Source organism: Arachis ipaensis, chromosome B3 (assembly GCF_059453495.1).
Source record: "Arachis ipaensis isolate K30076 ecotype BB chromosome B3, ASM5945349v1, whole genome shotgun sequence".
NCBI classification, from domain to species: Eukaryota; Viridiplantae; Streptophyta; class Magnoliopsida; order Fabales; family Fabaceae; genus Arachis; species Arachis ipaensis.
The window spans coordinates 105,474,033-105,535,937 of NC_142438.1; the positions used below are offsets into that span (position 1 = coordinate 105,474,033).

The following is a 61,905-nucleotide window of genomic DNA, read 5'->3' on the forward strand; positions in this document are numbered from 1 at the left end:
AGAGAGATCGGGCAGAGAGAGAGAGAGAGAGAGAGAGAGAGCTCGCCAAGGAGCTATCCGACAGAGGAGACGTGAAGAGGGAGAAGGGTTTGCGTCGCTACCCGTGCCGTCACCACTGCAGGAGGAATTGCTGCTATTCGTGCCTCCCGTCACCGTCAGCTTTGCACCAAGCTTCTGTCATCAGGTTTGCCATCTGGTCACCGAGTATTGCGCGAGTGTAGCCGTAATCACTGTCGGAGCTGCCGCCGCTTCGTTCTTAGTTCCTTTCTTTCTGCGGTGAGTTATTTTGCTCCGAAAGCTCTTTGTTGCTATTTTGATATATGTCGCTGAGGTTTTGTGGTGTTAATTGCTATAAGATTGAGTTTTGGTTATTATATGTTGCGATTAGAGTTGCTATGGTTGCTGTGAAAGTTGTTTGAAGCTGTGGTTGCGGCTGTCATAGTTGCGAGCCAAGAGAAAATGAGTTTGTGACTCGTTTTAGAGTTTTCGAGCTTTGACTATCGAGGTATATTTTGCCCCTACAAAAATATATTTATAGTGATTATGTGAGTCTTATGGATTGAATTGAGTTGCTCTGGATAATTGTGAATATTTGTCTGGTGAAATTGTTGACTGTTTAATTAAGTTGAATAGTTTGAGTGATTGACTTTATTAAAGTGGCAGTTGCCGGATTGATCTTCTTGAGGTTTTGGAAACGTTTCATTATTGAAAATGATTTAATTTTAGAAAGTATTTAATATTGAAATTTGGTTTAAAACAAACTTGAAAAGGATTTGATATTTGAAAATAATTTAGTTTTGAATAAGTTTCTATGAGATATGAAAGTGAAATGAATTTGTGGAATCAGCTTGATTTTGAACTGATTTGGTTTTAAACCCATTGGAAAGAGTTGTGAATGGTTTTGGTTGGGACCCGAAAAGAGTGGCAAAGTCCAAGTTTTAGGGAAGGTGCTGCCAAAAGTTCTATAAAATTTAAGTGTTTGTTTGAAATATTATTTAGAATTATGTTATTTTACTTGAATTATTTAAGGAGGTTGGAATGAGAAATGAGTATATTGAGTTGTGATTTTGCTTCTGATATTGAATATGCTTGATCTTGAGTATGTTAAAGATGAGTGATGTGAGGATTTATACCGGTTCGGAATTTAACAAAATAATTTCTTTGTGAGCATAGCCCAAACCGACAATCGATCCTCAAATTAAAGTTTAATTTTTAGTTGTCACAAGTCCAACCCAATAAAAATATCCGAGAGTATTAGTCCCGGGTCGTTCTGCCTAGGAATTACAATCGAGTGCCCAATTATTGGTTATGAGGTTCAAGGGGGTTGGGTTGATAAAAGGGAAAGAAAGTAAAAGGGCAACAAAAGTAAATCAAGCAACTAAATATAACAACTAATAAAGAGAGGAATTCATGGCAAGGATTGAGAATATAGGCTTTCTATCCTAAGCATTAATTATCATACAATTATTAACAAGAGTTAATCATATTTCGTCATCTCTAACATCGAAAGAAGGTACAATGCTATCTTCAATATAGGGAAAAAGTCAAATAAGACTAGTTAATCTCAATCCAAAAGTCCTAATTAACTTACCAATTGAATTAGCAAGAGATTAGAGTCAATGGAAAAAATATTAACAAACAACCCTAGATTACCAACATGAGTTGGGTATTAATGACTCAAGATTGCCAAATTTATCCTTCCAAGCCTAGAATGCTCAAAAGCTACCATAACATCCAACCAAGCATTTTGTCAAACACTTCGAAGGCATAAAATAAAAGCATGGTAAAATTTCAAGAATAATAAATCTACAACTAGCAATTGCAAGGAAACAATAATAACAACTCAATTAAACAATAAAGGAACATAAAACATAAATTGCATTAAATGAAAATCAAAGTGACAAGAGTTCATCAACATAAAAAGAGGCATAAAAAAAGGAAATTAACAAGAGAGCTGAGAAGAACAAAGATGTAGGAACAAGAAATTGCAAAGAAAACTAGATGAAAATAAGAATTAAAGACTAAACCTAGAAGAGATCTACCCTAAATCTACCCTAATTCTAGAGAGAAGAGAGAGCTTCTCTCTCTAGAAACTACCTAAAGCATGATCCTAAGCTAATCAAATTGCTCCCCCTTTGTCCAATCTTGAATTCTGCATCAAAGAGCCTCAGAAATGAGTTGGATTTGGGCATGAAAAGCTCAGAAATCACCCCCAGTGTCTTCACTTTAATGAGGTCACATGACAAGCGTCACGCGTGCGCGTCGCTAGCAAATTTCCCCATCACGCGTATGCGTGGGTGACGTGTGCGCGTGGTGTAACACCCTAACTTTTAGCTCGTTATGATCGTACCCAAAGTAAAGTGTTACGAACCTGATTTCCTTTATTATAAATTTACTATTGAGCCTTTACGTCGATATCACGTTTCAGTTTTTGAGAAAATTCCAGAAAATTGTTTATAGTATTTAAAATCACATATCAAAGATATTCAAATAATAATAATCACATAGTTATTAATAATAATAAATGCTATACAAATAAATTCATTATGAAACTCGAATACAATTCTTATTCCTCTGTATAAAATAAAATCTAAAATACCAAAGGCGAGGAAATTCTATGAAAGCAACTCAACTCATAACTTATCTCAAATAAAACTAATAACTGTCCGCAGCTTCAAGCTTAGTCTTCGAACCTGTGTCATTGAAAGGGTGGAAGATTTTGGGGTGAGAACAAACCGCACGTTCTCAGTAGGGAATGGGAATGCCGTAAAAGTAATGAAATAAAGTGCAAATAATTAACTTTACTCAATAAAACTATATTTTTATCAAATCCTTTGAAAATACTCTTGGTTCTAATTTAGCTAACTAATTACCTCTTTTTAAAATCTCTGAACTCAAAACAAATTTTAAATATAAAACTAGTCACATTACCTGTCTTTCAGCTACATAGTTAATCCTCAGTCAAATGTCAATTCGTAATCACTTTAATACATTCACAAACAAAATGTACAAGCAAGAGATTCAATTTAATGTACAAGCAAGTCACAACAAGACAAACAACACAATCATAAAGAAATAAGACAAGCAAGCACAATCAAATGCAAATGTGCAAACAACATGATGCATGTCTATCCCTAACGCAGGCCATGAGCTCATGTGTCAGTTGCCTACCCGCTCCCGACATTGCCCAGGCACAAGCCCTAGATATGGCTTTCCAGATGCATACAGTGTGCTTATAAGTTGTATGGCTAGGCCGCATACAGTGTGACTTTAAGTCGTACGGCTAGGCCGCATACAGTGTGACTTCCCAAATCAATAAGCGTACATCTGGAAAACACTTCTCAGTATGTAGGCGTCTGATAAACCACTATTTTATGGTTTATCTTGTGCTCAATTGAGTGATTTTTATCAACTCCTTACCCACTTATTCATACTATTTGCATGGTTTTACGTTTTCCTTCCTAATTTTGTGCTATGATTGAAAACATGTTTCCTGGGCCTTTAAATTGCTAATATTAATCCTCTCTTATTACCATTAGATGCCTTGATATGTGTGTTAAGTGATTTCAGAGTTTATAGGGCAGGAATAGCTTAGAGGATGGAAAGGAAGCATGCAAAAATGGAAGGAATACAAGAAGTTGAAGAAATTGCTAAGTTGTCCAACCTGACCTCTTCGCACTCAAACGGTCATAACTTGAGCTACAGAGATTCAAATGAGATGGTTTCAATTGCGTTGGAAAGCTAACATCTGGGGCTTCACAACGATATATAATTTGCCAAAGCTGCCCCAAAGCCAGGCAACGCGAACGCGTGGATTACGCGGATGCGTGACCTGGTAGAAACACAATCCACGCAAACGCGTGGACGACGCCTCCGAGTCACTTTGCCGCGACCTGAACGTAACAGAAATCGCTGGGAGTGATTTCTGGGCCATTTTTGACCCAGTTTTTAGCCCAGAAAACACAGATTAGAGGCTAAAAAGTGGGGGAATGCATCCATTCATTAAAATGTTTTTCCATTATTCACTTTTCATAGTTTAGATGTAGTTTTTAGAGAGAGAGGTTCTCTCATCTCTCTTAGGATTTAGTTTTAGGATTTAGGATTATTCCTTCTTCATCACAGGTTCAATGTTCTTTTAATTTAGTTTCTCTTCTACTTTTATTTATTCTACTACTTTGGTTTCCTTATTTTTCTTATTGATTCTCTTCTTTTCCAATTTGGCTTATGAACCCTTCATGTTAGGATTTTCTTAATTAATAATTTGAGGTATTTCAGATTTATGATTCTTATTTAGCTTTTTTATATTCTTGGCTTTAATTGATTAACTGGAAGCTCTTGAGTTATCAAATATCCGTGATTGGTTGTTATGTCGGCTAAATTGACTGGTATTCCACTAACTCTAGTCTTTCCTTAGGAGTTGGCTAGGACTTGGGAATCTAACTAATTAGTTCACTTGACTTTCCCTTGCTTTCATGAGGGTTAACTAAGTGGGATTAACTTCCATTCTCATAGGAGTAACTAGTGTAAGACCCAAAACTTTTGAAAAAGGGCTATCATTAGCTAATTTCGAATTCAGTATTTCTGTAGCTTTAATTTCAAAAATTATCTTATTAAGATAATTAGAGCAAGTTTTGATTTATTGAATTTGAGGCAAGTTATGATTATTATCCAATTATATAATTATTGGATTATTTTCTGTATTTAAATTATAAATTTAGCAGTTGTGAAATAATAAGGATTTTATATGATTTAGACTAAATAATTAATATTTTAAAATAGTAATACTGCTGTTTTGGGAAAATAATAGATTTAATTATATTATTTCCAATTATTGGATTTGAATATTTTATTGAAAATAATTTGTGAAGTTGATGAACAAATAGTATTTTATACATTATTATTGTTGGATTAGAATTTATTTCTAATTACTATATTATCCCTACTTTTAAGTGAAATTACTAAAGTGTCCCTAACCCTAAGTTTCAAAAATAAAACCCTAATCCTAGTGACCCAGCAGCCGCACCCTATCCCTCCTCCTTACTCTCAACAGCAGCGCACAAACCACCCATAAGCAGCAGCAACACTGCAATGAAGAAGGAAAAGCAAAGCAGAATGGGATTAGGGGAAGGAGGCCGCGTTGCTGCTTCTATCCAATCCGTGCTGCCATGGCCGTCCCATCCACGGCGCCATGAGCCGCGCCTTGCCGTCGGACTGCCTTGGATCTGCCACACGCGTTATCACCATAGAGAGAGGGAGCAACGCGATTGAAGAGAGAATGAAGGAGATTCGTGCGCCGTCGGAGCCGCTTCGTCACCGCCGTGAGTCGTGACCAAAGGGGAGCAAGAGACCAGGAAGAGGGGTTGAGTCCCGTGCGACTGCTGTTCGAAGGGCTGAGCTTGGTCGCCGTTGGGGGAGCCACTGCCGCCGAATCCTAATCGTCCCTGCTGTCAGAAGGACGAGGCCATTCTCGCACCGTCCTGCTCCGCCGCCGCTGCTGTCTGAGCAACCATCATCCCCTCTGTTCTACTGTTTTGGTCCGTCGCTGCCACTGCTGGGGATCAGCCCGATCTGGTCTGAAGGGAAAGGAAGAGGTTCTGGCCGCCGGGAGTGGTTTTGTGACTTCCGGGACCACTGCCGAAGCTCCGGGATGAGCCTCTGCTGCCAGAAATGCCTCGGCTGCCACCGAGTTCCGCCACCGGTAAGAGTTTAAGTTTGGTTTCAGTTCTTTTGGAATTTCGAGAAGGTTTAATGCTGCGCGGTTTTTATAGTTGATCAACCGGAGCTTCTGGCCGCCGCCGGAGCTGTTGCCGGGGCCGGTTCAAAATCGCAGCTACTTTGTGTTGTTATTCCGGTAAGAAAGTATGTTTCAAAAGCCCTACGTTAGTGTCCCGTACGTGTATTAAAGCCTTTTCGGTATAAACGTTCCTAGAGTTTAGTAATTGAGGTTGCTTGTTGTAATCTAGAGCTGTCTATGCTGCTGCGAAAATGTGTGGGGTTGTGCATTGAAGCTGCTTTTGATTTCGAGTAGAGGCGGAAAGGACGCTGTGAGGCGTTGGGCTGTGGTTCTGCGTTTTGAGGTAGGGGCGCTTTCCAAAAACTATGTTTTATGTATTGGAATTATTACATATGGATACTGATGTGAGATATTGTGTATTTGGTGATTGTAATTGCCTTATGTATTATTTGATTGGCTCGAATGATTATGGATGTTGGTTTGGCTGAATTGTTGTGCGGCTTTATGAAATGTAATGTTTTAAAGTTGATTCTTTAAAGATTTGAAATATGAGTATAAACCGTTGAGGATTGGTTTGAATTGAGTCAATTATTTCAATGATGTGAAAAGTCGAATGCACTTTTGAATTCAGCCTGGTTTACTTTAATTAACTTGGTTAAGGACAAATGATTTATTGCCGAACTGATTCTTTAAAGCTTTGGAAATGAGTTAAATCGATTGATATTGAGTTGATTTTGAAATGGTATCCTTGAGGTACGCCACTGAGGCGATTGTTGGATTTAGCCTGCTTTGAATTGATTTCTGGTTTTGTGTTGTTTTAAAGGAAAGAGGAACGGTTTAGTTGGGACCCGAACCGGGTGGTAAAAGTTCAAGTTTTAGGGGAGGTGCTGCCGAAATTTCTATAAACTCTTAGTCTTGTTTGAAAGGTTATTTAAAAAGGGTTGGATTTGAGAGATTGTATTATTTGATTTATTAAGAGGATATTTATGTTTTCAAGCTTAATTTATTTGATGAACCTTATACGTTGAGTTCGGCTTATTTAGAACTGAACTATTTTTACCGTTTGAATCACTGAAGGAAAGAATGATGCTCTAATATTGATTTCAATATAAAAAGGAGTTTTTAGTGATTTTTAAAGGAACCTAGATTTTTGATTGAGTAATCAAGTATGAGGCATTTTAGAAGAGTTGGAAAAATGGGTTCCAAAAAGAAATCTGAAAACGGTTTGATTCAAATGAACTGGTTCCATTTCAAATGAGTTGATTTTTGGACCGGGTTGGAACTGGTGATTTTGTATGGTTCAGTTTCATAATAAATTCAGTTTTATTTACTTGAACCGAGAATCTATGATTTTAAGAGTTTCAATGAATTTTAAAGAATTGATGTAAGATGACCTTCCCTAAAGACTTGGGACTCTGCCGAGAAGCTTTTGTTATAAAATCCCATTGTTGGATGAGTGATTTTGAATACTTTGAAATAAATCCTTAACTTGCCATGGTTTTGGAAGTTTTGGAAAGAGAATGCCGAGAGTGGCTTTGTTTTCAAAAGGAGACTCACTTTGAGTAAATTTGGCTTATGAGCCTGAGATGATTTGAGAAAATGAGATCTTTAAAGCCAAGACTGAAAAGAGTTGAAATTTGATTTCAGAGTGAAATGGCTTGAGAAAAGTAATTTATGGCTTAAATTCCGGTTTTATGAATTTAATGATGTTGAACGGTGGAAGTGCTGTTTTGTTATGGGCCGGAATGGCTGTGTATGATTATGAATATTGGCTAGTTTTGGATTGAACCGTGAGCCGGAAAGGCTGTGTATGATATTGATTTATGGCTGATTGCCGAATGAGTTATGGGCTGTATGGCTGGCTATGAATTTTGAATTTAAGCCGGATGGCTGAAATGGATGTTGATCCATGGCTGGAACTGAATGAATATATATTTTAGATACCTGGGTAGTAGCAAGGGTTGTGGTTCGTCCCACTTGCTCCAGGTCAGAGACTGTGACGCCTGGGTAGTAGCGGTAGTAGTGGTGATTCCACTCGCTCCAGGTTGAGCTTTTAAACACCTGCCTGGGTAGTTGCCGCAGTAGTGGTTATTCCACTGGCTCTGGGTTGAGCGGGTAGTAGCAATGGGGTTGTAGCTCAAACCTACTTGCTCCGCGATGGGTGTTTCTGTCCATGGTTAGCTACCAGGACGTGTCGGGTTGGCTATATAACCGACAGATGATATCATCAGCCACTAGGGACAGGCATGCATCATATGCATCTATGTGACATTGTTTGGGTGTGCATATTGTACTTGGTTTGCCTTTGTGATTAACTGCTAATTGTTTTACTTGCTATAACTGTTTGTTTGTGCTTGAACTTCCTATCTGTGTTTGCAATTGGGACTCTGTTGGATTGTGGTGATTTGGTTGATGGTTGGATTGTTTGGGCCTAGGGCCGCGGTTGGATTGTTTGGGCCTAGGGCCGTGGTTGGATTGAGATGGACTGATGGTTGGTTTCGGTTTTGTGTTTCTGATTTGGAAAAATATGAAAGGCTATTTTGGTTCAGCATAGATAAACCTTTTTGAAAGGCTTTTGATGTTTTTGAGAATTGAACGGTTCCTCTTTCAGAAAAGATTTCCGACTTTACCTTATTGAAAACTGTTGTTGTTGAAAAGAGGCATAAGACAGTTATTAATCACTGGTGCGGTTATCTTCATGTATCCTATTACAGTAATTCCCAAAAACCCTCTACTGAGAACCCTTTTGAGGATGATGTTCTCACCCCCCTACATTTTTTCCCCTTTCAGGATATGGGCGCAGAAGTTACGAAGAGTTTATTTAATTGTTGTTGTGATGCTCTGTATTGTTTTAGTTATGGTTTATTGTACCCTCGCCTTTATCTTGATATATTCTGTAAGAGGGATAGGAATTGTATTTGGTTAATGCTTGTAATATTATATATATATATATATATATATATATATATATATATATATATATATATATATATATATATATATATATATATATATATATATATATACATGGATGTACTCTTTATGAGTTTCTGTAAGTTGTATGGTATGTACGGATGTATGTCATATAATGGAAGTATTTTTGGGAGCGGTTTTGCGGTTTAAAGTTTCAAACAGGCTCATATTTTAGTATTAAATAGTATAAAAGTCGTCGTAATGTCCGAGCTATCAGAGTCGCGCAGCCGGAAGTGTGAGCTTTGGTAGTTAGGGTGTTACATTATGGTATCAGAGCAATTTTTCCTGTAGAGCCTGAGGAATGGACTGACTATGCTTCAATTGCATACTCTGAGTGTTTGTCATGTATTAGGTCTTGTCGAATGACGAGAATTAGAGCTTTATGCACATGACGATCTATTGATTTAACGCTGTTAGTCTTGCAATGCATAATTCCTGATATTAAGTTTGGCCGGCTTAATACTATTGAATTATGTATATGAAAGCACTGATGGGTTATCATAGATGATATACGAGTTTTGAGTAAAGCAAATCGCGGGTTTTGGGAACGTTGGAAACTATTTCTCGAGGCTATTCAGTTGTGTCTTGATTTCTGTTCGAGTTGACCTGTTCTTTTGTATCCTAACTTGAGGTTCTTGTTTGCTAGTCCTTTTGAAAAGTAGTTTGATTTTTCAACTCTATTCCTCTATCCATATGCATTCTTGTTTGATCTCAATTGCATATGCTTGTTTGGGATCCTTGTTGCATCTGTCTTTCTCTGTTTGAGTTCTTGCTGATTCCCATATTCCTTGATATAGCTTTGAACCTGTCTTAATGTGCTGTGACTTTTAACTCCGGGTTCTGAGTCCATTCTTTGAGAAATTGTTGATTCAGTTTTTCTCTTACTTGACAGTGATCACATCCAATTTTGAGGTTTTATAAAAAAATTGCTGTTGATTAGATATATACTTATCTATATATGAAACTTTGAGATTTCTTATGCAGTTTAACAACTATTTATCTCTAATACCTCGCCTGTACTTTTACTGGTTTACGGAATTGCGCTTACTTTAAAAGTAAATTGGCATTCTAGTAATTTTACTATAGTTCCAATGCACATCTTCATTTGATTATGTATTTGGATATTTTTCAAAATTTTGAAAAGAAAGGATTTACCACTTTGGTCTCGGTTGAGTTTCGTTTGATAAGCTTTACTTAATTATTTTGAATTGAGTTTGATTTAGCATGCTATATGATTCACGCCATTGTTGTTCTTTTGAAAATGTTGGACTCATAGCTTTCTTCTTATGAACGGACTCGTTCCTTCTTAAGCTTTTCACCTCTATGAATGTCATACGTGATTCTATTTTTAACTAATATTTTACATCTTGTGAACACTACCATTTATCTTGGTTTGTCCTCTCTTGTGAATCTCATCCTTATGAGGGTCAGTTTAATTCGTTTCAAGTTAGTGCATTGTTTATTTTCCCATTATCTCTACAAGAGTTTTTAGTCAAAGATTTATCATTGAGAAATTACAAATGATCGAGTTGTCTTTTTCTATGACTTTTGTATTCTTTTGGATCAATTTAAATCTTGTTTGATGTTTCATGTCCAGTGGATCTTGTTTGAACTACTTTAATTTAAGATCCTTTCTTGCAAGGCTGAATTCCTTTTTAGTGCATCCTAAACTTCTTGAATGTTCTTCTAAGATGGTGATTTCAATAACACTTTTGGAGTCTTGTTTTGAACTTTAAAAGAAGTTTTGAATTCCCTTTGGAAGAATACTAAACGGAATTTATTTTTGTTGTTTGATTTAGATTGAAACCATTGTTCAATTTTGACGAAGTTAATTTAAATTTGGCATATGCTGCTTTAAATGAAGTTTTGAAAAGCTTCCTTGTTTAGTGGAAACCGGTTTGTTTGTGACGTACCACTTATTTCCTTTACCAAATTGCAAGCAAGTTTTTACCTTGGAATTTCTTTTCTAAAAAGAGTTTAACTTCCTCTTTCACCCTTGCTATGAATGTTATACACGCTTGTTTGAATATGAATTTTGGGAATTTTTGAACAAGCATTTGATTTCTCTTCCGAGTTTTATGATTGCTTTTGGTTGAGTTGTGCACCTAATTATCTTTCTAAAATATTTGAGGAAATATTTTAGCTCCTAGCCAAACTCGTGTGCATTTTGTTTTTTTAAAACTCTACATGGTTTACTTCGACATGAAATTGTATTGGAGTAAAGCCACATTTATGCTTTTGGCTACTCTCTTGAAGAATGGTTGTTGCTTAACTTTTCTTTTAAATTGCAAAGTGATTTTTCCGCAAGTTTTCGATTCTTTTGTGAACAATGCATTCGAAAGTATTTTTAACTATGCTCTTGAGTTCATGAGCTTTGTCTTGGGTCTGAGATATCCTTTTCTGTAAACCTCATACTTCCTCAACTCAGCTCGAGTTTGTTTCAAACTGATGCGCTGGTTTTCTTCCTATTGATCTTGTTGAACTTCTTTGATCCAAGGGTTATCTTTGAGGTGGTCAATTGATTTATTTCTAGCAAACTTCATTGCTTGCGTGTCTTTGTTTGTCTGGAAATTGGATACATTCCCCTAAATCTATGAGTATTACCCTTGACAATTGTCTTTCCGTTCTAAATCCAGTATCCTTCTGAGTAGACTCGAGAATTATTTTGATATCACGTGCGACTTGTAGACGTAGTAACGCGATACGTTAGTTCTTTAAGACGTGATGTGTATACGGAAGTTGAAGCGGTAGGTGTGCAACGTATGAGTTGTGGGCGTTTTGTTCCTTGCGAACGAGTTTGTGGTTGTCAGGCTTGTGATCAAATTTGGGGTTTGTAAAGTGCTTGATGGAGTTAGAAAGTTGAAACTTTGAGGTTGATATGAGATTAGTGTGCGGAGGTCGAGCACGTCGTTTTAACTCCATCCTGTTCGATAGCCTTTGATGCCTTGCCCTTCTACCACATGATTGACCCATGTTATCTTTTGCATTGAGCCTACCTTGTAACGTTTGCTTTGCAATCACACTCCTACCTTTACGTCCTTATGCTTATGACAATCAAAGTATTTGAAAATCGTATATATGAGTATATTTTGAGATATTTTTGCTTCTTCCTTTAATGTGTTCAAAGGTGAACTGTTATGGAATTTCTTTCATTTTGTATCAATTTTCGAGGGCGAAAATTTTTATAAGGTGGGTAGAATGTAAGACCCAAAACCTTTGAAAAAGGGCTATCATTAGCTAATTTCGAATTCAGTATTTCTGTAGCTTTAATTTCAAAAATTATCTTATTAAGATAATTAGAGCAAGTTTTGATTTATTGAATTTGAGGCAAGTTATGATTATTATCCAATTATATAATTATTGGATTATTTTCTGTATTTAAATTATAAATTTAGCAGTTGTGAAATAATAAGGATTTTATAAGATTTAGACTAAATAATTAATATTTTAAAATAGTAATACTGCTGTTTTGGGAAAATAATAGATTTAATTATATTATTTCCAATTATTGGATTTGAATATTTTATTGAAAATAATTTGTGAAGTTGATGAACAAATAGTATTTTATACATTATTATTGTTGGATTAGAATTTATTTCTAATTACTATATTATCCCTACTTTTAAGTGAAATTACTAAAGTGTCCCTAACCCTAAGTTTCAAAAATAAAACCCTAATCCTAGTGACCCAGCAGCCGCACCCTATCCCTCCTCCTTACTCTCAACAACAGCGCACAAACCACCCATAAGCAGCAGCAACACTGCAATGAAGAAGGAAAAGCGAAGCAGAATGGGATTAGGGGAAGGAGGCCGCGTTGCTGCTTCTATCCAATCCGTGCTGCCATGGCCATCCCATCCACGGCGCCATGAGCCGCGCCTTGCCGTCGGACTGCCTTGGATCTGCCACACGCGTTATCACCATAGAGAGAGGGAGCAACGCGATTGAAGAGAGAATGAAGGAGATTCGTGCGCCGTCGGAGCCGCTTCGTCACCGCCATGAGTCGTGACCAGAGGGGAGCAAGAGACCAGGAAGAGGGGTTGAGTCCCGCGCGACTGCTGTTCGAAGGGCTGAGCTTGGTCGCCGTTGGGGGAGCCACTGCCGCCGAATCCTAATCGTCCCTGCTGTCAGAAGGACGAGGCCATTCTCGCACCGTCCTGCTCCGCCGCCGCTGCTGTCTGAGCAACCATCATCCCCTCTGTTCTACTGTTTTGGTCCGTCGCGGCCACTGCTGGGGATCAGCCCGATCTGGTCTGAAGGGAAAGGAAGAGGTTCTGGCCGCCGGGAGTGGTTTTGTGACTTTCGGGACCACTGCCGAAGCTCCGGGATGAGCCTCTGCTGCCAGAAATGCCTCGGCTGCCACCGAGTTCCGCCACCGGTAAGAGTTTAAGTTTGGTTTCAGTTCTTTTGGAATTTCGAGAAGGTTTAATGCTGCGCGGTTTTTATAGTTGATCCACCGGAGCTTCTGGCTGCCGCCGGAGCTGTTGCCGGGGCCGGTTCAAAATCGCAGCTGCTTTGTGTTGTTATTCCGGTAAGAAAGTATGTTTCAAAAGCCATACGTTAGTGTCCCGTACGTGTATTAAAGCCTTTTCGGTATAAACGTTCCTAGAGTTTAGTAATTGAGGTTGCTTGTTGTAATCTAGAGCTGTCTATGCTGCTGCGAAAATGTGTGGGGTTGTGCGTTGAAGGTGCTTTTGATTTCGAGTAGAGGCGGAAAGGACGCTGTGAGGCGTTGGGCTGTGGTTCTGCGTTTTGAGGTAGGGGCGCTTTCCAAAAACTATGTTTTATGTATTGGAATTATTACATATGGATACTGATGTGAGATATTGTGTATTTGGTGATTGTAATTGCCTTATGTATTATTTGATTGGCTCGAATGATTATGGATGCTGGTTTGGCTGAATTGTTGTGCGGCTTTATGAAATGTAATGTTTTAAAGTTGATTCTTTAAAGATTTGAAATATGAGTATAAACCGTTGAGGATTGGTTTGAATTGAGTCAATTATTTCAATGATGTGAAAAGTCGAATGCACTTTTGAATTCAGCTTGGTTTACTTTAATTAACTTGGTTAAGGACAAATGATTTATTGCCGAACTGATTCTTTAAAGCTTTGGAAATGAGTTAAATCGATTGATATTGAGTTGATTTTGAAATGGTATCCTTGAGGTACGCCACTGAGGCGATTGTTGGATTTAGCCTGCTTTGAATTGATTTCTGGTTTTGTGTTGTTTTAAAGGAAAGAGGAACGGTTTAGTTGGGACCCGAACCGGGTGGCAAAAGTTCAAGTTTTAGGGGAGGTGCTGCCGAAATTTCTATAAACTCTTAGTCTTGTTTGAAAGGTTATTTAAAAAGGGTTGGATTTGAGAGATTGTATTATTTGATTTATTAAGAGGATATTTATGTTTTCAAGCTTAATTTATTTGATGAACCTTATACGTTGAGTTCGGCTTATTTAGAACTGAACTATTTTTACCGTTTGAATCACTGAAGGAAAGAATGATGCTCTAATATTGATTTCAATATAAAAAGGAGTTTTTAGTGATTTTTAAAGGAACCTAGATTTTTGATTGAGTAATCAAGTATGAGGCATTTTAGAAGAGTTGGAAAAATGGGTTCCAAAAAGAAATCTGAAAACGGTTTGATTCAAATGAACTGGTTCCGTTTCAAATGAGTTGATTTTTGGACCGGGTTGGAACTGGTGATTTTGTATGGTTCAGTTTCATAATAAATTCAGTTTTATTTACTTGAACCGAGAATCTATGATTTTAAGAGTTTCAATGAATTTTAAAGAATTGATGTAAGATGACCTTCCCTAAAGACTTGGGACTCTGCCGAGAAGCTTTTGTTATAAAATCCCATTGTTGGATGAGTGATTTTGAATACTTTGAAATAAATCCTTAACTTGCCATGGTTTTGGAAGTTTTGGAAAGAGAATGCCGAGAGTGGCTTTGTTTTCAAAAGGAGACTCACTTTGAGTAAATTTGGCTTATGAGCCTGAGATGATTTGAGAAAATGAGATCTTTAAAGCCAAGACTGAAAAGAGTTGAAATTTGATTTCAGAGTGAAATGGCTTGAGAAAAGTAATTTATGGCTTAAATTCCGGTTTTATGAATTTAATGATGTTGAACGGTGGAAGTGCTGTTTTGTTATGGGCCGGAATGGCTGTGTATGATTATGAATATTGGCTAGTTTTGGATTGAACTGTGAGCCGGAAAGGCTGTGTATGATATTGATTTATGGCTGATTGCCGAATGAGTTATGGGCCGTATGGCTGGCTATGAATTTTGAATTTAAGCCGGATGGCTGAGATGGATGTTGATCCATGGCTGGAACTGAATGAATATATGTTTCAGATACCTGGGTAGTAGCAAGGGTTGTGGTTCGTCCCACTTGCTCCAGGTTAGAGACTGTGACGCCTGGGTAGTAGCGGTAGTAGTGGTGATTCCACTCGCTCCAGGTTGAGCTTTTAAACACCCGCCTGGGTAGTAGCCGCAGTAGTGGTTATTCCACTGGCTCTGGGTTGAGTGGGTAGTAGCAATGGGGTTGTAGCTCAAACCTACTTGCTCCGCGATGGGTGTTTCTGTCCATGGTTAGCTACCAGGACGTGTCGGGTTGGCTATATAACCGACAGATGATATCATCAACCACTAGGGACAGGCATGCATCATATGCATCTATGTGACATTGTTTGGGTGTGCATATTGTACTTGGTTTGCCTTTGTGATTAACTGCTAATTGTTCTACTTGCTGTAACTGTTTGTTTGTGCTTGAACTTCCTATCTGTGTTTGCAATTGGGACTCTGTTGGATTGTGGTGATTTGGTTGATGGTTGGATTGTTTGGTCCTAGGGACGCGGTTGGATTGTTTGGGCCTAGGGCCGTGGTTGGATTGAGATGGACTGATGGTTGGTTTCGGTTTTGTGTTTCTGATTTGGAAAAATATGAAAGGCTATTTTGGTTCAGCATAGATAAACCTTTTTGAAAGGCTTTTGATGTTTTTGAGAATTGAACGGTTCCTCTTTCAGAAAAGATTTCCGACTTTACCTTATTGAAAATTGTTGTTGTTGAAAAGAGGCATAAGACAGTTATTAATCACTGGTGCGGTTATCTTCATGTATCCTATTACAGTAATTCCCAAAAACCCTCTACTGAGAACCCTTTCGAGGATGATGTTCTCACCCCCTACATTTTTCCCCTTTCAGGATATGGGCGCAGAAGTTACGAAGAGTTTATTTAATTGTTGTTGTGATGCTCTGTATTGTTTTAGTTATGGTATATTGTACCCTCGCCTTTATCTTGATATATTCTGTAAGAGGGATAGGAATTGTATTTGGTTAATGCTTGTAATATTATATATATATATATACATGGATGTACTCTTTATGAGTTTCTGTAAGTTGTATGGTATGTACGGATGTATGTCGTATAATGGAAGTATTTTTGGGAGCGGTTTTGCGGTTTAAAGTTTCAAACAGGCTCATATTTTAGTATTAAATAGTATAAAAGTCGTCGTAATGTCCGAGCTATCAGAGTCGCGCAGCCGGAAGTGTGAGCTTTGGTAGTTAGGGTGTTACAACTAGGATAGGACTTCCGAATTTTCATACCTTGCCAAGAGCTTATTTTACAGTTATTTATTTATTTTATTTGTCTTTTAAATTACTTGTTCCTTACTTTCAAAACCCCCAATTTACAAAACTCATAACCAATAATAAGAACACCTCCCTGCAGTTCTTTGAGAAGACGACCCGAGGTTTAAATACTTTGGTTATCAATTTTAAAGGGGTTTGTTACTTGTGACAACCAAAACTTTTGTAAGAAAGGAATTCTTGTCGGTCTAGAAGCTATACTTACAACGGGAATTTATTTGCGAAAATTCTAGATCGTGCGAGAGTTTCGTTCTTCAGCTTCCCTACTTTACATTTGGCACTAAGGCCCAAACAATGTCACATCTGCTCTCCTGTGGCAGACAATCTCTTTAAGTTAAAATATTCTTTAAATCCTTGTTCTCTACTCTCCTGTGGCAGACAATCTCTTTAAGTCAAAATATTCTTTAAATCCTTGTTCTCTGCTCTCCTGTGAAAGAGATTCCTTTTCTTAAAAAAAAACGAACTCAAAACAACACTTAAAAACAAAATCTCTCCTTACAAAATTGGATTTAAAAACATTATACTTTTCTTAATAAATCGAATTCAAAATAGAATAAATCTTTTCTTAACTAAATAAATCTCAAATAATTTAATTTTCCAAAACCAAATCTTTTTAAAATAGAATTTCAAACAAAATCCCAATTAATTTAATAAAAATTTCGGTAGCATTTCCTCTAAAATTCAGACTATGCCACCCTTCCAGGGTCCCAACCAAATTATTTTCGATTTTCAAAGATCATCCTTGATAAATCAAACATTCCAATTCCAATGCCAAATCATTTTATAAGTCTAAAAGCTAACCAGGTTCAATTTCAAAATCATTTCTCAAATAAGCCTGTAAATCAGATTTTTAATACAAAGTTTGCTTCTTAATGTAAATACATATTTAAATCAGGTTTCAAAACAAAATCACTTTTTCATATACTTTTACAAAAACTCAGATAAAATATTCTCTTAAAAAAATCAGACTTCAACACCCCCTGGGCTCCCTTATTTTTTCAATAATTAACCTACTTTATTTCAGTTTAGTAACCAACGGTTCACTTTAAAAATTCAATACAACAATATCCAATCAAGCTAGTATACTTAATTACCAATAATTCCCAAACTAGCTTGCAACAGAGCCCACTATCATCAAATAAATCTCAGATAAAGAACCAAACCAAGAAATTAACATAACTAAAAATTTCAGCAACAAACACAATCTCAATCCAAACTCAATTCATGTTTCAGTTTGACAAACAACACCAATTAAACACCATTCACAACCATAAATCAACCAATCCTCATCAATTAGTAATACAACACACTTGTGATTATTTGCAATTATTTAATAAGCTTTCTAGGCATTCTTAAATTAAAGTATTTAATTTTAAAAACAAACCTCTACCTTTGTATGAAATCAAAATCAACGAAAGGTCCGAAAAAACTTTTTGACTGAGCTGCTGAAGAGGAAAGCGTCAGAAATCGTCTGTGCCTTCTAGAACTCCAATTAGCTGAACTCAAGGAGAAGAGAAGCTATATCACCGTTAGTTTCTATCGAACAAAAATAATGCTAACGTGTAAAGGAGGAGGATACGAACACTTTTATCGGATTAAATTTTTTTATTGGAATTACGAATCGCAAGAAATTGTGAAAGAAAGCTTCACGGTTCCATGGCCTTACGTTTCAGTCTCTCTTGACTTCTCTTTCTATTATTCTTTCGGTGATGCATGAAGTAAAATGAAAATATCAAGGCTAGTGGTGATTTGTGATGCTAAGCATTTATTAGGTGTCATACTTAAGGTAATCCACGGTTTCTTTCTTTCCTTGTGGCATTCGGTTCTTTCTTCTTTTTTTTTTCAATGCCTTCCGTGAATGAAATGAATAGATAAGTAAATGAAGTGAATATAGTGATAATTATCATTAATAAATATGGCGAGGTGTCAAGTTTTGGTGTAATTGAATCGGCGGTTCAAGTTATAAATATCTTAAACAGATAATTATGAAAATTGGATATATTAAAACACAAGTAATAATATATATGAGTTACTAATATAAATGACATTAGCAACATAACAATAAAAGATATACGGTAAAGCATTAGCAAAGCTACGTTCACCGAGAAGTACCGATATTTACTCATATCGACAAATATCGAACTCGATAAAAATATTATTAACTAAATTTTGTTTTTAAATTAAAAATACCAATTTCTTAAATTAAAATATATATATATATATATAATTTTCATTATTTAAAAATTAATAAAATTATAATTTTAATTATGTAAAATATTTCATCATAACAAGAATATATATAAGAATATGAATTTCATTGAATTCAAATAGTTATAAAATTAATTTAATTGCTTATAATAAAATAATTTCTAAAAAATCAGGAACTCCAATTTATAAAATAAATTATAACTTGTTTATATTTATATTTCAAAAAAAATCTGAGTCTTTACACGTGGCTATTAATGTCCTCCTCACGCGTACACGTGAATGACGCGTGCGCGTGGCCTTGAGTCCTCCAAATGCTCATTTCTTCATGAATTCTCCATTTTGCATGCTTTTGTCTTCACTTCTCCCATCCAATACTTGCCTTATGAATCTGAAATCACTCAACAAACATATCAAGGCATCAAATGGGATTAAAGTGAATTAAAATTAGTAATGTAAAGGCGCAAAAAGCATGTTTTCACTCTTAAGCACAAATTTAGGGAGAATTACAAAAGTATGCTATCTCATTGAATAAATGTGAGATAAGTTGATAAAACCCACCAAATTCAACACAAGATAAACCACAAAATTGGGGTTTATTAAACCTCCCCACACTTAAACTAAGCATGTCCTCATGCTAAACTCAAGAAAGAGACAAAGGGTATTAACATTTATTCAATGCAAGTAAACTATCTATATGCAATCTATCTACATGCAATCCATCTAAATGCATGCACTACTTGGTCAAAATAAATCAATTCCCAAGAATACATATATAAACATAAGGGCTAAGGTATTAACAACCAGATTAAATCCACAATTGAATTGAGTTATTGAAAAGAATTTACAAACTTGCAAGAAAGGAGATGATCATAGGTGAAAACATGTAATTGAGCAATCGAACCCTTATCGGATGTGTATCCGCTCTAGTCGCTCAAGTGTATAGGGTTGATTCACTAAATTCTCCCCTAATCATGCTTTCTAAGATTTTTTTTTCATCTAACAATCAACAATTATTCAATGCATGCATACAAATATCATGAGGACTTATCCAAATGTTGTAATGGGGCTAGGGTCAAGGTAAGATTGCATTTGGTCAAGTGAGCTTGAAATTTGAATCTTTGATTAACCTAAGCTTTCCACCTAACCTATGACAACCTATACAATTCTAATACAAACCTAACTACCCATTCTTCACTTTTTTCCACACACTCATGCATTCTCTTTAATTCACATTCCATATGCATTGGTATTATTACTTTACTTTGGGGCATTTTGTCCCCTTTTATTTTTTGCTTTTCTTTTTCTTTCTTTTTCTTTTTCTATTTTCTACATTTTTTCTTTTATTTTTCTTTTTCTTTTCTCTTCTTCTTTTTGATGAATTATATACAAAGGTATCAATGCATATGGTTTAAACATTTAATGCATGAGTATGTACCGAATTCTAAAGATTTTTAATAAAAATACAAAAACATACTTTTATCCCAACCAATGTTCCCAAGTTACCCTTATTAATGATACAAACTCTCACTAGCCTAAGCTAATCAAAGATCCAAACAAGGGATATTTATTGTTTTTCACTTAGGGGTAGTGATGTGCTAAAATTAAGAACAAAAGGGTATTAACATAGGCTCAAAATTGGCTAACAATGGAAGATAAAAGGTAGGCTATTTGGATAAGTGAGCTTTTTGAAATGAAGGCCTCAATCATATAAATGCATTCATACACAAAATAATGGACATAAAGAATCAAACAAATCAAAGATTACAATCATAGAAAGTGAATAAAATACACACAAGAATGGAAAATAGTGGTTATATGATATAACCACACAATTAGGCTCAAAACTCACATGCTTATGTATTCTTAGCTCAAAAACATGTTCCACAATATATAATTCGAGCAAGTTTCAAGAAAAAAAAATTTTCTCAATCAATTGGAGTGCCCTATAGATAAATTTCTTGAAAAATTTTATTATTTTGACTAAGCTTATATATATATATATATATATATATATATATATATATATATATATATATATATATATATGCAAACTTAAGGAAATGCAACTAAAAATACTAAAAGACCTAAAAATTGAAATGCGAAAGTGTTGGGATTAGAAATTGTCACCCAAAAATGCCGATTGGTCAGACGACCTCCGCACACTTAAAAGTTTGCACCGTCCTCGGTGCATTCAAAGATGAGCAAGGGGGTACGGCGACTTTTCGGGTTGCCACCTTCAGCTGGTGGATCAACCGATTGCTGCATGTTCTTTCTTCTGCTTCCGTTTTTGCTTATGATTACTCATCCATGAAAAATAGAAAATAGCACCGTAAGATGAGAAAATGCAAAAGCAAGGAAGCATAAATTATTGGGATGAGGTGAATCACTAGAATGAAGTGAGTGAATTAGTGTGACATTAAGGAGAATAATGTGTGAGTTCTAAGTTTGCGCGCGATTTAGAACACACACACTAATATAGAAGCTATGTCACGATTACACAAAGAAAGTATGCACCTCACTCATTTTAGTGTGCTTGAAATACTTCAAAGAAACTTGTAGGTTAAGACAACCAAACAAGCAATAAAGAAGCATAAAAGCATTCAAGCAAATAATCAAGCAATTGTGAATTGGATAATGAATAGACATTGATTGATATGCAAGGAATTTTAATGAACCAAATGGAATATAAAACTTACACATCAATCAATGACACACTTTGAATTTTATTTGCAATACCTAATTGACATAGAAGTGGAAGACATGGGTGCTTATGGAACTTAGGAAAAAGAAGATAGAAATTAAAATCAATCACATAGCAAGCATGGTCCACAAAGCTTTAAAAAGCTCAAAAATATGTCACTAGGTAAGCTTTCGATCCAATTTCACAATTCCAAAATCTCAATGCATGAAATAGGTAATGTGAAGAAGGGTCAATCATAAACAAGCATCACCTAACAAAAAATGTATTGATAATATACAATTGCCTTATCATAGAGAATGAAATCAAATCACATGCAGGCTAGCTGCAACATGCAATTCAAAGGATGTAGATTGCTTTGAAGGCAATGACATACACTTGGTATCCAAAAACATTAAGCATTAAGAACTCAAAATCAAGTAACAAATTGTAACCTCAACAAAGAGTCAAACAATGAATAATTTCAGCATCAAGAAATAGCAAATCAAATCAATAATCCAACACTTACTACAACAAATAAGGATTTTCACAATGGTCAAAAACCGTTGTCGTAGATTGAAAAACCGTTCCCAAAACTTTAGGCAATGCTTTGGCAACGGTTTTTGACCTGTGGTATATGCGGCCGTTACCATTGCTCAAAGGTAATGGTTTTTACCTAAGACAACGGTAACAGAAAATTGTTGCCACAGTTAGTGGCATAGACAACGGTTTTGACGGAAAATTTTAAGCAACGGTTTTGATCCGTTACCCGATAAGCAACGGTTTAGAGCCGTTCCTATTAATATGACAACGGTTTAATACCGTAACAGGATAGGCAACGATTTTAAACTGTTGTGGTTTTATTATTCATATAGCCAACGGTTTTAAACTGTTACCGTTGGTGCCAGGTTTCGGCAATGGTTTTAAAACCAATGCCAGTTTATAGCCATCTAGGACAACGGTTTTAAAGCGTTACCGTTGATGTCATTTTTCGACAACGGTTTTAATACCATTGCCATTTTATAGTCATCTAAGAAAACCGTTTTAAAGCGTTACCGTTGAAGTCGTATTTTGGCAACGATTTTATTATGTAGTCATCTTTGACAACGGTTTTAACACCATTGTCTTTTGTAACTATTGACAACGATTTTTTTGTAATATATAATTTTTTATTTACAATAGTTTTCTCGTGAATGAAATTAATTTCAGTTTTTTTAATTATTTAGTGTCAATAAATAATCTAAACTATTTGAATCAAGTCACTAAAGAAAAATAATTGAACATTTCCCATCAAATTTAACTTATAAAAATTGTTGTAAGATCCACAATATCATCTAAGTTTGCCAAAAATATAATAACAAAAGAGAGTTGAAATAGCTAAGTAGCAAATAGTCATCATGTCCACAAGTTCATGACTTGTACTCTATAACATTTGCTTTTAAAAATTTGACCTTAATCAAGTTCGATTTCCCCTTCAACATAGTTTTCCTGTAAACAAAAAAAAATCAAATATAAAACTACACATCTTTAATACTAATAATGTTAAATAAAAATGTTTGAGAGAGAGAGAGGACAAACATATATATCATAACATTCTTCTATTTAGATACACAAAACAATTGAATCAACATCATCATAGTCAACCATTATTTAAGATATGATAACATATAGAAACTTTAATAACAAATAATACCGCTTCATGCGCATCATTGTTCGGATTGCCTAAAGTGCTTCCTAATTGAGCAGCTAACATGTCAAGGTCCACTCCTGAGCTTTTTTGTTGCAACATCATCTTAACAAGCGATTTTAGTTCATCTACTTCTTTTTGCATCACATCAACCTTATTCTCTAATGTTGCTTTCTCAGTTGCATGTTGCTGCTTAAGGGTGGCAATGTCTTCATTTTTCTTCAACAAAGTTGGTGTGGTAACTCTTCCGTAACATCGCACTCTCTCTGCCTTCTCTTTCCCAAATATGGATTGGAAAGCTCTAATTGCTGATTCTTTAGACTTTTCATTCTCAGCTTGCAAGTGTGCCTGTAACAACCCTAATTTTTGAAAATCAAATAATTAGTTATTTGTGATTTATTTTAAGAAAATTATTTTACTAAAGGTAATTAAATAGAATTTCATAATAATTGGAGTTTAAATTAATTAGAATTTTTGTATAATCTTTATTAGATATTTGGTATGATTGAAATTATAATTTTGATAATTGAAAAATAAGAAGAATTGTATAATTTAATTTAAATAAATTTTATTTTGAATGAATTATGTTATTAATTTGAAATCCTAAAAATTATTTTATTAGAAATGATTAGATTAATATTTATAAATACTTTAAGTTTAAGTCAATTAATATTTATGTACCATTTTTATTATAATTAATTATTTTATAAATTGAAATTAAAGTTTCAGAGATAGAAAAATAATAGAGATTTGTATGATTTAATCTAGAAAATTGATATTTGAATTTAAATTGTACTTTACAGAATATAATTAATTTGTTCATTTTATAATGTAAATTAGAAATAATTGATTGAACTTAGCAATAGGATGATAAATAATGTTCCTAAATATTTTTAATAGAGTACACTTGATTTTAAAATTGTTCTACTCTCCAATTTTATCAAAATATCTATTCATATCTATCCATATTTCTTTATAAAATCCTAATTTCTAACCCTAATTCCCAAATCAAACCCAAAAACCATAATTTCCTACAACAGCCACCACCCTCCAAACCCTAGCATACCACCCACTACCGTTACCCTCACCACATGACACATGCACAGACTCACCTCTCTCACTCTCAGCCTCACCAACGCACTCACACTCATTTACTCACTATACACACGCACGCACACATATGGAGAAGACAGGAAGAGAGAGCGCCAGCGAAGAAGGGGGAGGAGCAACACTGCCACCGCACTCCGTCACACCCAGCCGCGTCTTGCTCGCCGTCCTGCTATCCACCCACGCCGAGAAGGAAGAGAGAAACAGAGGAGAGTGGCATCGCGTCTGCTGCGAGCTCGCCGCCGAGGAAAGCCACCGTGTCGTCGCCATCGTCGTCCTCATCATGACCTGTCACCGTCGCTGGAGCCAGCCGCTTTCGTCGCCGTTCATCCTGGTCGTCACCATCGCCGCTGGTCTGCCTTCGAGCTGCCGTTGAGGAAGGGAGCTCGAACGTCGTCGCTGGGAAGGAGGCTTGGCCGTCGTCGAACAGAACGCAATGGTACTGAGAGGCATCACCGTTGATGACGCCAAAGCTCGACAAGGGCTGTAGCGCCGTCACCGAACCACCGCGTCGCCGTAGCTGTCGCCGGGAAGGTTGTTGGAGCTTACCGAGGATATGGTTCTGATTCTAAAGCTATTTATCCATGTCACTACTCATCTTTATCCCCTGTTCTGCCTCTGCCTCTGAATTCTACAAGTTGCCGGAACCCTCTGTCACCGGGAAACCAACATTCAAGCTGCCCAGGAAACCACCCTTAGAACCACTACTGTTTTGGTGAGCTCTATCCCCTGTTTTTGCTTCCTTGTCCTACCAATTTGTTTCTACTTTGAAGCTTGTCCCTGAACTGTTTGTATTGTATAAAGAGATTATTGTAAATTACCTTGCCGCCGCCATTACTGGAGGTAGCTGCCGGCTCTATTTGGAAACTGCTGCTAAGTCACCACCGAAGCTAAGAATAGGTGCTGGGATTTGATGGAGCACCGCTGCTGCTGTGGATTCGTAATATTGGGTTTACCGCGTTTAAATTCTTCAATTACGGCTAATTGAGGTAGGGGATTTTTTTCAAAATTAACAGTTTTAACTATGAATGCCAATGAGGTTTAGTAAGTAATTCCAAATAATTCACAAATATGATTAATTGATAGGAATAAGCTTGGTTTGAGGTTGTGGAATTTGGATTAAGTTTGATATTGAGATGATATTCTGGTGTTTCAATTAGTTTATTGAGTTTAGGTTATGTCGGAGAATGTCACTGGGTTTTGTTATCGTGAGTAATTAACTTGACAAGATTAATTTTGGTTAATGCTGTGACTGATATTGGTTTTCTAATTTTGATGGATTTGTTGGAAATTCTGATCTTATGTGATATTGCTGAATTGGTTGAAATCTGGTTGTGAATTTTATTTTGAATTATTTGATATTAGATTGGAATTTTAATATATTAGAATGACTGTGAAATGAACTTATGATGGGTTGGAATTGGTTGAAATGTGGCTGTAAGTGATGATTCATTTAATATTACTTATTAAATTGAAATATGCTGAGCTAATTATTGAAAAGCTGTCGAATGGATAATTGATGAATTGAGTTTGGATTGTTGCTGTGAATGTATGGTTTCGTTATGAGAGATTGGTTGGTGGAATTAAGTTTGGAATGAGGTTGTGGGAGTAAGATTGGTGTGGTATTAAAACTAATTTTGATTTGAGGCTGTGAATTGTAATTTGTGAGCCATTATTGAATTGTTTGAAAGTGACTAATTATTCGAATTCCTGGTTATGCTGATTTCTTGATTTAGTTGTGAAATTAAAATGTAATTGATGATGGTGGATATTGTTGCAAGCTTGTTTGAGAAATTATTGGTTACTGGATATGTTAATTTGACTGGATAATATTGTACTGAGTATTGAACTGATTCAAGCTTGTGCTTGGTTTGGAATTGTTGTGATAATGGTTTAATTGTGACTGCCTTTTGATTATTTCAGAGTTATTGGAAATTTAGATTTTAGTTGATTATGTTGAGTTGGTTGTTATTGTTGATTTAAGGTTAACTAGAGTTGATTTTGAGAATGGTTAAAGGATTGAAGGTTGATTACTAAAGTATTTTCTTAAAGTATGATCTTTAGAATAAATTGGTAACTTTGCTAATAACTATATAACTTTTAAAATAACTAGAAATATGAAAGGATGGTGTTTGGAATATTAGTTATGAATTCTGGAGGCTGGACTGATCTACCTTTAAAGGACGATTTATGGAAACTCTGATTTTAATTATTGTTAGGATGTCGATTGTTAAACTGATTTATGATGAAATGATTACTGAGATTCCGTTGTTGTGAAAACTACTGATAAAAGGGCTGGTGATTTGTTGAGAAAGAGGGAACCCGTAAGGGTGGCTAAGTCCGAGTTTTAGGGGAGGTGCTGCCGAAATTTTATAAAATCTGAGATTGTATTTGAGAAGTTATTTTAGAAGATTTGAACTTCGATAATCATATTATTTGAGTTTTATTTAGTTAAGAAAAGAATTATAATATTTTGAATTTGAATTACCAAGGAAGGGTTTATGTTTTGAACTTGAATTATTTAAGAAAGAAATTATGTTTTGAATTTGATTCAATATAGAAAGAGTTATGTTTTGGGCTTAAAATAAAGGACTACCTTTTTAAAAATTTGGTGAAATAATAATATTTGAATTTGAATAGAAAGAGAGATGATTTTTGAATCCTTGTGAAGTTGGTAAACTTGAGAAAGAGTTTTATTTGATTACTTCTAATGAAAGGTTATGTTTTGAAAAGTGTTTAATGAATTTAAAAAATAAATGATTTTCTTGAGTCTTTGATAGAGAACTAAAATGAAAGATAGTTTTAAAGTTGGCTTGACTCAAGATTGCCATAGCAGAGATTATGAACTGAATTGATGATTGAGATTTTTATGAACGAATGGTAAAGAGAAATGGCTTGAGCCAAGATATTGCAAAAGTGAAAGATGTAAAGTTTATACAGTATGATTGAATAGAGAAAGAAAAAGGTACTGCATAAGAATGTGAAAGTAATGATGAATAATGAGAACGATAATGAATGATGAGAAAAAGAATGATTATGTAATGATCTGCTGCGTGAAGGCAGCCAGATAGATGGTGGTACGACCACTAAGAGCGCTTCCCTGGGATACTTAGCTATAATGCTATTCTGTAAGTCAGAGGACTCTTACAGAGGTATCGAGAAAATACATAACTGGCGTATGCTCCTGTAAGTCAAAGGACTCTTACAGTAAGTGTATGTGAGTGTGCTCCTGTAAGTCAAAGGACTCTTACAGTGAGTGTGTTGGGCAGACTAGCTCTGCCCTGTAAGTCAAAGGACTCTTGCAGTGGGTTGTTAGTGCCGCCATGCAATTCAAAGGACTCTTGCGATGGGTGTTGCCAACAGGGAAGCCTTACCTGATCAAAGGACTTCGGGTAACGTCGGGAGCGGGTATGTAACCGACAAATGAGCTCATTACCTGCACTAGGGCTAGACATGCATCATCCTTGTTTGCACATTTGCATTTGATTGGGTTTGCTCATTGTACTTCCCTGTGATTGTGCTGTTTGTCTTCCTGTGACTTGTTTGTATGTTGAACTGAATCTCTGGCTTGTACTATTAGTTTCTTGAATGTATTAAATTGGTTAAGAATTGATGTTTTAATTGAGAATTAATTATGTGACTGATAGATGGATAATGTGACTAGTTTCATAATTAGAATTTGTTTGAGTTTAGAGATTTTGAAGAGGTAATTAATTAGCTAAAGTAAAACCAAAAGTATTTTCAAAAAGGTTTGATAAAAATATAGTTTCCTTGAGCATGTTAATTATTTGCATGTTAATCATTACTTTTACGGCATTCTCATTCCCTACTGAGAACGTGTGGTTTGTTCTCACCCCAAAATCTTCCACCCTTTCAGTGACACAGGTTCGAAGACTCCGTTTAAAGCTGCGAGCGATTATGGAACTTATTTATGAGTTAATTTTATGACTTGAGTTTCTTTCATAGAATTCCCTCGCCTTTGTAGCTTTAGTTTTTATTTTATGCAGAGGGATAGGAGTTGTACCTGAATTTTATTTGTACAATATTTATTATTAATAATAATTATGTGATTATTATTGCTTGTTGATTCTTCGACATGATTTTAATGAATAAAAACAAAATTTTTCTGGAATTTTCCATAAAACTTAATCGCGATATCGAACTAAAGGCTCAATAGTAAATAGTTAATAAAGGAAAGCAGGTTGGTAACGCCTTACTTTCGGTATGATCATGACGTTCTGGAAGTTGCGTCGTTACAGGGGCTATATTAATGTGAAGAAAAATAATAGTAATAAAATAAGAGTAAATACACAATTGGACTAAAAGCATATATCATTTGACAACATCGAAACAAATAATAGAGATTAAGAATAATGTCAAGATTCTTTAACTCAACGCAAGCATAAAAGTAACCACAAGTGATGGACAAATTGCCAAGACACAAGAAATCCATAACCTATTTTAACCAAATTAACTCCTAATACTTACAATAACATCCAGAGTGTTTTCATCCAATGATTTTCCCTTTGTGCTTTGGCGAGTCTCAACAAATATTTCTGCTTGAGTAGGTAGTTCATTATTTTCCTTAGAAGCAGCCTATAAGTCCAATTCAAATAGCATTTATATAGAGTTAAAAGGCACACCACACATACACATACAAATTCACAAAGAATTAAAAATTGTACCAATCTTGCACGTATTCTTGCAAAATTTATTGGTCTCTTTCGATGCCTAAATTTCTGTTGTGCCCTATTTTTCTTATTCTGCGCAAACATTTTCTACATAACAAGAGACAAGTATTATCGAAAAATCATCCTACTTCACTCATATGTGTATATAATATAATTGCATAAACAATTACACTAAGTATCACATGTCTTACCTTAACTTTCTCAGTTCTCCAATAAGCAATTAACTTGCGAAAATGACTCTCAAGTATGCTCTTATGACGATTTTTCAGCATCTTATTAACACATTTGTATGGCAGAAAATGAGTTTGCTTTATTGTGGTCTTATACCTTCTCCAGTTGTCATTGATACGAGCAAGGACCATTCTCTTTCCTTCAATTGGAATAATGAATTTAGCCTATAAAACACAAATATTATTTGCTAGTAAGAATAAAATACATGTGTACATTTCCAGATACTTTCTAAAAGAAACAAGATTAAAGTTCTCACTTGAACATATTTCCAAATGGCTTTTTTATCTTTAATCCACTTTCAATTTGTGTAAATTAATGGACAAAAATCTGAATTCCTTGCCACTGTGCCCAAAAATTTGCTCAAGTTGTTTACAGCTTCATCAGTAGGACCGATTGCCTCTCCTTCAATATCTAGAGTAATTTCTTCTCTATCTTCCTTGCATGAATCTTCAAGCATTGTGTAGGTCCTCGTGTTTTCTTCACTGTTGTCTCTATACAAAGATACTAATTATATACCATCCCTCTTATTGATTTATAAGATATTTAATTGAAAAAAAAAGAACAAATTAAGTAACCTATTGAGTTAAATTTGGTCACGAAACAAAACTAAAGTAACAAATTACCAAATTCAATTCACAAATTGGAATTCAATTAACACAAATTTTTATAAATTTTGGCAGCATTCTGATAGTAAATAGGACATTTTTTAATTTAAACAAACAGCAAACTCAACCCATATGAACTCACTAAAATCAAATCAGCACTAATCAGCACTAAAATCAAACGGCAGCAAGCGAAAATGGCAATCAGCAGCAATATAAAAATTAGCATAATAAGGCCATCATCATCATCGCTCAATCAAAACAAGGCATGAAATCAGCCATTAACAAGGATAAAACAGCACTATACAATTTGAAACTGTTCATTCCAGGCATCAGCAGCAACCAAAAAGTTCAACCTAAATCCACTACAAATCAGATATAACTTCCTAACCACCTATAATCCACTAAGCATGCATAACTAAACTGACTAATTTAACAAAAACTGAACAAACTAATTAAACTAAGAAAATGTAAACAGGGAAAAAAATTGAGAACCTGCAGAAGAAGCAGAAACAGAAAATGGCAAGGGGAGGGAGAATAGAGGCAGAGCAGTGTCAACCCAGATGCGGCTACGGGTGGCGCACGGTGGAGGATGAGCGCAGAAACAGGGGAACAGTGGCGTTTTTGTTCTGGTTGCAAAGACAGGGGAGAGCAAAAATGGAAGAAGAAGAAAAGAGGAGAAAGGGAAAGAAGGAGGTATTTTCTTCACTGTTGTCTCTATATAAAGATACTAATTATATACCATCCCTCTTATTGATTTAATTTATAAGATATTTAATTGAAAAAAAAGAACAAATTAAAGTAACCTTTTGAGTTGAATTTGGTCACGAAACAAAACTAAAGTAACAAATTACCAAATTCAATTCACAAATTGGAATTCAATTAACACACAAATTTTTAGAAATTTTGACAGTACTCTGGCAGTAAATAGGACGTTTCTGAATTTAAACAAACAGCAAAATCAATCCATATGAACTCACTAAAATCAAATTAACACTAATCAGGATCAATTTATATGAATTAAACGGCAGTAAGCGAAAATGGCAATCAGCAGCAATATAAAAATTAGCATAATAAGGCCATCATCATCATTGCTCAATCAAAACAAGGCATGAAATCAGCCATTAACAAGGATAAAACAGCACTATACAATTTGAAACCGTTCATTTCAAGGATCAGCAGCAACCAAAAAGTTCAACCTAAATCCACTACAAATCAGATATAACTTCCTAACCACCTATAATTGACGATTGGGACTTCTGCCAGTAAAGAAATTTATGAAATTAATTGCGTTGTAAGTATAGTTTCTAAACCAACAAAGAATCCTTTCGTACAAAAACTTTGGTTGTCACAAGTAACAAACCCAATAAAATTTATAACCGAAGTATTTAAACCTCGGGTCGTCTTCTCAAGGAATTGCAGGGAAGTATGATGTATTATTGGTTATGGAAAATGTAGAATTTTGGGTTTTTGAAATATGAAACAAGGAGAATAAATTAGCAATGAAGTAAATTAATTACTAGAAAAATTCTTGGCAAAGTATGAGAACTGAAAATCCCATCCTAGTTATCCTTATCAGGTGTGATGAGAATTGGATTTTGCTCCCACTTAGTTAACCCTTACTAAATAAAGGAAAGTCAAGTAGACTAATCAATTTGATTCTTCATGTCCTAGTCAACTCCTAAGGAAAGACTAGCTTTAGAGGGATCCAAACCAATCAGCAAATTCCAATTATCAATCACAAAGGAGTTTGATAACTCAAGTGTCACCAATTACTCAACCAAAGCCAAAAGGGGAAAAATCTAAATTATTTATATCATAAACAGAAGGAAACAATCATAAATCTGAAATACCTCAATTTATATTAAATAGAAAATCAAATTAAACATAGGAATCTATAGACCAAATTGGCAACATCAAGTAATCAACTAAAGTAATAGAATGAATAAAGTAGAAGAGAATATAAAGTATAGGAACATTGAACCTGGAATGAAGAAATAACCATAAACAAAGAGGAATCCTAATTCTAAAATCTAAGAGAGATGAGAGAGCCTCTCTCTCTAGAGAACTACATCTAAAACCTAAAATTGTGAATTATGAATGTTGTTTCTATGTTGTTGTGTCAATGGATGCATTCTCCCACTTTATAGCCTCTAATTTGTGTTATCTGGGCCAAAAACTGGGTAAAAAATAGCCCAGAAATCGCCCCCAGCGATTTCTGGTACGTACAGGTCGCTGCAAAGTCATGCGTCCACGTGATCCACGCGTTCGCGTCGCCTGGCTTCGGGGAAGCTATGGCAAATTATATATCGTTGCGAAGCCCCAGACGTTAGCTTTCCAAAGCAACTGGAACCACGTCATTTGGACTCTGTAGCTCAAGTTATGCTGGATTTAGTACCAGGAGGTCAGGCTAGACAGCATTAGCAATTCCTTCAGTTTCTTGTATTCCTTCCACTTTTGCATGCTTCTTTTCTATCCTCTAAGCCATTCCTGCCCTGTAATCTCTGAAAATACTTAACACACATATCACGGCATCGAATGGTATAAAGGGGAATTAATTTTTGGTAATTTAAAGGCTTGGGAAGCAAGTTTCCAATTATAGAACAAAATTAGGAAGGAAAATGTAAAACCATGCAATTAGTATGAATAAGTGTGCAAAGACTTGATAAAAACCACTCAAATGAGCACAAGATAAACCATAAAATAGTGGTTTATCAATCTCCCCACACTTAAACATTAGCATGTCCTCATGCTAAGCTCAAGAGAAGCTATAAAAGAGTGAAGAGGAATGGTAAAATGTATGAAATGCAACCTATCTATATGAATGCAACTACATACAAAATATTTCTACCTACTTGGTTAAAAATAAACAAATCTTTTAAGAACAAATATGAACTGGATTTCACTAATTCAAATCACAAAATAAAGTACAAGTGAACTTGCAAAAGAAAATAGCTCATGAAAGCCGGGAACAAGGAATCGAGCATCGAACCCTCAGTAGAAGTGTATGCACTCTAATCGGTCAGGTGTTTAAGGTTCAATTCTCTCAATTCTCTACTAATCTTGCTTTCTAAGGCTTGCTTTTCTTCTACCAATCAACAAAAATTTAATGCATAAATACACATATCAAGAGGTCTTTTAAGGGTTGTAATGGGGTTAAGGTCAAGGTAGGACTGTATTTGGCCAAATGGACTAAAATCTGAATCCTTAATTAACTTAAACTTTCCACCTAACTTTAGACAATCCATGTACAACATCTAGCTATCCATTAGCCATGTTTTTCACATATTCATGCTTCCTGATTTGAGTACAGTACATATGCATTGCTATCACCATTTACTTTGGGGCATTTTGTCCCCATTTATTATTTGCTCTTTTTCTTTTCTTTTTTTCTCTTTTTTTTATTTTTTTATTTTTTTTATTTCTCTTTTCTTAATAAATTTTTTTTCTTTTGTTTTGTTTTTTTTTTTCAATGCATATGATTAAATTATTGAATGCATGAACATGTCTTAAACATTTCTTTCACATTTTAGATATATAACACCCAATTCTTAAACCAAACGTTTCCAAACCCACTTTCTCCACACTTAATTCATGAGCACTCTCACTAGTCTAAGCTAACCAAGGATTCAAATTAAGGACATTATTGTTTTCCGCTTAGAGTTAGTGATGAGCTAAAGTAAAGAATAAAGGGGTAAAATAGGCTCAAAATTGGTTTGCAAGGGATAATGAAAGGTAAGGCCATATGGGTATGTAAGCTTAGTGAAACAAAGGCCTCAATCATATAAGCGCATGCATACATCAAACCATGGAAATATAGAATTAGACAAGACAAATATCACAATTTTAGAGAGAAAAACACACACCAAAAAAATAAAATATTGGTTGATAAGATGCAACCAATCAATTAGGCTCAAAATCTCACTGGTTTTGTGTGTTCGATCTCTAAACCATGTTCCAATATAATATTTCTTCAAACAAGTTCAATAAAAATTTTGATTCAAATTAGTGAAATGCTATAAAAAGTTTCTTGAAAAGAAATATCACTTTAACCAAGTGGTGGTAAAATATGCACAAAATCAAGCAAATATGCAATCAAACATGCAAATGCAACAATGAACTAGCAAAGAAAATAAAACATTCAAAACCTTGGTATTGAGAAGAAAATAACTAACCCACAGAAGTCGGTATTGATCTCCCCACACTTAAAAATTACACCGTCCTCGGTGCATGCTAAGATGTACAAGTGGACAGGTAGCTCCGCAGCTAGTGCTCTTTTTGTTCCTTTCCTTGCCAGTGGTTTGGGAGTAGCTTTCTCTTTACCCTTCTTGGTGGCCATCCTGAAAAAGGAAAAAGAAAGTAACATGTAAAGCTAAGAGTTTGAGCAAGGAAGAGGGTGGTATAGGTGATAATCAATGCACGGTAAAGAAGGATGTCGTTAACACATGGTCATGACTACATGTGAAAAGTTCATCAATGGAAATATAGCAAGTGCATATGATGGCAAGTAGATGCAAGATGTTTATTGGCATGCCGGCAAAGCATGAGTAGCATAGATCAAGCATTAAATGCCCAATTTGATTATCAACTTTTTTAAACTAACAATCTGTTTGTATTGACAATTATATTTAATCAATAAAATGTGAAAAGGGGTTTTGTGAAAAACAGGCATTAGAGTAGTAGAATAGAGTAATATAAAGATAATGCACAATGCCATACGGGCTTTTTCACAAACACATAGCATCCATGGTGAATATGTTATTGAAAGTATTAAATTGAACATGCAAGCAACCCTTCAAGAAGTAATATTAATTGTCAAATAATTCCACAATAATTCACAAGAAAAATATAGAAGAAAATAATTACCTAATTAAGTTTCTAACACCAATTAAAATAAAGTAAAAAGAAAAAGACAGAAAAGGAAACATAGATAATGAAAGTAAAAAGAAAAAAAGAAAATATAAATAAAAATAATAAAGGAAAAGTAAAAAGTAAATAAAGAAAGAAAAGAACCTTGATAATGGTTGTGAAAAATAAGGAAGGGGAAAGTAAAAAGTGAGAAAGAATAAAGAGGGAAGAAGAGGGAAGAAAGAAATAAGAAGGAAAAGAAGAGATTTATATTTGGGAGGAAAATATAAGATATCTTGGCTGATCTGGATAAGCTGTGCGTCGCTTGTGATGTGGATGCATGGGTCACGCGGTCGCGTGGTGTGTGATAATTTCAGGTGACGCGGACGCGTGGGTCACGCGATCGCGTGGCCTGATTTGTGCTATTGGCGCGAGTGCAACCGTGCATTCGTGCAACTCTCTGTTTTAAATGCATTGTGCCAAAACTCTGGGTGACGCGTGCGCGTGGGTGACGCGATCGCGTGAATGGCCATCTTTTGAAAATGACGCGGACACGTGGGGCACGCGGTCGCGTGGTAGGGCTTGTGTTTCCAGCATCATTCCAGCCCTACTCCACCATAACTTGCTGCCATACACCCCTTTTACGTCGATTTTTAGGGGCACGCAGTCCCATGGTTGACGCGGACGCGTGGGAGGATATTCTTCAAAACGACACGGACGCGTGAGTGACACGGTCGCATGGGCATGTTTGTGCCTAAGGCACGCCTCCAGCCACGCTTTCGCATAACTTTCTGTTCAATTCTCTTTTCTTCCTAACGCAACTATGACGCGGACGTGTCAGCGACTGATAAACCCATATTTTATGATATATTTTGTGCCTAATTTAAGTGATTTATTCAGTCCTTCACTCACTTATTCATGTTAATTGCATGGTTTTACTTTCCCTTCCTTATTATGTGATGTATGTAAAAAAAAAAACATGTTTCCTATGCTTTAAAAGTAATTATTTTAATTACCCTTTATTTCCATTCGATGCCGTGATTCATGTGTTGAGTAGTTTTAGATCCTCTAAGGCAGGAATGACTTAAAGGATGGAAAGGAAATATACAAAAATGGAAGGAAAGCACAAAATGGAGTTTTTGAAGAAACTGGAAGCGACGCGATCGCATGGACAACGCGGCCGCATGCCAGCGCGAAATGGCAGTGACACGACCACGCGCCTTAAGCGAAACGCATATGACGCGGACGCATGACTGAAGCGACCGCGTGATAAGGAAAACTCCAGATGACGCGACCACGTGACCCACGCGGACACGTGACAGAGGCCACGCACCAGAAATTATAGAAAACGCTCCTAGCGATTTCTGAAGCCCTTTTTGGCCCAAATCCAAGTCCAGAAGGCACAGATCAGAGGTTATGAGGTGGGGGAATGCATCCATTCAGAGAGAGTCTCCAATTAGTTACTTTTCATGATTTAGATGTATTTTTTAGGGAGAGGTTCTCTCCTCTCTCTTTTAGGATTTAGAATTAGGATTTCTTTTGCTTTCAGGATTATCTCTTTTTATCAGGTTCAATATTCCTTTTTAATTACTTATTTTCTCAATTTAATTTATGAATTCTTCTATGTTACAGATTATTCTTTGAATTAATATTATTTGAGGTATTTCAGTTTATGATTGCTTTCTTTTATTTATATTACTGTTGCTTCCAATCTGAAGACATTTTTATTCAAGTAGATTTACTTTTTCCCTTTTAGTCTTGGTTAAGAAATCAGTAACTCAGGAGTTATCAAACTCAACATGATTGATGATTGTTATCTTTGCTAATTGAATTGAACTTCAATAATCCCAATCTTTCCTTAGGGATTAACTAGGATTTGAAGATCAAATTAATTAGTCATTTGACCTTTCTTTGCTTTAAGTAAAGGCTAATTAAGTGGAATTAAGATTCAATCTTCATCATCATTGATAAGGATAACTAGGATAGGACTTCCGATTTCTCATACCTTGCCAAAAGTTTATTTTACAGTTATTTATTTATTTTACCTGCCATTTAAATTATTTGTTCCCCATCTTCAAAACCCCAATTTACAATCTTCATAACCAATAATAAGAACATACTTCCCTGCAGTTTCTTGAGAAAACGACCCGAGGTTTAAATACTCGGTTATCAATTTTAAAGGGGTTTGTTACTTGTGACAACCAACACGTTTGTAAGAAAGGTTGATTGCTTGGTTTAGTAACTATACTTGCAACGAGAGTTTACTATAACTTCTAAACCATCAATCTTCAGTCTCTTCAAAATGGCGTCGTTGCCGGGGAGTTGCAAACGTGTGCCTTATTATTGGTTATTGTAAATATTTCTCTTTTACTTGTTTATTTGTTCTTATTTTCTTCTTTTAATTTTTATTAGCTACTATGAATTCTCACCCCCCTCGCTTTGAGTTTGGTTTTAATATTGTTGAAAGGAGTAAAAGTTATAACAGGAACATGCATCAAGGTCAGAGCAATCAAAGATGGATGGAGCCAAGAGGATCTGATCAACCCTTTAGGCAACAACACCCTCCAAGATATCATGGACAAAGACCATTCTACAATGCATACCAAGCCAATAGACATGGTGGACAACCTTGTAGTTACCAACAAGCCCCACCCTGTGCTTATAGGCCATCCTTTCAACATAACTTCGAACCACCACACTCACAAGCTCCTTTTCACCATTCACCACCATATGATCCTCATTTACCCCAATTCCAATCCAATTACACCCAAATACCACCACTTCCCCATGTACCACGTCCAAATCCATCACCCCGAGAATCAGAGGTTCGCCTCAAGGAAACAGTAGATCAACTTCAAACAACTCTTCATCAACTGGAGCAAGCAGTAAGTCAATTATCTTCTAGACGTTCGAACGTTCAAGGATCTCCCACAGCCCCATGTGGACAATCTAATGAAGAACGTAGTATGAAGGAGATACTAGAAACTCCAGTGGACAGAACAGGGCATGACTTCGTACTGGAACAAGTAGAGGAAGCTGTCATTGTAAAAGAAGAAGAGTTGGTTGAAGACTTAGGAGAAGCTGAACTTCCATGGGAATCCAGAATTGTGGAAAATTCTGTCAAGGATGTTACAATTGATGCTAAAGAGGATAGTGCACAACTCCCAAAGCAAGTCTTTTATGAAGAACTAGACGGAATAATCCAAGAAGCAAGTTTCCTTGATAATGATAATCTCAAGTCAAGTTCTCCTAGTAATGAACTTACATCCGCAAGTGAATTCTCTGAGATCGAAGAATCTTCCCCAAGTGAATACGAAGATGATGTGGAGGTGGATTTCTCTCAACCTCCCGTTTATGACTTAAGTAACGAGGAAGACATAGAAGGCTTTGATCAGGACATGGATGCATTTGAAGAAGTCTACAAGGAAGTGAAGAAATTCACTGAAGAGCACAAGGGAGTAAAACTTACAGAACCACTGGAAACACCTATCCCAAGGCCATTACCACCCAATACAAGCTTCAAGTGGGTACAATCCTTAACCTTTAGCTTTATTTTTCCACTTGAATATGGGTTGCTTGAAACATATGGCCAGCTTAGAGCTCTCTGTGGCTTTAAGAGTAAGAGGGAAATGGCTCATACTCAGAGCTGGTGCATGATGAGCGGATAATTTATACGCTTTTTGGCATTGTTTTTAGTATGTTTTTAGTAGGATCTAGTTACTTTTAGTGATATTTTTATTAGTTTTTATGTTAAATTCACATTTCAGGAATTTACTATGAGTTTGTGTGTTTTTCTATGATTTCAGGTATTTTCTGGCTGAAATTGAGGGACTTGAGCAAAAATCAGATTCAGAGGTTGAAGAAGGACTGCTTATGCTGTTAGATTCTGACCTCCCATCACTCAAAGTGGATTTTCTGGAGCTACAGAACTCCAAATGGCGCGCTCTCAACGGCGTTAGAAAGTAGACATCCAGGGCTTTCTAGCAATATGTAATAGTCCATACTTTGTCCAAGTTTAGACGACGTAAAAGGGCGTTGAACGCCAGTTTTACGCTGCAGTCTGGAGTTAAACGCCAGAATCACGTCACAAACCAGAGTTGAACGCCAAAAACACGTTACAACTTGGCGTTCAACTCCAAAAGAAGCCTCTGCATGTGTAAACTTCAAGCTCAGCCCAAGCACACACCAAGTGGGGAAGAGTTTCTGCACTCCATAGATTAAGGTGTGGAGCTCTGCTGTTCCTCATGATTTAATGCAAAGTATTACTGTTTTATATTCAATTCAGCTTATTCCGCTTCTAAGATATCCATTCGCACCCAAGAACATGATGAATGTGATGATTATGTGATGCTCATCATCATTCTCACTTATGAACGCGTGCCTGACAAATACTTCCGTTCTACATGCAAACAAGCTAGAATGAGTATCTCTTAGATATCTAATACAGAGGACCAAGTCCGAGATATTAGAATCTTCGTGGTATAAGTTAGAACCCATGGATGGCCATTCCTGAGATCCGGAAAGTCTAAACCTTGTCTGTGGTATTCCGAGTAGGATTTGGGAAGGGATGGTTGTGACGAACTTCAAACTCGCGAGTGCTGGGCGTAGTGACAGACGCAAAAGGAGGGTGAATCCTATTCCAGTATGATCGAGAACCTCCAGATGATTAGCCGTGCCGTAACAGAGCATTTGGACCTTTTTCACAGAGAGGATGGGATGTAGCCATTGACAACGGTGATGCCTTACAGAAAGCTTGCCATGGAAAGGAGTAGGACTGGTTGGATGAAGACAGCAGGAAAGCAGAGGTTCAGAGGAACGAAAGCATCTCTATACGCTTATCTGAAATTCTCACCAATGAATTACATAAGTATTTCTATCTTTATTTTCTGTTTATTTATTATTATTATTTGAAAACTCCATAACCATTTGATATCCGCCTGATTGAGATTTACAAGATGACCATAGCTTGCTTCATACCAACAATCTCCGTGGGATCGACCCTTACTCACATAAGGTTTTATTACTTGGACGACCCAGTACACTTGCTGGTTAGTTGTATCGAAGTTGTGACAAATTATGAATTAAGATTAGAGCACCAAATTTTTGGAGCCATTACCAGGGATCACAATTTCGTGCACCAAGTTTTTGGCGCTGTTGCCGGGGATTGTTCGAGTTTGGACAACTGACGGTTCATCTTGTTGCTCAGATTAGGTAATTTTCTTTTTGTTTTATTTTCAAAAAAAAATATTTTTTTCTTCAAAAATCTTTCAAAAAAAAAATTTTTCCAAAAATCTTTCAAAAAAAAAATTTTTCCTTTTTGTTTTCGAAAATTATTTTAAAATTTTTAAGAATGAATTCTAAAGTTTCAAAATGGTATGCTGAAGTTTGGCTGGCCATCAAGCTTTAGACTAACTTGGTATGATTCCTGGAATCTTGATTGAGGACTGTGAATTCATTGCTTCCTTTTTCCTATATGTTTTCAAAAAATAAAAATATACAAAAATACCAAAAAAAAAATTCATAAAATCAAAAATATTATTGTGTTTCTTGTTTGAGTCTTGAGTCAATTTTAAGTTTAGTGTCAATTGCATGTTTTTATTTTATTTTATTTTTTTTTTCTAAAAAAAATTTTTCGAAAATTCGTGCATTCATAGTGTTCTTCATGATCTTCAAGTTGTTCTTGGTAAGTCTTCTTGTTTGATCTTCATATCTTCTTGTTTTGTGTCTTTTCTTGTTTTTCATATGCATTTTTAACTTGTTAGTGTCTAATTATTGAAAATCTCTAAGTTTGGTGTCTTGCATGTTTAACTTGTTCTTGGAAAGTCTTATTGATGTTCATCTTGATCTTCAAAGTGTTCTTGGTGTTCATCTTGATATTCATAGTGTTCTTGCATGCATTCATTGTTTTGATCTAAAAATTCTCATGCATTGAGTCTTTTTCATGTTTTTCTCTTTCTTCATTAAAAATTCAAAAATCAAAAAATAATATTTCCCTTTTTCACTCATAAATTTTTGAAAATTTGAGTTGACTTTTTCAAAACTTTTTAAAATTTAGTTGTTTCTTATGAGTCAAATCAAATTTTCAATTTAAAAATCATATCTTTTTCAAAATCTTTTTCAAAAATCATATCTTTTTCATTTTTCTTATTTATTTTCGAAAATTTTAAAAATATTTTTCAAAAATATTTTTCTTAATTTTATATCATATTTTCGAAAATATCATCAACAATTAATGTTTTGGTTCAAAAATTTCAAGTTTGTTACTTACTTGTTAAGAAAGATTCAAACTTTAAGTTCTAGAATCATATCTTGTGATTTCTTGTGAATCAAGTCATTAATTGTGATTTTAAAAATCAAAACTTTTTCAAAACTAATTTCAATCATATCTTTTCAAAAAATATCTTTTTATCTTATCTTTTTCAAAATCATATCTTTTTAATCATACCTTTTCATATCATGTCTTTTTCAAATATCTTTTCTAACTTCTTATCTTCTTATCTTTTAAAAATTAATTTTCAAAATTTGTTTCAACTAACTAATTAACTTTTTGTTTGTTTCTTATTTCTTTCAAAACTACCTAACTAAATATCCCTATCTAATTTTCGAAAATATCTCCCTCTTTTTTCAAAAAACTTCTTTTTAGTTAATTAATTGTTTAAATTTTAATTTTAATTTTAATTCTCCTTTAATTTTCAAAAATCATCAACTTCTTTTCAAAAATTAATTTTCGAAATTTCCTCTCCCTCATCTCCTTCTATTTATTTATTCATCTACTAACACTTCTCCTCACCTCATATCTCTGCTCCTATCCTCACCCTTGTGTTTGGATTATTCATTCTTCTTCACTCTTATTCCCTTTCTTCTTCTACTCATACAAAGGAACCTCTCTCTACTAAGGCAAAGAGGATCCCTATTATTATTTTCTGTTCCCTTCTTTTTCATATGAGCAGGAGCAAGGACAAGAACATTCTTGTTGAAGCAGACCCTGAACCTGAAAGGACTCTGAAGAGGAAACTAAGAGAAGCTAAATTACAACAATCCAGAGATAACCTTACAGAAATTTTCAAAAAGGAAGAGGAGATGGCAACCGAAAATAATAATAATGCAAGGAAGATGCTTGGTGACTTTACTGTACCAAATTCCAATTCACATGGAAGAAGCATCTCCATTTCTACCATTGGAGCAAACAATTTTGAGCTTAAACCTCAATTAGTTTCTCTGATGCAACAAAACTGCAAGTTTCATGGACTTCCATCTGAAGATTTCTTTCAGTTCTTAGCTGAATTCTTGTAGATCTGTGATACTGTTAAGACTAATGGAGTAGATCCTGAAGTCTACAGGCTCACGCTTTTCCCTTTTGCTGTGAGAGACAGAGCTAGAATATGGTTGGATTCTCAACCTAAAGATAGCCTGAACTCTTGGGATAAGCTGGTCACGACTTTCTTAGCCAAGTTCTTTCCTCCTCAAAAGCTGAGTAAGCTTAGAGTGGATGTTCAAACCTTCAGACAGAAAGAAGGTGAATCCCTCTATGAAGCTTGGGAGAGATACAAGCAACTGACCAAAAAGTGTCCTTCTGACATGTTTTCAGAATGGACCATCCTGGATATATTCTATGATGGTCTGTCTGAATTAGCTAAGATGTCATTGGATACTTCTGCAGGTGGATCCATTCACCTAAAGAAAATGCCTGGAGAAGCTCAAGAACTTATTGACATGGTTGCTAACAACCAGTTTATGTACACTTCTGAGAGGAATCCTGTGAGTAATGGGACGTCTCAGAAGAAGGGAGTTCTTGAAATTGATACTCTGAATGCCATATTGGCTCAGAATAAAATATTGACTCAGCAAGTCAATATGATTTCTCAGAGTTTGAATGGAATGCAAGCTGCATCCAACAGTACTCAAGAGGCATCTTCTGAGGAAGAAGCTTATGATCCTAAGAACCCTGCAATAGTAGAGGTGAATTACATGGGTGAACCCTATGGAAACACCTATAATCCCTCATGGAAAAATCACCCAAATCTCTCATGGAAGGATCAACAAAAGCCTCAACAAGGCTTTAATAATGGTGGAAGAAACAGGTTTAACAATAGTAAACTTTTTCCATCATCCACTCAGCAACAGACAGAGAATTCTGAGCAGAATCAGTCTAGCTTAGCAAATTCAGTCTCTGATCTATCTAAGGCCACTCTAAGTTTCTTGAATGAAACAAGGTCCTCCATTAGAAATTTGGAGGCACAAGTGGGCCAGCTGAGTAAGAAGATCACTGAAACCCCTCCTAGTACTCTCTCAAGCAATACAGAAGAGAATCCAAAGAGAGATTGCAAGGCCATTGATATAACCATCATGGCCGAATCCAAGAAGGAAGGGGAGGACGTGAATCCCAAGGAGGAAGACCACCTGGGACGTCCAGTGATCAACAAGGAGTTTTTCTTTGAGGAACCAAAGGAATCTGAGGCTCATCTAGAGACCATAGAGATTCCATTGAACCTCCTTATGCCCTTCATGAGCTCTGATGAGTATTCTTCTTCTGAAGAGAATGAGGATGTTACTGAAGAGCAAGTTGCCAAGTATCTTGGTGTAATCATGAAGCTGAATGCCAAACTATTTGGTAATGAGAATAGGGAAGAAGAACCTCCTTTGCTCACCAATGAACTAAGTGATCTGGATCAACTGACATTGCCTCAGAAGAAACAGGATCCTGGAAAGTTCCTAATACCTTGTACCATAGGCACCATGACCTTTGAGAAGGCTCTATGTGACCTGGGGTCTGGGATAAACCTCATGTCACTCTCTGTAATGGAGAAATTGGGAATCTTTGAGGTGCAAGCTGCCAGAATATCATTAGAGATGGCAGACAACTCAAGAAAATAGGCTTATGGACTAGTAGAGAACATGTTAGTAAAGGTTGAAGGCCTTTACATCCCTGCTGATTTCATAATCCTAGACACTGGGAAGGAAGAGGATGAATCCATCATCCTTGGAAGACCCTTCCTAGCCACAGCATGATTGATGTGGACAGAGGAGAGTTGGTCTTTTAACTGAATGAAGACTACCTTGTGTTTAAAACTCAAGGTCCTCCTTCTGTAACCATGGAGAGGAAGCATGAAAAGCTTCTCTCAGTACAGAGTCAACTAAAGCCCCCACAGTCAAACTCTAAGTTTGGTGTTGGGACGCCTCAGCCAAACTCTAAGTTTGGTGTTGAACTCCCATATCCAAACTCTAAGTTTGGTGTTGAGAGTCTATAAAATTGACCTGATCACCCGTGTGGCTCCATGAGAGCCCATTGTCAAGCTATTGACATTAAAGAAGTGCTTGTTAGGAGGCAACCCAATTTTTATTTATCTAATTTTATTTTTATTTTCATTGTTCTTTCATGTTTTATTAGGTTCATGATCATGTGGAGTCACAAAATAAATAGAAAAATCAAAAACAAAATCAAAAAGAGCAGAAGAAAAATCACACCCTGGAGGAAGGACTTACTGGCGTTTAAACGCTAGTAAGGAGCATCTGGCTGGCGCTCAACGCCAGAACAGAGCATGGATCTGGCGTTGAACGCCCAGAACAAGCAACATCCTGGCGTTCAAATGCCAGGAATGCACCCTGAGAAGAGCTGGCGCTGAACGCCAGAAACAAGCATAGAAATGACGTTCAATGCCAGAAACATGCTGCATCTAGGCGTTGAACGCCCAGAACAAGCATCAATTCAGCATTTAAACGCCAGAATTACATGCAAAGGTGTTTTACATGCCTAATTGGTGCAGGGATGTAAATCCTTGACACCTCAGGATCTGTGGACCCCACAGGATCATCTCAGCATCTGTGGACCCCACAGGATCCCTACCTACCTCTACTCATACTCTCCCCTCTTCTCATTCATCCTCTCTTCCCAATAAACACCTTTTCCCAAAACCCTTCACCAATCACCTCAATCTCTCTCTTCCCTGTTACCCATTCACCACTCACATCCATCCACTCTTCCCCATAAACTACCTCATAAACCCCACCTACCTTCAAAATTCAAAATCACTTTCCCACCCAAACCCACCCCATATGGCCGAACCCTAACCCCTCTCCCTCCACTATATAAACTCCTCCATTCTTCTTCATTTTCACACAACACAACCCTCTCTTCTCCTTCTTGGCCGAAACACAACTCTCTCTCCCTCTCCTCTATTTCTTCTTCTTCTTCATCTCTTCTTTCTTCTGTTGCTCGAGGGCGAGCAATATTCTAAGTTTGGTGTGGTAAAAGTATAAGCTTTTTGTTTTTTCCATTACCATTGATGGCACCTAAGACCGGAAAAACCTCTAGAAAAGGGAAAGGGAAGACAAAAGCTTCCACCTCCGAGTCATGGGAGATGGAAAGATTCATCTCCAAAGCCCATCAAGACCACTTTTATGATGTTGTGGCCAAGAAGAAGGTGATCCCCGAGGTCCCTTTCAAACTCAAGAAAAATGAGTATCCGGAGATCCGACTTGAGATCCAAAGAAGAGGTTGGGAAGTTCTAACAAACCCCATCCAATAAGACGGAATTCTAATGGTTCAAGAGTTCTATGCTAATGCATGGATCACTAGGAACCATGATCGAAGTAAGAACCCGAATCCAAAGAATTATCTCACCATGGTTTGGGGGAAATACTTAGATTTCAGTCCGGAAAATGTGAGGTTAGCGTTCAACTTGCCAATGATGGAAGAGAACGCACACCCCTACACAAGAAGAGTCAACTTTGATCAAAGGTTGGACCAAGTCCTCATGGACATATGTGTAGAAGGAGCTCAATGGAAGATTGACTCAAAAGGCAAACCGGTTCAACTGAGAAGATTGGACCTTAAGCCTATAGCTAGAGGATGGTTGGAGTTCATTCAACGCTCAATCATTCCCACTAACAACTGGTCTGAAGTCACAATAGACCGGGCCATCATGATCCATAGCATCATAATTGGGGAGGAAGTGGAGGTTCATGAGATTATACCTCAAGAACTCTACAAGGTGGCTGACAAGTCCTCCACTATGGCAAGGTTAGCCTTTCCTCACCTCATTTGCCATCTATGCAATTCGGCTGGGATTGACATAGAGGGAGATATCCTCATTGATAAGGACAAGCCCATCACTAAGAAAAGGATGGAGCAAACAAGAGAGCCTATTCATGGATCTCAAGAGACGCATGAAGAAGCTCATCACCAAGAAATCCCTGAGATGCCTCAAGGGATGCACTTTCCTCCACAGAAATTTTGGGAGCAAATCAATACCTCCCTAGGAGAATTAAGTTCCAACATGGGACAATTAAGGGTGGAACATCAAGATCACTCCATCATCCTCCATGAAATTAGAGAAGATTAAAGAGCAATGAGGGAGGAGCAATAAAGACAAGGAAGAGACATAGAAGAGCTCAAGGACATCATTGGTTCCTCAAGAAGGAAACGCCACCATCACTAAGGTGGACTCATTCCTTGTTCTCAAATTTTCTGTTTTTCGTTTTCTTTATGTTAAGTGCTTATCTATGTTAGTGTCTTATTACATGATCATTAGTATTTAGTAACTTTGTCTTAAAGTTATGAATGTCCTATGAATCCATCACCTCTCTTAAATGAAAAATGTTTTTTAATTCAAAAGAACAAGAAGTACATGAGTTTCGAAATTATCCTTGAACTTAGTTTAATTATATTGATATGGTGACAATACTTTTTGTTTTCTGAATGAATGCTTGAACAGTGCATATGTCTTTTGAAGTTGTTGTTTATGAATGTCAAATATGTTGGCTATTGAAAGAATGATGATAAGGAGAAATGTTATTTGATAATCTAAAAAATCATAAAATTGATTCTTGAAGCAAGAAAAAGCAGTGAATACAAAGCTTGCAGAAAAAAATAGCGAAAAAAAAAAGAGAAAAAGAACAAGCAAGCAGAAAAAGCCAAAAGCTCTTAAAACCAAAAGGCAAGAGCAAAAAGCCAGTAGCCCTTAAAACCAAAAGGCAAGGGTAAATAAAAAGGATCCAAGGCTTTGAGCATCAGTGGATAGGAGGGCCTAAAGGAATAAAATCCTGGCCTAAGCGGCTAAACCAAGCTGTCCCTAACCATGTGCTTGTGGCGTGAAGGTGTCAAGTGAAAACTTGAGACTGAGCGGTTAAAGTCAAGGTCCAACGCAAAAACATAGTATGCTTAAGAACCCTGGACACCTCTAATTAGGGACTTTAGCAAAGCTGAGTCACAATCTGAAAAGGTTCACCCAGTTATGTGTCTGTGGCATTTATATATCCGGTGGTAATACTGGAAAACAAAGTGCTTAGGGCCACGACCAAGACTCATAAAGTAGCTGTGTTCAAGAATCAACATACTGAACTTGGAGAATCAATAACACTATCTGAACTCTGAGTTCCTATAGATGCCAATCATTCTGAACCTCAATGGATAAAGTGAGATACCAAAACTATTCAAGAGGCAAAAAGCTACAAGTCCCGCTCATCTGATTGGGGCTATATTTCATTGATATTTTGGAATTTATAGTATATTCTCTTCTTTTTATCCTATTTGAATTTTAGTTGTTTGGGGACAAGCAACAATTTAAGTTTGGTGTTGTGATGAGCGGATAATTTATACGCTTTTTGGCATTGTTTTTAGTATGTTTTTAGTAGGATCTAGTTACTTTCAGGGATGTTTTTATTAGTTTTTATGTTAAATTCACATTTCTGGACTTTACTATGAGTTTGTGTATTTTTCTGTGATTTCAGGTATTTTCTGGTTGAAATTGAGGGACTTGAGCAAAAATCAGATTCAGAGGTTGAAGAAGGACTGCTGATGTTGTTGGATTCTGACCTCCCTGCAGTCAAAGTGGATTTTCTAGAGCTACAAAACTCCAAATGGCGCGATATCAACGGCGTTGGAAAGTAGACATCCAGGGCTTTCCAGCAATATATAATAGTCCATAGTTTGTCCAAGTTTAGACGATGAAAAAGGGCGTTGAATGCCAGTTCTATGCTGCAGTCTGGAGTTAAAGGCCAGAAACACGTCACAAACCAGAGTTGAATGCCAAAAACACATTACAACTTGGCGTTCAACTCCAAAAGAAGCCTCTGCACGTGTAAAATTCAAGCTCAGCCCAAGCACACACCAAGTGGGCCCCGGAAGTGGATTTATGCATCAATTACTTACTTCTGTAAACCCTAGTAGCTAGTCTAGTATATATAGAACTTTTTATCATTGTATTCACAATCTTGGTTACTCCGGTTCCCCTGGGGCCGAGACCAATGAACTATATTATCACTTATGTATTTTCAATGGTAGAGTTTCTGTACTCCATAGATTAAGGTGTGGAGCTCTGCTGTTCCTCATGATTTAATGCAAAGTACTACTGTTTTATATTCAATTCAGCTTATTCCGCTTCTAAGATATCCATTCGCACCCAAGAACATGATGAATGTGATGATTATGTGACGCTCATCATCATTCTCACTTATGAACGCGTGCCTGACAAACACTTCCGTTCTACATGCAAACAAGCTAGAATGAGTATCTCTTAGATATCTAATACAGAGGACCGAGTCCGAGATATTAGAATCTTCGTGGTATAAGTTAGAACCCATCGATGGCCATTCTTGAGATCTGAAAAGTCTAAAACTTGTCTGTGGTATTCCGAGTAGGATCTGGGAAGGGATGGTTGTGACGAACATCAAACTGGTGAGTGCTGGGCGTAGTGACAGACACAAAAGGAGGGTGAATCCTATTCCAGTATGATCGAGAACCTCCAGATGATTAGTCGTGCCGTGACAGAGCATTTGGACTTTTTTCACAGAGAGGTAGGATGTAGCCATTGACAATGGTGATGCCTTACAGAAAGCTTTCCATGGAAAGGAGTAGGACTGGTTGGATGAAGACAGTAGGAAAGCAGAAGTTCAGAGGAACGAAAGCATCTCTATACGCTTATCTGAAATTTCCACCAATGAATTACATAAGTATTTCTATGCTTATTTTCTGTTTATTTATTATTATTATTCAAAGACTCCATAACCATTTGATATCCGCCTGACTAAGATTTACAAGATAACCATAGCTTGCTTCATACCAACAATCTCCGTGGGATCGACCCTTACTCACGTAAGGTTTTATTACTTGGACGACCCAGTGCACTTGCTGGTTAGTTGTATCGAAGTTGTGACAAATTATGAATTAAGATTAGAGCACCAAGTTTTTGGAGCCATTACCAGGGATCACAATTTCGTGCACCAGTGCACAAGGTTCAATAAGGTTCCACGCTTCAACTCGAAGTGCATGGATTGGCATCATGATCAATCGAATGGATCTCGGAAAATGTTTGGTCACCATGGTGAGAATCTACTTTCTAAACTGCACGGATGGAAAATATAGATCAAGACGGAGGCGGATTTAAAAGCAAAGTTTGGGATCCTGGAGTCTGTTCTGACATTTAGCACACTGGAAGCCTGAGAACCTGTTTGAAGCTGCTCAGAAGCTTTACGTGCCTTGTTTGGGATCCCGGAGGCCACTGGAATTACAAACATTGGTGGCGATTCCTGGATGAGTTAAAGCATAAGCCACCATAATAAAGGACTCCCCAATTGTCCAACTTAAGGACTTTAACTAAAAATGCTAGGTGGGAGACAACCCACCATGGTATGGTCGTTCCTTTTTCAGTTTTATTTCGTGTTATTTATTTCTATTTCCTTTTCAACTGAACCTGAATATTATTCACTCACACTGCATACTGCATAACTGCATACCTGCATAAAAAAAAGAAAGAAAGGGCGCGCGACGCGACCGCATCACTCATGCGATCGTGTCAGTTGCAAAAAAACACTTCCCACACGTCCGCGTCATTCACGCGGCCGCGTGACCTAGAAATCGGTGTAAGGATCCAACGCCCAGAAAGTTGGGCTGGAATCGTGTGGCTGTTGCGCGTTTCGCAAAAAACGACCCACGCGGTCGCGTCCCTGACGAGATCGCGTCACTTGCACAACACCCATCCCACGCGAAAGCGTGAGCGATGCGATCGCGTCGCGTGGATTGCATAACACCCCAAAGGAGACAGAGAGTTACGCTGAAACGACGCTGGAATTGTGCGTTTAGCACAATTTCCAGCGACGCGGTCGCATGCCTCACGCAACCGCATCATTCATCCTTTTACCCATTCCATGCGATCGCATCACTCACGCGATCGCGTCATCCCCCATTCCACCCTAGCAAAGCGACCGCGTGCCCCACGCGATTGTGTGGATTCAAATTTATTAACCCCCTGTGACGCGAACCCTACCCATCGTGCCCCCCCAACCCTTTTCTTCTTCCTTTTCTCGGCAACCCTTGCTGCTCCTCCACCACCCGCGCCACCCTACGCCACCGCACCACTGTTAGCCACCCAGACCCCACCGCAACGCCACCCCCTTCTCCTTTTTCCCTCTTTCTTCTTCTTCTCTCCTCTTCTTTCCTCCACCACTACTGCCCCCGCCACGACCACCACCCCCACCGTGCCACCGTCACCGCCACACCTCCACCCACCACCCACGCCCCCCTTCCCTTCCTTCCCCCTTAACCCCTACCCCCATTAACCTACCCGAAACCCCCTGTCTCCGAACAACCACCGCCGCGCCAACCACCCTCAACCGCCGCGTCAGCCGCCACCACCACCATCCCCCAGCAATCTCTCTGCCCCACTTTGATTCATACGCCTACCAGGTTCCGCCGAACGCCACCCTTCTTTCAATTCCCAGCTAATTACATATTTTTCTATTTATGTTCATAATTAGGCTAGTTAGATATGCATGTTGTAGTGGATTTAGGCCTGATTAATTGCACTGTTCATGCTACTTGCTTTATAATTTTCGCAATTCTGCTGTTGCTGTGATGTTAGTATTGTTCATATGCTGTTCTTACTGTTCATGCTGCTATTGCGAATGTTCTTTCTTGTTCATACCTAATTGCAGTTTGTTTTATCTTATATGAACTATTCTGTTGCTGTTTATTTCCGGGAACATCCAATTTTAGCCGGAATGCTGCCCAATTTTCTGTAAACTATTTTGTTTCTATTCATGTCTTGGTTTTGGCACTTTGAACTCTGTTTTACTCTGCTTTTACCAAACCAATTCATGCATACCAGGGCTAGCTATCTTATTCTTTTTGATTTCCTAGTTCATAATCTGCATTTTTGATGTTTAGATTCCAACTTTTGCTATTTCTATATCTATCTGAATTATCATCAACCTGATTTCCTTGTTTGGATATGAGTTAACTGTAGCTTCTAATTGTGAATGCTTGTTCCTTAGAAACTGATCCTCATGCCACTTACTCTGACTTTCTTTTTACTAACCCACTGATTTCTACTTCCTTACCTCTTTCTCATTCCTAACCTACTTACCTTTCAAAACATCTCTTCTGTTTTCTCTTTAACCTTCTAACCAATGCATGATGATAATTTTTCCTAATTAACATGAATTCTATGGATCTTACATTTTGGATTGTGAATTTTTCTCCTCAGTTTTCTAACTCCTATACAATCCTTAATCCACATTTACTTAACTCATTTTTATCATTCTACTGCTCCTTTGCCATTATGTGCTTCTTTTGTTATTTGCCTACTTGTTTTCCTGTTTTTATTATATCCTTGATTTCTGTTTTTCAGGATGTCTGACACCCAAAGAAAAGGAAAAGGAAAGGCAACAACTGGCAAACAAAAAAGAGGAGAATCCTCTATGTCCATCCTAGACATCATGCATGATGACTCCTGGCGGGAGAAACACTTCACCCCGCAGGAGAAGGCTAATTAGCTACTCCCTGCTACTGATCCCATCAAGTTTGCAAACAAATACTGCGAGTTAAAGTATCCAGTGTTTGGAACCTCCAGGAACCTGTACCTGGAGCGGACTCTGAAAATTCCGGAAGAACTCCAGCAATACACCTCTGATAAGATCAAACAAAGAGGTTGGTTCTTCCTGGAGAGAAACCTGACTGAGGTCAATGCATCTTGGGTAAGAGAGTTTTACTGCAATTACTTCAAAACTTCCCTAGATGCAGTGAACCTAAGAGGGAAGCAGATACTGGTCACTGAAGAGGCCATTAAGGATATTCTGAAGCTTCTGCCTAAATCTGATCAGCCAGATGGTTATCAAAAGGCTGAGGAGGACATGCGCTTCATGAAGTTTGACTGGGATGCCGTCAAGGCACGGATAGCCCTTGACCTGACTGTTCCATGGGTCATGGGTCAGAACACTACCATGTCTAAGGGAATCAAGCAAATTTACTTAAATGATGAGGCTCAGCTATGGCATCAGATCCTGAGCAACTTTGTTATGCCGAGTACCCATGAGACGGAGCTACCTGCCGCTATGATCACCCTCCTATGGTGTGTGATGGAGGGTAAGGACCTGTACCTGCCACGCTTCATTCAGTACTACATGGCCAGGGTCCACGTCCGAGGCACTCTCCCCTTTCCATATCTGATTACACAGCTTGGCCGTCGAGCTGACGTGCCTTGGGAGGATGCTGATGAGAGGCCACCTGCTGCAGAATGCAAGAAGATTATCCCTCACAGCAGAAACTTTCTGGCTTTGGGCTTTAGACCTCCATTCCTCACAGCTCCTGGTGAGACAGCCACACCGTCTGCTGGACCCTCTTCCTCTACAGCTACCCCAGCTACCCCTACTACCACCACTGCACCTCCACCTGCCTCAGAGCCAGTTTATCACCTAGTACACCGCCTGTTTCAGCAGCTAGACCAGATGGAGCACCGCAACCGGCGCCGATATGAGAGATCTGAGTGTCGCAGTAAGCGACGCTATGAGCACCTGAAGCTGATGATCCGTTCTGGCAGCGACATCCCCTCCGAGCCTGACACGCCATCAGAGCCATCTGAGGAGGAGGCGGATGATCACGAGGCCGAGACCCATCCACAGAGAGAAGCTGCGCAGGCAGGCACGGAGCAGGCTGCATCACAGCAGGAGGCCCTGCCTCAGATTCAGGCTATAGACCCAGAGATCCCTATTCAGTCAGCACCTCCTCTACAGCAGGCAGATCCTCAGACCACCACCACAGAGACTCCGACTACCCATTCTTCCAGTGATGACACCCATTCACACCCTGCTTGAGTGAGCATCAGGGACGATGCTTCATTTTAAGTGTGGGGAGGTCGCCATCTCTGGCGTATTTTTGGTGAACCACTACACACTCTTTTACTTTTTTTACTACTTTTCTGTATTTTTCTTTTTATTTTTTATTTTCTCAGTATTTATACATTGCTATTTTCATGTATTTTTACTATATTTCTGCATGTTCCACTTTAGTTCATATTTTAGCCATTTAGTTTAGTTGCAATTCTAACTTATTAGTTATAGAAAATGTGGATTAATTAGTATAGTTTACCCTTTTTAGCATAAGATAACTTAGTTTAAATTGAAAATATAAAAAGGACGTAAACTAGAGAGTTTAACATAATAAAAACAATCCACACACCTTGTATATAGGATTACATGTTAGTTAGTTAACAACATTTCATCAAGGAGAAACACTAAAACTTTAAAGCCACCTTAAGATTTACATTGAGAATAATGAGAACCCTTAATTTTTACTAACTGATATATGATTTTTAAGTTAGAGAACACACAGTCTGTGAGTTTTGAGCTTAATTGTATGGTTACATTCAAACCATAATTTTTATTCCTGTGTGTTCCGCCCTTCTTTTTTATTCTGGTGTTCTTTACTTTGTTTTAGTCTATATGTCCGATTATAGAATATAGATACATACCAAGAAAGTGATTGAGGCCATTGTTTGATTCTAGCTCACTTATCCCAAATTAACCTACCTTTTACATCACCCTTGTTAGCCCCCTTGAGCCTTTAAATCCCCTCTTATTCTATAAATCACATTACTAACCTTAAGCAGAAATACAAAATAAAAATCCCAAGTTGAATCCTTGGTTAGCTTAAGATAGAAAGTGTGTATTGTTTAAGTGTAGGAAATCTATTGGGAACATGGATGATAAAAACAAAGGGTAGAAAGTTAAAAAGTATAAAATAATTCAAAATAAAAATTTTGGGAAGCATGCTCATGTGAAATCAAAATAATTTAATTACCATGTGCATTAAAAAAAATTTTATTTTTCAGTATTTGAATAAAGGGGATACAAAAGAATTCCCCAAATGCAAAATAAAGCAATGCAGATGGGACAAAATTAAAACTAATGCATGAGCATGTAACATGGTGCACGAAATTGTGATGTCCAGGCTCGAACAATCCCTGGCAACGTGAGCAACTTGGTACGCGTAATCATGATTACACTTTAATTATGTAAAATTCATGGCTCTTTCTTTCCCTGGCAATGGCGCCAAGAACATGGTGCCAAAACCATGGTTCACAACTTCGATACAACTAACCAGCAAGTGCACTGGGTCGTCCAAGTAATACCTTACGTGAGTAAGGGTCGAATCCCACGGAGATTGTTGGTATGAAGCAAGCTATGGTCACCTTGTAAATCTCAGTCAGGCAGATATAAAGTGATAATGATGTTTTCGAATATTATATAATAAAATAGGGATAGAGATACTTATGTAAATCATTGGTAGGAATTTTAGATAAGCGAATGGAGATGCTTTTCGTTCCTCTAAACCTCTGCTTTCCTGCTATCTTCATCCAATCAGTCTTACTCCTTTCCATGGCTGGCTTTATGCAAGGGCATCACCGTTGTCAGTGGCTACATCCCCTCCTCTCAGTGAATAATATGTTCACGCACCCTGTCACGGCACGGCTATTCATCTGTCGGTTCTCGATCATGCTGGAATAGGATTCACCCTCCTTTTGCGTCTGTCACTAACGCCCAGCACTCGCGAGTTTGAAGCTCGTCACAGTCATTCAATCATTGAATCCTACTCGGAATACCACAGACAAGGTTTAGACTTTCCGGATTCTCTTGAATGCCGCCATCATTCTAGCTTACGCCACGAAGATTCCGGTTAAGAGATCTAAGAGATATTCATTCTAGCTTGTTTCATGTGGAACGGAAGTGTTTGTCAAGCACGTGTTCATAAGGGAGATTGGTGATGAGAGTCACACATAATCATCACCTTCATCACATTCTTGGGTGCGAATGGATATCTTAGAAGCGAAATAAGATGAATTGAATAGAAAACAGTAGTACTTTGCATTAATCTTTGAGGAACAGCAGAGCTCCACACCTTAATCTATGGAGTGTAGAATCTCTACCGTTAAAAATACATAAGTGAAGGTCCAGGCATGGCCGAGATGGCCAGCCCACTAAAACGTGATCAATAGTCTCCTAAGATGAACAATGGATTAAAACTGAGACCAAAGATGCCTAATACAATAGTAAAAGGTCCTATTTATAATAAACTAGTCACTAGGGTTTACATGAGTAGGTAATTGATGCATAAATCCACTTCCTGGGCCCACTTGGTATGTGTTTGGGCTGAGCCTGAGTGTTGCACGTGTAGAGGTCCTTCTTGGAGTTGAACGCCAGCTTTTGTGCCAGTTTGGGCGTTCAACTCTGGTTTTGGGTCCTTTTTTGGCGCTGGACGCCAGATTTGGGTAGAAAGCTGGCGTTGAACGCCAGTTTACGTCGTCTATTCTTGGCCAAAGTATGGACTATTATATATTGCTGGAAAGCCCTGGATGTCTACTTTCCAACGCAATTGGAAGCGCGCCATTTCGAGTTCTGTAGCTCCAGAAAATCCACTTTGAGTGCAGGGAGGTCAGAATCCAACAGCATCAGCAGTCCTTCTTCAACCTCTGAATCTGATTTCTGCTCAAGTCCCTCAATTTCAGCCAGAAAATACCTGAAATCATAGAAAAACACACAAACTCATAGTAAAGTCCAGAAATGTGAATTTAACATAAAAACTAATGAAAACATCCCTAAAAGTAACTAGATTCTACTAAAAACATACTAAAAACTATGTCAAAAAGCGTATAAATTATCCGCTCATCACAACACCAAACTTAAATTGTTGCTTATCCCCAAGCAACTGAAAATCAAATAGGATAAAAAGAAGAGAATATACTACAAATTCCAAACTATCAATGAAACAGAGCTTCAATCATATGAGCGGGACTTATAGCTTTTTGCCTCTTGAATAGTTTTGGCATCTCATTTTATCCATTGAGGTTCAGAATGATTGGCATCTATAGAAACTCAGAGTTCAGATAGTGTTATTGATTCTCCTAGTTCAGTATGATGATTCTTGAACACAGCTATTTTATGAGTCTTGGCCGTGGCCCTAAGCACTTTGTTTTCCAGTATTACCACCGGATACATAAATGCCACAGACACATAATTGGGTGAACCTTTTCAGATTGTGACTCAGCTTTGCTAAAGTCCCCAATTAGAGGTGTCCAGGGTTCTTAAGCACACTCTTTCTTTTTGCTTTGGACCTTGACTTTAACCGCTCAGTCTCAAGTTTTCACTTGACACCTACACGCCACAAGCACATGGTTAGGGACAGCTTGGTTTAGCCACTTAGACCAGGATTTTATTCCTTTAGGCCCTCCTATCCACTGATGCTCAAAGCCTTGGGATCTTTTTTATTTGCCCTTGCCTTTTGGTTTTAAGGGTTATTGGCTTTTTGCTCTTGCCTCTTGGTTTTAAGAGCTTTTGGCTTTTTCCGCTTGCTTTTTCTTTTTTTCTTTCTATTTTTTTTCGCCTATATTTTTTTTTTCTGCAAGCTTTGTTCTTTACTGTTTTTTCTTGCTTCAAGAATCATTTTTATTATTTTTTAGATTATCAAATAACATGTTTCCTAGTCATCATTCTTTCAAGAGCCAACATATTTAACATTCTTAAACAACAACTTCAAAAGACATATGCACTGTTCAAGCATTCATTCAGAAAACAAGAAGCATTGTCACCACATCAATATAATTAAACTAAGTTCAAGGATAAATTCGAAACTCATGTACTTCTTGTTCTTTTAAATTAAAACAATTTTTATTTAAGAGAGGCGATGGATTCATAGGACATTCATAACTTTAAGACAAAGTTACTAACTACTAATGATCATGTAATGAAGACACAAACATAGATAAGCACATAACATAGAAAACGAAAAACAGAGAAAGTAAGAACAAGGAATGAGTCCACCTTAGTGATGTCCTTGAGCTCTTCTATGTCTCTTCCTTGTCTTTGCTGCTCCTCCTTCATTGCTTTTAGATCTTCTCTGATTTCATGAAGGATGATGGAGTGCTCTTGATGTTCCACCCTTAGTTGCTTCCAATAATTGTGTGGAAGAAAATGTATCCCCTGAGGTATCTCAGGGATCTCTTGATTTGCAGTCAAATGTTCTACCACTGAGCTATAGACCCTTGATGGAAGCTTTTGTCTTCCCTTTCCTCTTTCTAGAGGCTTCTCTGGCCTTAGGTGCCATCAATGGTTATGGAAAAAAAAAACAAAAAAGCTATGCTTTTTACCACACCAAACTTAGAATGTTGCTCGCCCTCGAGCAAAAGAAGAAGGAATAGAAGAAGAAGAAGATATGGAGGAGATGGAGGGATATGTGTATGAATGTGAGTGGTGGATGGAAAACAGAAGGGATGGTCATGAATGGAGAGATAGAGGGTGAGGTGGGTGGGGATCCTGTGAGATTCACAGATCCTGAGATGATCCTGTGGGTCCACAGATCCTGAGATGATCCTGTGGGGTCCACAGATCTTGAGGTGTCAAGGCATTTACATCCCTGCACCAATTTAGGCATGCAAAATGCCCTTGCATACAACTCTGGGCGTTCAGCGCCAGGTTGGTGCCTATTTTGGGCGTTCAACGCCCATTTGCTGCCATTTCTGGCGTTGAACGCCAGAACCATGCTTGTTCTGGGCGTTCAGCGCCAGGATGTTGCCCATTTTGGGCGTTTAGCGCCAGAACATGCTCTGTTCTGGCGTTGAACGCCAGGCAGATGCTCCTCCAGGGTGTGATTTTTCTTCTGCTGTTTTTGACTCCGTTTTCAATTTTTATATTTATTTTGTGACTCCACATGATCATGAACCTACAAAGACATATAACTAAGAAAAATATAGTTAGAAAAATAAAAATTGGGTTGCCTCCCAACAAGCGCTTCTTTAATGTCAATAGCTTGACAGTGGGCTCTCATGGAGCCTCACAGATGTGCAGAGCTTTGTTGAGACTCTCCAACACCAAACTTAGAGTTTGGATATGGGAGTTCAACACCAAACTTAGAGTTTGGTTGTGGCCTCCCAACACCAAACTTAGAGTTTGACTGTGGGGGCTCTGGTTGACTCTGCCTTGAGAGAAGCTTTTTCTGCTTCCTCTCCATGGTTGCAGAGGGAGATCCTTGAGTTTTAAACACAAGGGAGTCCTCATTCCATTGAAGGACTATTTTACCTTTGTCAACATCAATCACAGCTCCTGCTGTGGCCAGGAAAGGTCTTCCTAGGATGATGGATTCATCCTCTTCCTTTCCAGTATCCAGGACTATGAAATCAGCAGGGATGTAAAGGCCTTCAACCTTTACTAACACGTCCTCTACTTGTCCATAAGCCTATTTTCTTGAACTGTCTGCCATCTCTAATGAGATTTTAGCAGCTTGCACCCCATAGATTCCCAGTTTCTCTATTACAGAGAGGGGCATGAGGTTTATTCCTGAACCAAGGTCACACAGAGCCTTAAAGATCATGGTGCCTATGGTACAGGGTATTATGAACTTTCCAGGATCCTGTCTCTTCTGAGGCAATGTCAGTTGATCCAGATCACTTAGTTCATTGATGAACAAGGGAGGTTCAACTTCCCAAGTATCAATGCCAAATAATTTGGCATTCAGCTTCATGATTGCACCAAGAAACTTGGCAGTTTGCTCTTCAGTAACATCCTCATTCTCTTCAGAAGAGGAATACTCATCAGAGCTCATGAAGGGCATAAGGAGGTTCAATGGAATCTCTATGGTCTCTAGATGAGCCTCAGATTCCTTTGGTTCCTCAGAGGGAAGCTCCTTATTGGTCACTGGACGTCCCAGGAGGTCTTCCTCCTTGGGATTCACGTCCTCCTCTCCTCACAGGTTCGGCCATGGTGCTTATGTCAATGGCCTTGCACTCTCCTTTTGGATTCTCTTCTGTATTGCTTGGGAGAGTACTGGGAGGGATTTCAGTGATCCTTTTACTCAGCTGGCCCACTTGTGCTTCCAGATTTTTAATGGAAGACCTTGTTTCATTCATGAAACTCACAGTGGCCTTAGATAGATCAGAGACTAAATTTGCTAAATTAGAAGCATTTTGTTCAGAGTTCTCTGTCTGTTGCTGAGTGGATGATGAAAAAGGTTTATTAGTGTTAAACCTGTTTCTTCCACCATTATTAAAGCCTTGTTGAGGCTTTTGATCCTTCCATGAGAAATTTGGATGATTTCTCCATGATGAGTTATAGGTGTTTCCATAAGGTTCACCTAAGTAATGCACCTCTGCTATTGCAGGGTTCTCAGGATCATAAGCTTCTTCTTCAAGAGAAGCCTCTTGAGTACTGTTGGATGCAGCTTGCATTCCATGCAGACTCTGAGAGATCATATTGACTTGCTGAGTCAATATTTTATTCTGAGCCAATATGGCATTCAGAGTATCAACTTCAAGAACTCCCTTCTTCATAGGCGTCCCATTACTCACAGGATTCCTTTCAGAAGTGTACATGAACTGGTTATTAGCAACCATATCAATGAGTTCTTGAGCTTCTACAGGCGTTTTCTTTAGGTGAATGGATCCACCTGCAGAAGTGTCTAGTGACATCTTTGATAGCTCAGATAAACCATCATAGAATATATCCAGGATGGTCCATTCTGAAAGCATGTCAGAAGGACACTTTTTGGTCAGTCCTTTGTATCTCTCCCAAGCTTCATAGAGGGATTCACCTTCCTTCTGTCTGAAGGTTTGAACATCCACTCTAAGCTTACTCAGCTTTTGAGGAGGAAAGAACTTGGCTAAGAAAGCCTTGACGAGCTTATCCCAAGAGTTCAGGCTGTCTTTAGGTTGAGAATCCAACCATATTCTAGCTCTGTCTCTTACAGCAAAAGGGAAAAGCATGAGCCTGTAGACTTCAGGATCTACTCCATTAGTCTTTACAGTATCACATATCTGCAAGAATTCAGTTAAGAACTGAAAAGGATCTTCAGATGGAAGTCCATGAAACTTGCAGTTTTGCTGCATCAGAGAAACTAGCTGAGGTTTCAGCTCAAAGTTGTTTGCTCCAATGGCAGGAATGGAGATGCTTCTTCCATGTAAATTGGAATTAGGTGCAGTAAAGTCACCAAGCATCCTCCTTGCATTATTATTATTTTCGGCTGCCATATCCTCTTCCTGTTCGAAAATTTCTGAAAGGTTATCTCTGGATTATTGTAATTTAGCTTCTCTTAATTTTCCCTTCAGGGTCCTTTCAGGTTCTGGATCTGCTTCAACAAGAATGTTCTTGTCCCTGCTCCTGCTCATATGACAAAGAAGAGGGCACACAAAAATAATAATAATAATAATAGAGATCCTTTATACCACAGTATAGGGATCCCTGTGTGAGTAGAAGAAGAGGGGGAGACAAAGAATGTAATATAATGGAAGAAACACAACTGTGAGGAGGCTAGATATGTGAGATGAGATGTTAGGATATGAATGAATAAATAGAATGAGATGGGAGAGGGAGAATTTTCGAAAATATTTTTTTTTTTTGAAAAAGAGTTAGTGATTTTCGAAAATGGTTTCTGAAAAATGTTAGTAATTTTCGAAAATTTTTTTAAAATCAAAAATAAAAAATAAGAATAATTAGTTAATTAAAAAGAAATTTTTGAAAAAGAGGGAAGATATTTTCGAAAATTAGAGAGAGAGAGTTAGTTAGGTAGTTTTGAAAAAGTTAAGAAACAAACAAAAAGTTAGTTAGTTAGTTGAAACAAATTTTGAAAAGATAAGAAGTTAGGAAGTTAGAAAATTTATTTTGAAAAGATATTTTTGAAAAAGATAAGATAAGAAGATATTTTAGAAACTAATTTTGAAAAAGATTTGATTTTTAAAATCTCAATTAATGACTTGATTCATAAGAAATCACAAGATATGATTCTAGAACTTAAAGTTTGAATCTTTCTTAACAAGCAAGTAACAAACTTCAAATTTTTGAATCAAAACATTAATTGATTATGTTATTTTCGAAAATTTGATATAAAAATAAGAAAAAGATTTTTGAAAAATATTTTTGGAATTTTCGAAAATAACTAAGAATTTTGAAAAAGATTTGATTTTTGAAAAAGATTTTGAAAAAGATAAGATTTTCAAATTGAAAATTTGATTTGACTCATGAGAAACAATTTGATTTTAAAAATTTTTGAAAAAGTCAATCCAAATTTTCGAATTTGATGAGAGAAAAAGGGAAAGATATTTTTTTGATTTTTGAATTTTTATGATGCAAGAGAAAAACACTAAAAAGATGCAATACATGAAATTTTTAGATCAAAACAATGAATGCATGCAAGAATGCTATGAATGTCAAGATGAACACCAAGAACACTATGAATGTCATGATGAACATCAAGAACATATTTTTGAAAAATTTTTAATGCAAAGAAAACATGCAAGACACCAAACTTAGAATTCTTTAATGCCTAGACACCAAGAATTCAAGAATGCATATGAAAAACACTATACAACACAAAACAAAAATTCATCAAGATCAAACAAGAAGACTTACCAAGAACAACTTGAAGATCATGAAGAACACTATGAATGCATGAAATTTTCGAAAAATGCTAGATGCATATGTAATTGACACCAAACTTATAACATGACTCAAGACTCAAACAAGAACACAAAAATATTTTTGATTTTTATGATTTTCTAATTTTTTTGGATTTTTTTTTCGAAAATTATATGAAAAAGAAAAAAATAAGGATTCTAAAATTTTTAATATGAATTCCAGGAATCTTGCATTCTTAGTCTAAAGCTTCAGTCCAGGAATTAGACATGGCTCACTAGCCAGCCAAGCGTTCAATGAAAGCTCCAGTCCAAAACACTAGACATGGCCAATGGCCAGCCAAGCTTCAGCATGTAACACCAGATTATATTGCTCTTGATAACAAATTGCTGCTCATTACTTATCAAATATGTAACTTGCCTCTGATGGTTTGGAAGCCCCAGTCCAAAAGAATTTAGACATGGCTTTACAGCCAGCCAGGCTTCACATGCTTCATGAAATACTAGAATTCATTCTTAAAAATCTTGAATAAAATTTTTGAAAACATTTTTATTTTTTTCGAAAACAGATGAGAAAGTTTTGAAAGATTTTTGAAAAATTTTTGAAAACAAAACAAAAAAGAAAATTACCTAATCTGAGCAACAGGATGAACCGTCAGTTGTCCAAACTCAAACAATCCCCGGCAACGGCGCCAAAAACTTGGTGCACGAAATTGTGATGTCCAGGCTCGAACAATCCCTGGCAACGTGAGCAACTTGGTACGCGTAATCGTGATTACACTTTAATTATGTAAAATTCATGGCTCTTTCTTTCCCTGGCAATGGCGCCAAGAACATG

At 37.0% G+C, this 61,905-nt stretch overlaps 2 non-coding genes across 2 annotated transcripts; one reads left to right on the forward strand and one right to left on the reverse strand.

The window, feature by feature from the left end:
• Positions 1-41,877: 41,877 nt before the first annotated feature.
• Positions 41,878-41,981, reverse strand: LOC148571912 (small nucleolar RNA R71). The gene has a single exon (XR_015908400.1). It is a non-coding gene; the product is annotated as a small nucleolar RNA R71 (small nucleolar RNA).
• A 17,202-nt stretch (positions 41,982-59,183) lies between these two features.
• On the forward strand, positions 59,184-59,291 carry LOC148571913 (small nucleolar RNA R71). Its single transcript, XR_015880312.1, has one exon. It is a non-coding gene; the product is annotated as a small nucleolar RNA R71 (small nucleolar RNA).
• Positions 59,292-61,905: the final 2,614 nt, after the last annotated feature.